General features: G+C 43.0%; 1 protein-coding gene across 1 annotated transcript; it reads right to left on the bottom strand.

Moving 5' to 3' along the window:
- Nucleotides 1-62,945: 62,945 nt before the first annotated feature.
- LOC122756659 lies at nt 62,946-64,216 on the bottom strand. The gene is made up of 2 exons (XM_044006876.1): nt 63,618-64,216; nt 62,946-63,477 (listed from the first exon to the last, which is right to left on the bottom strand). Exons 1-2 carry the CDS (start codon nt 64,214-64,216, stop codon nt 62,946-62,948), a joined length of 1,131 nt encoding a protein of 376 aa, XP_043862811.1.
- Nucleotides 64,217-72,089: the final 7,873 nt, after the last annotated feature.

The raw sequence follows: 72,089 nt of genomic DNA, 5'->3' as shown, positions 1-72,089 counted from the left end.
ATCCTACTCGGGAATTTTGTGGTATTTTATAGGGCAATATTCAATTTTGCCAGGATTTGAATTTGGCTATAATGGTTCGTTACCAAATGAGTGCGATAGCACATATAAGGCTGCCATTTTGGCTCGACTCACACACTTTTCATACTTCGTTGACAGCGCCTGGGACAAGTGGCGCGTCTGGATATGTTGCTTGGTCTCTTGCAATTTCCTCCTCACCAATTCGCAACATTCCTTTAATGATTTGGTTGGGCGTCCTATTTTTAGCCCTGGGGTTCGGGTTCCAAATTTGTCCTCTCTGCAAACGTTTGAGCCCATTTTCGTTAAGGTTCTTTTAAGGTTTTTTAAAGACTGATGTTGGATGTAGAAAACTCAAACATTTATATGGGAAAATTTCATTTACTAATTTATTTACTGTTAAAAAAAGTTCAATTCGTACAGAACTGTATCTATTTACATCCTTTCACCTTATATACTGTAGTGGTGATCTCCGAAGTCAATTTGGTGGGAACGGGTGACTGCTTGTTACAAGTTATAGGTGTTTGTTTTAAATCATACTCTAAGGTGCTGGTGTTCTGGCACTGAGTCTCAACACTGGTGGGGGAGACTGCAGAGTTTGCTCGAAGGACCAAAATGATAGAACGATCTAAATAAAAGACATCTACATTTACTGAGTTATACTTTCAAACTTTATATAGGCAGACAAATGTTTGACGATACAATGGCTGCAGCGGTTCAATCGTGTTACGTACAATATATATATATAATCTAATAACTTCGTGTTCATGTGTAACCAATGTACATATTTGATTGATATAAATCCCAGCACTTCAATATTAAAACCAATGTTTTACTACTTCCTAACAAGTTTGAGTTCTCGAATTTATTAATTAGTTTGATAAAAATATTCTTCTAAAGATTATATAAATCTGTATCCATATTTATTATTTTCGTAGAAGAACTTTTATTTAAAAGGAAGTTCTAATAAAATTATATATTAACCATTTTGAGGGTTCTAAAAGTGTTAATCCTATTATATAGGTTTATCAAACATAATTTTGGACGGTGTTGACTCAATTGCTGCTGATTGTAGGGGGGCGTCGTCCTCCAGAGATAAGTTGAGCAAGCTTGTCAAATTTGGAAAATTCCCACGGCGGAAAACGAAAGTCGAAAACGAACACCACCGAAGAAGAAGCACAAAGATGCGGGCCGTCGTGGGCATAAGTTCTTATTTATTTAGTTGCATATATGAGACTGACTTTTAGGTTAAACTAGAGCGGCGCTCTTACCCGGTTCGGGTGATCGACGGCGGCCGATAGCGAAGCTTGGAGAGTGCGAGCTCGGATGAGAGCGTAAGTGCGGACAATAGGGGCGAGTGCGGACGAGGGCGAAAGGTTTGTGCGCAGAGGCGCATTAACAGCTGCTAAGTCTGAACCAAATATTTCTACGCTATGTAAATCATTTCTAGCTATGCGCTGTCTAAAACCTGGAAAATGGATAATGTTTTACCAAAGCTACTTGACGACGCTCTGCTATGTTCTCCATTGCTTTCCCGTAAACAGCATTATTAATTAGCTTAAAAATTTTTTTTTCAAATCACTTTCAGCCAATTTGCTCTGATTTGTGTAATGTGTCAATGTAAGGCTTCAGACAGCATGATTGGATAAAAGACAAAACTCTGTGTACTTATCTTACAATTAGACCATGTTCTCAACAAAGTTGATGCTGTTTTGAATGAATTATGCTTTCACTTTTATTGGTTAAAGCAGCAATAAGCTTTCTTTGCTTGTCCCCGGATAGAATTTTATTTTCAGGATGGTAAATAAATATGTAAATCATGTCTATCGGCAGGGTACTCTAGATCAACTTCTAGCATATATACTACCATGAAATGCTATATTTTTTTAATCGACTCCAATGAATCAACTTCTTCTTTATCCAAAAACTGAAACCCTGATAGGGGTAAGGGCTGACTCATAGCCCACCCATATAAATTATTGGCATCAATATAACTTAAAAAATTGTTCGGTTTTTATTGATCGAAGTTTTTTAAGTATTTATTATTTGCTATAGAAATCCGCTGAGTGCATTGAGTGAATCCTCTCCGAATTGCTCTTTTTAAAAATTTTTATTATACATATCACCATCACTTATTAGTTCGAAATTTACATTAGTGAACTTGAGCATAGCATCCCATGATATTGATGGCGCAGTTACATAATTAATGGGATCTAACTTATAAATTATTTTGCAAATTTTCCTAAAATTTTCAAACACGTCTGCTTAAATTAAAACGTCGCTTTCTAAATATAGTTTTAAATAGTCTTTAGTAGTTCTACATTTAAATGTCTCCCATACTTTCTGTGCGAATTTAAAGTCATCTATACTAAAATTTTCTTAACTAAGAGAATTATAAAAACTATCAATGCTTGGAAGCTGGGTATCATTAAACTTTTCAAAACTATCTAAGTAGTCTTAGGAAAACACCCCCTTCCTCCTCATTTGCTTAAATTTTTCTCCCTGAAATTTCGTACTTAGAATTTTAAAATCTTTATCCTCCATATAGCTTGATAGTTTTTCTAAACTTGAATTTAAAAATCGGACTGAATCTATGTATCTTATTTTGTATCTGCTTTTAGCATTGATTTTTATAGTTTGCGTAAGTGCTATATAGAGCTCTTTATTGCAAGGTATGGGACTTAAGTCCCCCTCTAATTCAGTAATAAATAAATGAATATCATATTTAGATAAATTATGAAACACTACAGGAAAGAAAGGGTCACTTAATCTAAACTAAGCTTACAATTTCTATGGATAGGACCTACGTATTGTCCAGAAAATTGATCGAAGAATTTGTCCAGGTCGCTCGCATTTATATCTTTCTCACAGGCGCAACAATTACCATTTTGAAGCTGTTCATCAAATTAGTCATTCCTTGGAGTTGACCCAATATTTGTAATACAGACTCAACGTTTTTTCTTTAAGAGTTTTAAAAAATATTTGTAAAATTTTAATATGTATGTTGAATATAACTTTATAAAATGTTGTTTTATTTACCTTCGTAGGGGCACAGCTCATTAAGATTAGTATAATCTTTAAGGCAACATAAAAGATACATGCCGTATTCTTTTGTACTTGGGTGGTTGACAAAGTAGCAGAAGAATTCAAGCACGTTCTGTCATTTTCAAGAACAGCCTCAATGTCTGCAAATCACAAAATCACCACTGAAGGAGATAATATTTTGTGATAACCCTTAAACGATGTTGTCGGATTTGTTATATACGCATTCTGTATAATGTTTTGGGTAATATTATCGATTCCCAATATGTTAATGTGGTGTGACCAACAATTTTTTCACCAGCTTCATCAATTTCATAAATATTTATGCTTAAGTTGACATTGTTTTTCTCAAAATGTCCAAATGAGCTGACTTTACTTGTGAGTTGATAATTTCAAACTGAATCTTTATTTTCTAAGTCCTAGCTTAGGTAGGTAACATGAAATTTACATAGGAATTTACAGGAATTTTCTCTAACTAGACCAACGCAGCGGCCATCTGTTCCCCAGATGTGGGAAACTGTCTTAAGTGTAGGAATTTTCCACTGCATGATATTCCTTATCTTCAAGGAAATGCTACGTGACCGCTCGCATCTTTATTTAAGGGATGAAACCCACGCAGGAGTTCGTTGTTTATCCCAGATATCTATATCCTAACACTAAGGCGTTGTTTATTTTTAGATAACACATTCTCTTAAATATATTTTCAGTGATTTTTTTAAACCAAAAATCCAATATTTTTTTCGCATTAGGTTTATCCTAATATGCAATGTTTCACTATGAGCATTTTGTATTAATAATTTTGTTAAGTAACCTTTTTCTAAAATAGTCGGATGCTTACATTCAAACTCTGCATTTGAGTTTTGCAGTCTTCTTCCTACTCTCAGAATCCCATCCTTGTCCAAAAATGGATTCAATGACAATATTTTATTATTTGTCTTAATTTCCTTATTGCTTTTCAGTTTGATCGAAATAATTGCCTTGTGCCTGGAAATGCCCGTTCCTGTGGAAGATACTCCACTTATTTCTGTCTGTGAACGAAATTTTTTCAATTTTAGAATCTGTGCAGATTCTTCTGAAATGATTGTGCTTTGAGAACCACTACCAATCAAAGCTCTTAGTTTTTCAAAACCTCCAATCCTCGACATCACTTGAACCAAAGCCGTGGCTAACAAGGCTTGACCTGCTGTTCTACATGTATTCACTTTTTCTGGATTATGCAAAGTGTGGTGAGGTCTTTGACAAGTCGAACAAAGCTGAACGCTTGTACATTTTTTATTAAAAGGATGCCTTAGACATCTTAGGCAAAACCGATTTTTTCTTACCCAGTCAGACCGTTCTGCTGGATTCATTATTTTAAATTTATGGCATTGAATTAAATAATGCCCTGGTAGTCTGCAATATACACAATTATCATTTTTATTCATGCTAGTGTTACTAATTTTCTTTACAGGCTTAACTTCCTGTGAAAATAACGAAATAGAATTGAGCCTTTGCTCTAAAAAGTCCATGACCATGACATGAGCTCTGTGAAGAGCTCATTAAAAAGATCCCATTCTTTGGAATCACCAAAGAAAGTGGGTATCTGGATTTTAGGCAGGGTTGGTAACTCCTCTGCCTTTACAACCGTCGACATTTCAGCTTTGTTGTTTGATTCACAGAGTCCACTATTTATGGCTGCTAAAACATTCTGCCAGTCAAATTCAAGTTCGCTAATTTCTTCATCAAATAGCGAACTTTCAAAATAAGTATTAACCTGTTCTATCAGGTTATATATTTTGTTCAAAAGAAACTCTATTTTGTTTTTCCTTATTTGAAGGAAATCTGGACTACTGTCTATCATTTTTGACGTATCCTCTAGGTATACCCTAAATTGACCAACATTAGTACGGAACGCCTGCTTTATTTTTAAATTGTTTTCACTTGGCTCTTTTGTCATACCCTCTGTTTTTTGAATACCCTTCTTCTCCGGGTTTAAAATGGTGACTGGGAGCTCAACGGAACTACTACGTTTTTTTACTATTTTCAGTTTTAATTTTAATTTGTGCTAAGACCATCATTATTAGGTCATACTGCTTTGAATTAAAATATTCATGATCGACAACGCCGATCTCTATCAAATTGCTATGATTAGCAATAAAGCATTTTTAAAGCTCCTCTAAACTTACTAAATCGGAATCTGACAATGTTGGTTTTGCTTACAACTTCCTAATTTCCAAAATAATTTCGGACTGCTTCTTTAAAGATTGCATGCATCATTATGAATTTTTATAAAGATTTTTTTTTTAATAAGAAAACAATTTTTAGGAGTAATACAATAAAAAAAAAGTAATGAGCCTATCTTTTTGCGTCCTTTTTGATGTTGGTGCGTTGCTCTGTTGTTGGTGCTGCCATCTTAACTGCTGCTGTTGTTGGCGATGATCTTCTCACAGCCTCCGGGTCTTCCTTCTCGTCGATGTTTATCGATGATTTTGGTTTTGGCACTTTTTATTTTAGTAGTCCAGTTAGAAGAGCCATTTATTTAGCACTCTTTTTCTCCACTAATGCTCTAATGGCATTTGCACTGCACTCAATTAATGAGCTGTTCATTTATAATGCTCTATGGCATTTATTTGGCACTTTTTCTTTTTATTTTTATGCACTTTTTATTTTCACAGTTGCTGATGTATGACCTCAAGCACGCCTTACCACAAATTATTATGGTAAACACAACAACCTTTAGTTATTAAAACACTATTAGGTGTTTGTTTTATTTTAAAACATAAAAGATTCTTTTGTATCTTTTTGCTTTTTTTTTTATATACTCTGTCCCTTACCATATAGGGGGAAACAAGAGTTAATTATTTTCGCTACCTTTAGCTCCAAGATAAACTTAGCAATGCTTAAAGGAGCTGGCCTTTCTCTGAGTCCCTTACCATATAGGGGGAAACTGCAGAGTTAAATATCTTCGAAGACTCGATTGACCAAATGTAAAGGATCCAAATAAGAAGACTGTTCACACTATAAACACTTAATGAGTTCAATTCGAATGTTTGAATCTAACTGACTCGCTACTGCGAGGGCTTCGCCTTTTATTCATTCTTACATAGGTTCTTATCATCCAATTATATAATGGGCTGCGTTTGTAAATGCAGCTGAGTTGTATCTTAAATCTATGTTTGTGGTCCCGAGGGAATAAAGTGCCATTTGATGCCTTCTTTTTCTAGTGTAGGTGCTAACTCATTATTGTTTTTAATGGCAGCTACAAATTCTTTGTCCAATACTCTTGAAGCTCCCACGAAGTTTGTTCCATTATCTGAGTATAGGTTCTCACTCTTGCCTCGTCCTGCAAATAACCGTCGAAGAGCCTCCAGGAATTTGTCTGACGAAAGGTCGCTAACAGCTTCCAGATGTATCGCTTTTGTCGCCATACAAACAAATACACAAATGTATCTTTTATACGTTTTTTGACCTCTTCCCTTTGAGCAGAGAATCTGGAACGGTCCGGCGTAGTCGATTCCAGTATTTTGAAACGAGTAATCAGCCGTTACTCGATAAACTGTAAATTTCCCATTAGTTGACTGAACATCTCTTGCTTGTATCGTATGCATACAATACATTCCCTTAAATATTTCTTTAAGGAATTTTGTATGCCAAATATCCAGAACTCCCTCTGAATATAAGTTCTCATAATGTTAATTCCGAGTTTCTTTATGAGCATCCTTTGCAATTAACCAAGTCAAATATGACTTATCCAGTATAATTGGATATTTTACATTATAGGGTATCATTGCGTTTTGTAGTCGTCCACCAACTCGAAGTACGCCCATCACTATCCAAAAACGGATTTAGCGCCTGTAATTTTTGAGTAGTCTGACATCGTGTCCAAAATCCAGCTGTTGTTGTATCTTTACCACGGCAATCTTCGCTAGCTTTAATTCCTCCACCGTAAGATGTGACGGTTGTTGCGATTTTCCTCTCAGATTTGTTATGAAGCGTAATACATACGCCATTACTCTAAGAAGTTTGTCGATCGATGAATACTTCGATAAAAGATGATTTTTGCAGATATTCGGATTTTATTAATGTGGATAGCACAACAATTTCCGATTCCTTTTGAAAGGGCCTAATGATTGCTTGATAGTATTTACCTTGACCCGTTGTCTTTACAGATTCCATATGTCCCATCTTAAGGTATTCTTTCAGGAATTCGTTGTATGCAGCCCAGTTCCTTGCGTTTCTTTGAAACTTTTTTTCCATTTGTATAAGCCTTGCCATTGTCTGTTTGCGAGAGTCTCCCAGCTTTGCCTCTTGGTGGAATGGAATTGAAACCACAAATCTGCCTTCCTCGTTGATGACAGTTGTTTCTTGGAATTTTCTTTCGCATTTTGCATTGTCTGTAATCGTCTCATCGGCTTCATCTTCCAATTCCCAAAAGCGTTCCAGGTCCTTTAGATTTATTGTTGTAGTGGCACTTATCATTTTTAAGCAGACTCTTAAATATCCCAGCTTCCTTGTGTTGCTGAGATCCTTCCTGCAGTCTATTAGCTCAGAGAACAGTTCGTAAAATGTTGGCCATTCCTTCGCACTTCCATTGAAGGTCCACTTTTGGGAGTTCTGGCACGTCGTAGTTCGAACTTTTGAACTGTTCCAACATCATTTGAAGTACCATCTCTAGTGCGGCAACTTCAGATTGCAGAATGTCTGCCTCATCTTGATCAAAGGCAATTCTGTCATACTTGTTTTCAAGCAGTTTCAGTGTGTCCGTCACGTTGGACCAATGACTTTTCATCATTGCCAACTGCTTGACTAGTTCAATCTCACTTGAACTATCTAGGGTTTCGTAGACTAGGCTCATCTGTTGCCTCACCCTGTCCGCTCTTCTATCCACCAGTTGAACCAGATTATCAACTGGACTGGAGCTCCGAGCTGATGCGGTATCAGATAATTTTGATCCACTTGGTATATTTATCTTCTCAAGTGTTTCTACCTTCAATTGCGACTCCTTGTAGGCCTTGATAGCATCCATAGTTTTAATAAATATTTTATTACTAAAATATTGATGATCGCCATCCAGCGCATTGTTGTTAGTAGTAAATCGGACTACCAATGCTTCGATTGCTGGTATAAATGCCTTTTCCTTGATGGCTTGCAGTATTTTGTTCTGCAGCTCTCCTTGGTCTTGCATCAATTTCACAGATCTTTCCGACAACATCTTGGGAAAACAATCACTGTGACTTTTTTGTGCTTTCTGCTTGTATTGTTTGGCGTGATCCGTTGGAGGATTTTTTGATTGGTTGCCCAGTTGACCTAGCTGTGCCTCGACTTACAGCTGATTGATCAGCCAAGGAAAAGCAAGAACACAATGTTTCACCTTATAGTCCTAGTACTTTAAGGCGTGGTCTTTTAATCTGTGTTTCTTACCACTGGTGGGGGAAACAACAGAATCACTCGAATAACCTTGATCTTTTTACTTTGAAGCGCTACTTTTTTCTTCTGTCTTTCTTACCACTGGTGGGGGAAAACAACAGAATTTCTCGAAGGACCAAAATGTTCACACTATAAACTAGTGCGTACACTTAATGAGTTCAATTCGGGTGTTTGAATCTAACTGACTCGCTACTGCGAGTGCTTCGCCTTTTATTCATTCTTACATAGGTTCTTATCATATCATTATATAATGGGCTGCGTTTGTAAATGCATCTGAGTTTTATCTTAAATCTATGTTTGTGCTCTATGACCGCGCTTATCACCTCCCGCGCGGTCATATCCGCTGCAATCGTACTTATCTGTAGTTGCCACTTATGCTGTCCAGTGACATGTTTATTGCAGCCCATAAATAGAACATATTTATAGTTTGCCTACTTATCATGTCTAAACACATGTTTAGACAAAGACTTTACTTGTGAGTTAATAATTAGCTTAGCTAACATGAAATTTACATAGGAATTTACAGGAATTTTCTCTAACTAGACCAACGCAGTGGCCATCTCTTCCCCAGATGTAGGAAACTGTCTTAAGTGCAGGAATTTTAGGAATCCTTATCTTCAAGGAAATGCTAAGTGACCGCTTGCATCTTTATTTATGGGATGAAACCCACGCAGGAGTTCTTTGCTTATCCCAAATATCTATATCCTAACGCTCAGACGTTGTTTATTTTTAGATAATGCATTGCTGCAGCGTTTCACTAGCTGTACATACATTTCTAATGTAAATCCTTTTATATATTCAGGTTCGTCTGAACACAAGGCATACACATTTATTCCAGCAATTTTACTACAATTACGATTGTGGCCTACAAAAACAATTACCCCTTAAATTCCCAAATTTACCTATCTTTTTTTCCTTGTCTTTAGATTGAATCTCAACGCTTATATTTCGCTGGCTATGTTAATTCTATTCTGAAGATCGAAAAAAATGAAATAGCTTCTGGGATATGTCGATGTGGTAAGGTATAGGAAATTATAGGAAATATGGCCAATGAATGTTTGCCTGCCTCTGGGTGTTTGCAGGCCGGGTAAGCGTTTAGTATTTTTTTTTATTAATTTTTTTTTCAACTTTTATTCTTGTTTCAATGTTTTAATTTGGTTCCTATTGTTTCGCCTTTTTTTTTTTAATTTTATTATATTGGTATTTTATTCATATATTCTTATTTTTAAGTATTTTTATTGTTTAATTGGAGGGAGCTCCATTTGGCAGGGTGAACTGCCTGATCCCGGATACATGCTCCACATAAATGTCCCGGGACCACCTGATGGTGTCGGCCACCATCAGTCTGCGCATCCAGTCCGCCAGTCCTCGGCGACCTCTTCCACGCGGCAGTTCACTCTGGGAGTCCACAGCCGTGAACCAGCCTTGGCGAGGCGGTCCATCACCGCGTTGTGCCTCTGCTGCATTGCGTTTGAGTGGTGCATGAAGTGGCACAACACGTGTGGAATGGTCTCCAGCTGATATCCACAGACCCGGCAACGCTTGTCGCCGCTACCCCATCGGATCGCTACGTTAACTGGGAGGACTCCCAGTCGGGCTCTGTGGATAAACCGCCAGTCAGCAAACCTGGTAAAGCTACCCTTGCGTATGAATGCGTTACTGACTGGGGTTAGCGTGGAGAGCTTCGCCACCTTCCCCTGGTCGGGTTTATTCAAGAGGATGGTCAGGAACTCATCCTGAGCTGCGCATCTAAGTCGTTGGATGAGTTGGGACCTGGAGCTCGAGTCAATGGCCACTGGTCGGTTTCTATGGATTCTTCAGGCAAAAACGCTCAGGAAGATCACGGGCGCGCCTTGGTACATGAGGACCAGAGATATTGAACGCGATCTGAAGTTCCCAAAAATTAGAGACAGGATCCAGGAGCTAGCGAAAAAATATAATGAAATATAATAAATATAGGCTAGAATCTCATTCCAATTAAGCGAGGCGACTAAGTAACGCAGCCCAAAGTCATCGGACAAGAACGAGAAGACTGAAACGTCACCACCCTCAAGACCTGGTTAACCGGGACTTGACATAAATTATTATTATTCTATATTATTATTCCATTTCCTTTAAAAACTACCCAATGTAATCTTTGTAAACAACTTAGATATTAAGGAAAATTCGTTCAAAGTAATTCAGATTACATTCAGTTGTCCAATAAGGGTAATAGTATGCTAGTCCAAATTAGTGGTGGGCGCGGGCCTACATTTTTGAGGCCCGACCCGGCACGAGCACGAAACCTAGTCCCAAAGCCAAACACGAAAATTTAAAAATACATTTATCGATATTAGAATCCAAACTGTACTCTACCAAAATTTCCTTAACGTTATGCGGATGTTCTCGCCTGTCTTTTTATCATCTGTGAACTCTTTTATCCCTAGCAAAGCCACTTGCAGCTTTAATGACTCATCCACGTAGTGAGCCGTCAGCGAAATGAAGTTTCTTGTGTAGTCGTCCGTCCACATATCTGTTGTAAATGCCAAGTGTTGATCTTTCATTTTGGACCGCACTTCACTTCTTAAGCTTTCGTACTCTCGGCTCATAATTGTAGATGACAACGTTTTGCGCGATGTGACTAAATCAGCGAAGTCCTGTTTGCCATACACTGATCCAATATCCAAAAGCTCTTGGCAATAGTCGCGAAAGTCATTGAATGCCAATTGAAAAAATGAATCATTCAAAACATCTGACTATTTTTGTTCTACCAACCTTCAGTTACGGAAAACGAATGTAGATCTTTTGTCTTTTGGGGGACTAGCTAACGGCTAGTCTACTATCGGGCTTGCTCGTTCCTTCTCCCAACTGTCCTCACTCTCGTATTCAACCTTTATGTCTCTGTATGTACCCGCCCAACTCATTGGATGGTTGACACAACACAAATGTATGGCAAGAAACATTATATTGTAATAAGTTTTTATTGGGTATGCAACGAAAATTTATTTTGTCAAAGTATGCAATATTTTTTTAATAAGCTAACCTTTTTATACCCGTTACTCGTAGAGTAAAAGGGTATACCAGATTCGTTGAAAAGTATGTAACAGGCAGAAGGAAGCGTTTCCGACCATATAAAGTATATATATTCTTGATCAGAATCAATAGCCGAGTCGATTTGGCCATGTCCGTCTGTCTGTCCGTATGAACGTCGAGATCTCAGGAAATTCAAAAGAAAGTTGAGACTCCAGGGACATAGACGCAGCGCAAGTTTGTCGAATCATGCTGCCACGCCCACTCTAACGCCCACAAACCGCACAAAACTGCCACGCCCACACTTTTGAAAAATGTTTAAATATTATTTCATTTCTGTATTGGTCTTGTAAATTTCTATCAATTTGTTAAAAAACTTTTTGCCACGGCCACTCTAACGCCCACAAACCGCCCAAAGCTGCCACGCCCACACTTTTGAAAAATGTTTTGATATTTTTTCATTTTTGTATCAGTCTTGTAAATTTCTATCGACTTGCAAGAAAACTTTTTGCCACGCCCACTCTAACGCCCACAAACCGCCAAAAACTGTCAGTGTTGAAGACTCTCCTTCGCACTTTCACTAGCTGAGTAACGGGTATCAGATAGTCGGGGAACTCTACTATAGCGTTCTCTCTTGTTTTTGTTAAATTCCTTCTTATTCCTCTCGGGAACGTAGGGCTTCTACGAGAGCCTTCCTTCTAACTCTGTTTTGTGCTGTCTGTTTATCATTTTCCCATGTGATGTTTATTTGGTCAAGTTCTTGTTGATCGGTTCTTCTCCATGTTGCTCTCGGGTTTCTCCTGAGAGCGTGCCCTATCCACATCCATTTCTTCTTCTTTATTTGGGTGTGTATCGGGGTGTGCTCGCTCGTAACGCGCCACAGCTCTGTGTTGGCTATTCTGTTTGGCCAGAATATCCCACATATGATTCTCAGGCATTTGTTGCTGAAAACATGCAGTTTCTGCGTTACTTTCTTACGAGCCAGGTCTCACTTCCGTATAGCAGTATGCATTTCACACACGCATTGTAGATCCGGAGCTTTGTTCGCCGGCTTATTTCTCTGTTTTTCCAAATGCGGAATAGTCTCCCAAAAGCTGAGCGGGCTTTGCCAAGACGACTCGAGACATCATCATCCACTCCTCCATTGTTGGATATTATGGTGCCAAGGTATGGGAAACTGTTGACGAACTCGATTGGGTATGATGATGTTTCCTTGGTTGGAGTGGTTGAGTCGCATAGCTTGTGTTTTTGCTACGTTTATCTCGAGTCCGACGCTGCTGGCTATCCTGACGAGGTCATCACTTTCCTCTGTATATGAGAGATAAGACAGATGTCGTCTGCATAGTCCAAGTCCTAAAGGTGTCTGGTGAGGCTCCACGTAATTCCGCGCTTGGACGAGCATACTTCGCTCATTAACTCGTCGACCACGATGTTGAAGAGTAGAGGTGATAGAGGGCATCCTTGCCGAATTCCGGTGTTCGTCTGGAAAGGTTCACTTGCTTTTCCGTTGTGCAGTACCGCCAAGTTGGCATCGTCATACATCGATTTGATGATAGCGATGAGGTTCGCAGGTACTCCTTTCCTTGCAAGTGATCGCCATATTGCTGCCCTTTCAACTGAGTCGACCGCCTTCTTGAAGTCTATGAACAGGAGATAAAGCGGGGCTCTCCATTCCACATCTTGCTCGGTAATTATGCGGCAATAAAAATTATGGTCACGTTATTCAAACACTAGCTCAGACTCGGCAACGGTAGGATTGAATACCTCAGGTACGACTGCTCTCCAAGGCACGAGCACTGCATGCGTTTTGTTGACGAGGGGCCATGCCGAAAGGAGATCGAAAACGAAATTAAATAGAATGGATGATTAGTGCTAGTGAACTACAATTAAGGACGAGAGGCCCGCCTATTTATTGTGGAGATTCTGAAGACTCCGTCGGCAAAAGCACCAACGGACGTTTAACAACTCCAAGTGCAGTACGGATATTTACTACACGGACGTTGCCGTCGGCTCCTGCAACCGCTTTTTGTGGATCACACATAACATGGAGAGTTATGCGATGTGTGAAATTCGCAAGAAGGCGAGAAAGCAGGCAGTTTTACGGTTATAGAATTACTGGATGCCGTTCATTGTATAGAAGGCTTTCGGAAGCCGTCACACGGCCGCACGCCCTGATCAGTCCTTGCTGTTTTAGAAAAGGGTTCATGCTTAGTGTACACACTATAAACTAATGCGTACACTTAATGAGTTCAATTCGGGTGTTTGAATCTAACTGACTCGCTACTGCGAGGGCATCGCCTTTTATTCATTCTTACATAGGTTCTTATCATCTAATTATATAATGCAGCGCTTGTAAGACGCTGCAGTCTGCGTTGGTCAATGCAGCTGAGGTTTATCTTAAATCTATATTTGTGACCTATGACCGCGCTAATCACCTCCCGCGTGATCATACCTCTTAACACTTCGGCAATAGACCCCTGCAATCGTACTTATCTGTAGTTGCCACTTATGTTGTCCCATGCCATGTTTATTGCAGCCCATAAATAGAACATATTTATAGTTTGTCTACTTATCATGTCTAAACACATCTTTAGACATTCTCCGGGGGGGAAAAATGTACGGCCAGTAGTTGTCTCTCATTTATGCGTTGCCTCCGGATATAAATGACCATTATAATTATGATAATCGCTGTCAACGCTAGAGCCGAGTGTCCGCTTGCCGTGTGAAAAATCAAGTCATCAATGTGTACTTTGTTATTTTTCAGAGTATTGATGCGCATTTGAAGATTTTGTAGTTCATTAGTGTTGTTGACAATCAAGTGCTTCAGCGGGACCACGTTCCATGTCTCCTTGTCATCTATAATTCGTAAACTGGGAAAGATAGACATTTCAGACGCTGTCGAAATTACTTTTTGAGGAGTAATTATTGTTGTATCCCCTAATATTGCTGTGCATCCTGCAGGTAGTTGTATAATGCCTTGATTGGGCAGTCTTATAACTTGATGCTGTTCGTTGCATCTTATATTAGCTGTTGTATTCCGAAACAGTCTAAATAGCCAACGGTTGGATCCACTTATCTCTTTGATGAACGAATTGCCTTGGAATTCCATCATTTCGCATGAGTGTGCCTTGCTTGGTTTCAATGGAGATATTTCGCAAGAGTGATCATCCGCGTTTTTCCATGCCCAATTATTTTCGCAAAGCCATGTTGTCGAATCCTCTTGTCTGCATTGGTTAATTTCCATTTCAGACATTAGGTGATATGCGTTTATGTCGGTATTGAACGCAAAATATTTAGAATTCAATTTCGGAATAAGCTTTGTTCCGTTTGTCCACAGTGGTATTGGGATTACTTCAAAGAGATCCGTTTCCTGATTGTTGTATATCGGCAATTTTGCTTCAATGAATAGGACATTATCCTTCAACATAGCTTGTGCCTTCATCAGTTTATAGATCAGTGGTAATTGTATAACTGAATTTCCACCCGGTAGCATTTGTTTTCGTCCTAATTTTTGCTTAACTTTTTCGAGCTCCTCCAGCATTTTGTTAGGCGCAATTAGTGTAGGATGAATTCTTCCTTCACTAATGTCCGTTACCATTGAGATCGCTGTTGCTTGTAGGCAACTCTTCAATCCAGTTTCGCACTTGATTTGATAACATAAGGAATTTAATTGACTCCTTATATACCATAAAGTGCTCCTTCATGGTTTCTGCAATAATATTGACTTGTTGGGTCAGTTTTCCCAAATTCCGGTTTGCTTCTATCGTAGTTGTTCTTACTAATTCTTCCGTAGCATTGATGACCGAGGTCTGATTGTCAACATATTCCATTAGATGTTTTTCGTTTTTTATGATCGTTTGCATATTTTCCTGTATTCTATTTGCATTTCCGATATCAAAGAACAGTATAAACCTTTTCTTTCGGTTGGTACGGTGCCGTAGTATTTTGTCTTTTTCTTTTATGTTGTCAATTTTTGTCCTTATTGTCGTGCCGAAGAAATCGCAGTAGTCCTTGAAGTCTCCCATTTTTTCGCAAACCAGGCGGGATTTTTCCAGGAAGTCCTCTGATTGTTTTATGACATCAAAATAGGCTTGCATGTCATAATAAAACAGTAATTGCCAACTGGATGTAGCGACTTCAATTTTACCAATTTTGTTTACCATAACTGCAGCTTTTGCGTCGATGTCGTAAATTTTTCCAAGTTCTTTGGGAATTTCTTCCGAATTTTTTGTCGCAGTTGTAGCTTGCAACATCAATAAACAGCATAGCACAGTAGCTATGCTTCCAGTGCCATTCCTTTTGCCTTTTGGAACTCGCTGCTTCTTGTCCTTGCGTAGCTGCATTGACTCCGTTCTAGATGGCGTTGCAGCTCCAGCTGGTTTTGCTTCGCTAACAGGAAGTTGACAGATCTTGTTTAGCGATCTTTTTACTTCCCCATCGCTTGTTTTAACCGTGACTACCCGGACTTTATCATCTTGTCCTTTAGTCGTACTAATGATTCTTCCCATTGGCCATCTTGCAGGGTGAGTGTTCTCATGTTTTATAAGAACCAACTGTCCCTCCTTCAGATTTGGCTTTACCTGGCGCCATTTGGTTCGCTGCTGCAATGACACCAGATACTCCTCTTTCCATTTCTTCCAAAAATCACCTCTGATGCGTTGAATAAGCTTCCATCTATCCAAAGAGCTGATTGTCTTACTTTCGTCAAAATGTTCAGGAGCTCCAATTAGAGGTCTTCCCACCAGAAAATGACCCGGCGTTAATATTTCCTCACCATCGTTTTCGCTCCTTACAGTGACTAATGGGCGCGAGTTTAGTACTGCTTCGATTTGACATAGCAGTGATGCAAATTCTTCATATGTAAAGCTGTTTTCACCAATAACTCGTTTAAGGTGATACTTCACTGATTTTACACCGGCTTCCCATAAACCTCCCATGTGGGGGCTTCCCGGGGGGATAAAGTGCCACTTGATGCCTTCTTTTTCTAGTGTAGGTGCTAACTCATTATTGTTTTTAATGGCAGCTACAAATTCTTTGTCCAATATTCTTGAAGCTCCTACGAAGTTTGTTCCATTATCTGAGTATATGTTCTCACTCTTGCCTCGTCTTGCAAAGAACCGTCGAAGAGCCTCCAGGAATTTGTCTGACGAAAGGTCGCTAACAGCTTCCAAATGTATTGCTTTTGTTGCCATACAAACAAATACACAAATGTATCCTTTATACGTTTTTTGACCTCTTCCCTTTGAGCAGCGAATCTGGAACGGTCCGGCGTAGTCTATTCCAGTATTTTGAAACGAGTAATCAGCCGTTACTCGATAAACTGGTAGATTTCCCATCAGTTGACTGGACATCTCTTGCTTGTATCGTATGCATACAATACATTCCCTTAAATATTTCTTTAAGGAATTTTGTATGCCAAATATCCAGAACTCCCTCTGAATATAAGTTCTCATAATGTTAATTCCGCCATGCAGAGTTTCTTTGTGAGAATCCTTTACAATTAACCACGTCAAATGTGACTTATCTAGTATAATTGGATGTTTTACATTATACGGTATCATTGCGTTTTGTAGTCGTCCACCAACTCGAAGTACGCCATCACTATCCAAAAACGGATTTAGCGCCTGCAACTTACTCTTTGGTTCTAAAGGTCTTTTGTTTTTGAGTAGTCTGACTTCGTGTCCAAATCTAGCTGTTGTTGTATCTTTACCACAGCAATCTTCGCTAGCTTTAATTCCTCCACCGTAAGATGTGACGGCTGTTGCGATTTTCCTCTCAGCTTTGTTATGAAGCGTAATACATACGCCATTACTCTAAGAAGTTTGTCGATCGATGAATACTTTGATAAAATATGGTTTTGCAGATATTCGGATTTTATCAATGTGGATACCACAACCATTTCTGATTCCTTTTGAGTGGGCCAGTGTTGTGCATCTATAGATAGCCAATTAGGCCCTCTCCACCAAATTTCACAGATTTTAAGAGCTTGCGGTGATATCCCTCTTGAAGCCACGTCTGCTGGATTTTCTTCCGATTTAACGTAATTCCATTTGACATTGGGAATTAGTTTATTGATATCTTCCACTCTAGTTCTGACGAACTTATCTTTGCTGCGCTTGTTCTGTATCCAAGCAATAGTAATTTGCGAATCACTCCATGCATGCGTTGTAATCTTGTTGCTCCATATAGCCTGCACTTTCGCTAATAACTTTGCTAGTAAATGCGCAGCACATAATTCCAACTTTGGAATTGTTTTCCTGTTTTTTATAGGATTTACTTTGCTTTTTGCTGCTAGCAAGGTAACTCTGCCGCCTACTTTTGTATACACAGCCGCTGCATATGCTTTCTCTGATGCATCGCAGAATCCATGTAGCTCCATAATACCTTTGGAGCATCCAGTCCAGCGTGAAATGCTAATTTCTTCTAAATTTGATAGACCTTTAGCATATTCCATCCACCAGTTTGCTAAGTTGGATTCCAATTCAACGTCCCAAGTCATCGGTAACTTCCACAGTTCCTGAATAAAACATTTGCCTTGAATTGTTACCGGTGCCAGCCATCCTAGTGGGTCGAAAATTCTGGACAACTGTGATAACACTAACCGCTTTGTTATGCGTGTTAGCATTGGGTTTTCTGCCGAAAACGTAAATGTATCCTTCTTCGGATCCCATTGAAGTCCTAAGGTTTTGATCGATTCATTCTCCTCAATGCAGATTTTCTCCGTAGCTCCGTCGTCCTGAATGTCGGCTAAAATACGTTCGTCATTTGCAACCCATTTTCGCAGATGCATGCCGGCCTTCTCCATCACTTGTCTCAATTTCCTTTGACGTTCATAGCACTCGTTGACTGTGTCTCCACCAGTTATGAGGTCATCCATATAAAAGTCGTCTCTTATTGTTTCTGCTAAGACGCTATCCTCTTGGCAAAACCGATCTGCCAGCTCTCGTAGACATCGGACTGCTAAGAAAGGTGCTGCCGAGGTGCCATACGTTACGGTTGTTAACTTAAACTCACTGATCGGCAGTTTTGGATCATCTCTCCATAGGATATATTGGTATTCTTGGTCTTTCTCAGCAACCTTTATTTGGCGATACATTTTTTCAATGTCAGCTACCATAACATATTGCCACTTGCGCCATTTAATTAGAATATCGAATATATCCTTTTGAATCTTAGGACCAGCTATAATAACGTCATTTAGGCTTAGTCCATTTGTCGTTTTTGCGGATGCGTCAAAAACTACTCGTAGCTTCGTAGTTAAGCTTCCAGGCCTGATGATTGCTTGATGGGGTAAATAGTATTTACCTTGACCCGTTGTCTTTACAGATTCCATATGTCCCATCTTAAGGTATTCTTTCATGAATTCGTTGTATGCAGCCCAGTTCTTTGGGTTTCTTTGAAACTTCTTTTCCATTTGCATGAGCCTTGCCATTGCCTGTTTGCGAGAGTCCCCCAGCTTTGCCTCTTGGCGGAATGGAATTGACACCACAAATCTGCCTTCCTCGTTGATGACAGTTGTTTCTCGGAATTTTCTTTCGCATTCTGCATTGTATGTAATCGTCTCATCGGCTTCATCTTCCAATTCCCAAAAGCGATCCAGGTCCTTTAGATTTATTGTGGTAGTGGCACTTATAATTTTGTGCTTTGCTGCTCGAGTTATATTTCCAGACACAATCCATCCAAATTTGGTTTTTTGTCCCAAGATTCCATTCACGGTTTTTATTTTTTCCATCATAATCAGGGGAAATAGATCCACACCTATCACCATGTCAATTCTGCTTGGCTCGTTGAATCGTGGATCTGCTAGCCTGTAGCCCTTCCACTCTTTGTTGATATCAATATCAAACTTTTTGCTGGGAAGGGCTCTATGGAGTGTTGGTAAAACCAATGCTTCCGTTGATGCTTTGAAGCTGCTTGGAATTTTTGGTTTGATCGTCAGGTGGACACTATTTTTTGATAATTGAGTAGTCTGGGAGATACCTTCGACCTCTATAGTACTTCTTACTCTGGGAATCCTTAATATTTGTGCTGCTTCCTCTGAAATCAGCGTCTTCTGGGATCCACCGTCAATAAGCGCCCTCAACTCGTTGTAACCTCCAGCTTTGTTTTTCACTAAAACAACAGCTGTAGCCAATAGTGTGTCTTGGCCTTGCTTAAGGCTATTGCTGTTGATACTGCGTTTTGTCTCTTCATGAAGAAGGCTGTTGTGTCTTTTGGAGCATCGATTGCATGTAATTTCCTTTCTGCAATCGATAGCATTATGCTTTCCAAAGCATCTAAAGCACATGCTGTTCTTTTGAACGAATTCTTTTCTTTTTTCGATTGATTGTGCTCTGAATTTGAGACACTTTATCATATCGTGGCCATCCTTAGAGCAAAAGGCACACGATCTAACTTGCACTTTTCTTGTAGCAAGCTGAGCGGTATTTTTGGTAATGGCATTTACTGAGTTGTATTGTTGCTCAATAAACTCTAGTACATCTTGTAAGGACTGTATAGCTCTTGCCTTTTTTACATGCTGTTCATACAGCTGCAAGGCTTCTGGCGAAAATTTCCGCAGCAGAATTTCAGCTAAAATTACGTCAGCAGAGCTTCCTATTTTTTCCTTTTTGCTTTATGATGAATATGCTCTCGGTCGCAGTATCCAAAAACTTCCCTAAATTTTTCTCATCGTGGGGCAGCAAGCACTCCAGTTCCATTAATTTGTTGAAGTGTTGGGAGAATATTTTTCTGCTATTCTCATAGCGTTTGCAGATAAGCTCCCACGCTGCTGCATAGCTAGCCGCTGATCCCGTTATCAAATGGCTAACCACCATTTGAGCTTCTCCTTTTAAGCAGGCTCTTAAATATCCCAGCTTCCTTGTGTTGCTGAGATCCTTCCTGCTGTCTATTAGTTCAGAGAACAACTCGTAAAATGTTGGCCATTCCTTCGCATTTCCATTGAACGTTGGAAGGTCCACTTTTGGGAGTTCTGGCACATCGTAGTTGGAACTTTTGAACTGTTCCAACTTCCTCTGAAGTACCATCTCTAGTGCGGCAACATCAGATTGCAGAATGTCTACCTCATCTTGATCAAAGGCAGTTCTGTCATACTTGTTTTCAAGCAGTTTCAGTGTGTCCGTGACGTTGGACCAATGACTTTTCATCATTGCCAGCTGCTTGACTAGTTCAATCTCACTTGAACTACGAGGGTCGTTTGATAAGTCCGTGACTTTTTGAATAAAATATATTTTTTTCGTCAAAGAAGCGTTTTATTTCTCAACATAATCTCCTTTTAGCTCTATACATTTAGTCCAGCGTTTTTCCAATTTTTTTATTCCTTCCAAATAATAGGTTTTCTCAAGGCCCTCAAAATAGTCGTTTGTTTCTGTGATGACCTCTTCATTTGACCCGAATCTCTTACCGCCGAGCCATTTCTTCATGTTTGGAAACAAAAAATAGTCACAGGGGGCTAAATCTGGAGAATATGCTGGATGGGGTAGCAGTTCGTAGCCCAATTTATGAAATTTTGCCATGCTGACTACACACGTGTGCACCCGTGCATTGTCCTGATGGAACAGCACTTTTTTTTTCGCCAAATGCGGTCGTTTCTGCTTCAAATCAATATCGAATCTGTCCAAAAGCTCTGAATAATATTCGCCGGTGATCGTTTTACCCTTTTCAAGGTAATCGATGTGAATGATACCTTGTGCATCCCAAAAAACTGTGGCCATGACCTTGTTGGCCGACAGACCCACCTTGGCCTTCTTTGGTGCACGTTCACCCGGAGAAACCCACTGTCTTGATTGTTCTTTGGTCTCTGGTGTGGTGTGGTGGATCCATGTTTCGTCTACGGTAACGAAACGGCGCAAAAATTCGTTTGGATTGCGGTTGAACATCGCCAAACACTCCTTTGAAATGGTCACACGGTTGCGCTTATGGTCGTGTGTGAGCAATCGCGGCACCCATCGCGCGGAAAGCTTTTTCATGTCCAAATATTCATGTAAAATGTGATGTACCCGTTCAGTTGAGATGCCTACAGCCTCAGCTACCTCACGCACTTTCATTCTCCGATCATCCAATATCATTCCATGGATTTTGTCGACGATTTCTGGCATGACGACCTCTTTTGGGCGACCTGAACGTTCGGCATCACTTGTACTGGTACGACCACAACGGAACTCAGTAAACCATTTCTTAACCATTGAAATTGATGGTGCAGAGTCCCCATAATATTTATCAAGTCTTTCCTTGGTTTCGGTGATGGATTTTTTACGCAAAAAATAATGCTTAATTAGCACACGAAATTCACTTTTTTCCATTTTCGTTAAAATTCACGAGATCGTCTGCTTTCAATGCCTATAAAACGCAAACCAAAAAACGCAGCTTTCTCAAAATTTTACAGTCAGCTGTTAATCGATAACTGCTGACAGGAGCAGTGTTGTATTTAGAGCAGGTGCGCGGCAAATACAAAAAGTCACGGACTTATCAAACGACCCTCGTATCCAGGGTTTCGTATATTAGGCTTATCTGTTGCCTCACCCTGTCCGCTCTTCTGTCCACCAGTTGAACCAGATTATCAACTGGACTGGAGCTCCGAGCTGATGCGGAATCAGATAATTTTGATACACTTGGTATATTTACCTCTTCAAGTGTTTCTACCTTTAATTGCGACTCCTTGTAGGCCTTGACAGCATCCATAGTTTTAATAAATATTTTGTCATTAAAATATTGATGATCGCCAACTCCCAATTTTACCAGCGCATTGTTGTTAGTAGTAAATTGGTCTACCAATGCTCCTATTGCTGGTATAGATGCCTTGTCCTTGATGGCTTGCAGTATTTTGTTCTGCAGCACTCCTTGGTCTTGCATCAATTTCACAGATCTTTCCGACAACATGTTGGGAAAACAATCACTGTGACTTGTACTTTCTGCTTGTATTCTTTGGCGTGATCCGTTGGAGGATTTTTTGATTGGTCGCCCAGTTGACCTAGCTGTGCCTCGACTCACAGCTGATTGATCAGCCAAGGAAAAGCAAGAACACAATGTTTCACCTTATAGTCCTAGTAATTTAAGGCGTGGTCTTTTATTCTGTGTTTCTTACCACTGGTGGGGGAAACAACAGAATCACTCGAATAACCTTGCTCTTTTTACTTTAAGGCGCTGGTTTTTTCTTCTGTGTTTCTTACCACTGGTGGGGGAAAACAACAGAATTTCTCGAAGGACCAAAATGTACACACTATAAACTAATGCGTACACTTAATGAGTTCAATTCGGGTGTTTGAATCTAACTGACTCGCTACTGCGAGGGCATCGCCTTTTATTCATTCTTACATAGGTTCTTATCATCTAATTATATAATGCAGCGCTTGTAAGACGCTGCAGTCTGCGTTGGTCAATGCAGCTGAGGTTTATCTTAAATCTATATTTGTGACCTATGACCGCGCTAATCACCTCCCGCGTGATCATACCTCTTAACACTTCGGCAATAGACCCCTGCAATCGTACTTATCTGTAGTTGCCACTTATGTTGTCCCATGCCATGTTTATTGCAGCCCATAAATAGAACATATTTATAGTTTGTCTACTTATCATGTCTAAACACATCTTTAGACACTTAGGATGGAACTGGAACTTGGCGCTGGACCCTTTTCACTTAGGCAGTGATATTCCACAGGGAATTCTCTGCGCTGAGTGTTCGAAGGCCAGGATGCCCGGATGCCAGGATGCCCAGCTAGCGGAACTTTAGTAATAACTCAAGTAAACAAAAACAGATATGACTGAAAATTTATATTTTTTACTATTAATATTTAATATTTCTAATCAGAAATTAATCGGAATCGAATGAATCTGACGAATCTGATTTATTTTAATTGTTTTCGAAATTAAGCAAAAGCCCAGCCACGGTTTTATCAAAATTTAATTTTTTACAATTAGTGTTAGAGCTGTTTCGTTTGCATATGAGTTGAATAAATTTGTATTGACTGGTGTCCGCTAGCCATCACCCTTAAGATCACACTGAATCGGTATATATATTATATATAAGCTCGCTGCCACCATTGATTCGTCAGTAAGTCGGCTCATAAAACTAGTTATCTTTCTAGTAATACTTTCAGTTTCCATTTCAGAAAGCTGGCGGTTCTTTAAAATTGTACCAAATACCAATTCTTTTAAAACCAGAGGTCTCCTTGCGGGATCATTTTCGCTAAGCCAAGTGGAATAAAGCACGCGCTATTGGGCTGACATTTCACCTAAAAAGTGCCACATACTTAACAGTTGGTCGAAGTTGGACATATTCTGAACATACATAATTGCTAAAATCAGCTTGAACAAGAGTGAACAAGGTTAGTTATAGTTCAAATAAGCTAGTATCAAGCATAATGCAATACCTGGTAGAATAACAAACTGCGAACACTTTTTTTTTACTAAACATAAAAATACGGGTCACAAACACATTGTTTTTATTTAGAATATACCTTTTCCTAAAGTTAACAGAAGTTGATGAATCAATTTGTTTTACTTTGTTTCAATTAAAAGTTAATCAACAAACACGAAACTGTACGCCAAATATTTGCAGACCACCTGCTGAAACATATGTTCACTTTGAAAACTCACAGCTGATGATGTAAACAAACAAAAACTCTTATACAAACTATTATATGTATTAAAGTTATGATTATAGTTCACGTTTATGTTTATTATAATCCAGCCCTTCAGCCAATCAGTGAAAACACAATTATTTTATTCTTGTTTGATACTTCCTTTATTAAGCCACCGAACCGCACTCATTAGTAGTCTGCAAGCGAATAGAACGATAACTTTATAATGAGCATGTAAGAGGCAACAACGAGAGAGAACAAAGAGAGCAATAATAGAGCGCGTTCTCTCCAAGATCTCCCATCACTATCGCATTCACACAGATTTGCATAAGTGTGACTTTTGTATTTTCAACACGCCACCTCAAAAATCACACTGATACAAACTGATTTAAAATTAAATGAAATAAAAAATTACTTTCAGACTAGTGCGTTTCTAATGGCTGTATTCTTATTCTTTTCTTTTTTTTTTCTCTGGGGCTACTTTTATTGAACCAGCATTTGCTGCAAAGAATTGGGGAAACCCAGTAAAACCCAATCAGTTCAATCAAATAATTTACACTTTTCAAATCTTACAAGTTTCAATTAAATAAACATAGTAATAGTTAGTCTTACAATAGTTTTGGTTTGGTTATGAATATATACATATATATAAAAGATTTAAACTTCATAAAAAAAAAATAATTTTGCTCCTTCAGATTATTTTCATCATTCAAGAAGTAATGATTAGACTAGTAATTGTTTTGATTTGATTATGGTTATAAAATATATATATATATACATATATAAAATAAATAATATATTCAAACTTCATATAAAAATTCATTTTTCTCATTCTGATTAATTTCATCATTCAGTTAACCCCAGTTGGTCTCGCAGTGCAGTGAATCTGGCAGTTGGTAGTGGCTTTGTCAGAATATCAGCCAATTGGGAATCTGTGGAAAGGTACTCAACGAAAATTAGTTTGTTTTCAATTTGTTCTCGAATAAAATGGTATTTGATATCTATGTGCTTAGTTCTCTTGTGGCAAGTAGGATTATTGGCTATGCTTATACAACCTTGGTTATCCTCGAAAATAACTATTGGACTATTTAATTCTAATTTCATTTCATTTGTTAATGATTTTAACCATAATGCTTCCCTTACTCCTTCGAATAAGGCCATATATTCAGCTTCGGTAGATGACGCAGCAACAGATTTTTGTTTCATAGTACTCCAGCAAATTGAACAATTTTCAAACATTTTAAATATATACCCTGTAGTACTTCTTCTATCAGTCTCATCCCCGGCCCAATCAGAATCAACATACCCAATAAGAATTTTATTTACATTTAAATTCCTTTTAAATGATAACTTTAAATTTACAGTTCCCTTTAGGTATCTTAAAATTCTTTTAAGGCATTGCCATAATTCTCTAATATTGTAGTTCGTATATCGACTTAAGATGCTTATCGATGTACTTAAATCCGGTCGTGTACATAACATTATGTACATTAAACAACCAATCAGATTCCTACATGGTGCATCATAAGACTCCTCCACTTGCAAAGCCTCATAATTTATTTTGCTTGGAAGAGGAGTTCCAACTGGATTACAATCTTCCATATTGAATTTCTTTAAAACATTTTTAATATATGCAGATTGACTAAGACAAATTTGATCACTCTCTCTTTCAATTTTTATGCCAATAAAATATCGTATTTCATTTAGATCAGTCATTTGAAACTTATTTAAAAGATATGTTTTAAATTTAGACATTCTTTCAGAATCACTAGTAGAAATTATTATATCGTCAACATATAAGAGTACATATATATTTTTATGTATATCTCCTTCATCTAAAATATATATACATCTGTCTACTTCTAGGCTCCGAAATCCAAAACTTTTTAATGCACTTTCAAATATCTCAAACCAGCATCTGGCAGCTTGTTTTAGACCATAAATGGCTTTATTAAGTTTACATACTTTATTTCCATCATACTGGTTTAAACCTTTTGGAATCTTCATATAAATTTCATCTTTCAGTGTTCCATTTAAAAAAGCTGTTTTGACATCCATCTGATGGATCAGTAAATTATATTGATTTGAAAAAGCTAAAAGATATCTAAAACTAGAAATTCGTGCAACTGGTGCAAAAGTTTCATCATAATCCATCATATATTCTTGAGTGAATCCCCTGGCTACCAATCTTGCCTTATATTTAAGTAAATTACCATTTTCATCTTGTTTTATACTAAATACCCATTTGCAATCTACTATATTTTTCTCCTTAGGCATTTGCACTAAGCTCCATGTATTATTTGCAAAATGAGAATTCAATTCATCTTTAATGGCATCCTCCCACAAGATTCTGTCATCACGAGTTTTAATCTCTTCATATGTATTTGGAATATCATTTGAACACATTTGAGTATTCATCAGACACTTTTCTAAAAATCTATATGATAACTTTGGTTTGCCTTTAATTCTCTCACTGCGTCTAATTTCTTCTTGATTTATATTTTCTTTTATTTCATCACCAGTTTCAGCCACTGGATCGGTATTCTCGAGACAAGTGGAATTTTCGTTTAGATTTTCAACAGACTTCGAATCCGTAGATTCACAATTTTCCTGCAATGGAAAATTCAACTCTTCATTCTCCTCAATTGGAGAATCACAATCATGTTCTTTCACAGAGTCATTTTCATTTGACTTCGAATCCCTAGATTCACAATTTTCCTGCAATGGAAAATTCAACTCTTCATTCTCCTCAATTGGAGAATCACAATCATGTTCTTTCACAGAGTCATTTTCATTTGACTTCGAATCCCTAGATTCACAATTTTCCTGCAATGGAAAATTCAACTCTTCATTCTCCTCAATTGGAGAATCACAATCATGTTCTTTCACAGAGTCATTTTCATTTGAAGTCACATATTTCATGTTCATTTCATCCACCACTACATCTCTAGCTGTCATAAATTTTCTCGAGTTCTCATTCCACAACTTATAGCCATTTGGCTCATATCCGACAAGTATAGTTTTGATCGATTTCTCGTCAAATTTTCGCTTTCGCACTTTATTTAGTGCATACACTGTCGAGCCAAATATCTTTAAATATTTCAAAACCGGCTTCTTTTTATGCCACATCTCAAATGGTGTTTTTCTCATATTTTCTAAAGCTCTACTTGGGGACCTGTTAATTAAATATGTTGCTGTCAAAACAGCTTCACCCCAAAAACTTTTATTTAGTTTAGTACAGTTAATCATAGAACGAGCTTTTTCAGTGATTGTTCTAATCATCCGCTCTGCAACACCATTTAGTTGTGGGGTATGAGGAACCGTCAAATGATAGCTGATACCTTTTTCTACACAAAATTCACGCATTTCATTAGAGAGATATTCCCTTCCATTATCAATATATAGGTTAACCATTTTTAGATTGAAATGAGCCTCACTCTTCGCTACGAAATCTTTAAATACAAAAAACACGTCCGATTTATAAGTTATTAAATACGTCACAGTATAATGTGTATATTGATCAATAAATACTACATAGTAATTTTTATTGTCAATAGTTGAGGGCGTAATCGGGCCACATACATCCGAATGAATTACAAATAGTGGGCGTTGAATATTTTCTTTATTTTTGCATTTTTCAAATTTTAGTCTTGATTGCTTTCCGTTAATACACGCCTCACATAATTTACTACTATTTACTTTTACGTTTTTTATAAGTTCACTATCTTCAAACAAGCCATCTCGCTTAATTTCTAAGAATTTTCCTACACTTATATGTCCCAATCTTTCATGCCACAAGCGATACTCTACATCATTTGATATTACAGATGTGTATAATTTACTATTTAAATTAAATTTAACAGTCGGTACATTATACTCACATATTCCTTTGAATACCAAGTTACCGTTTTTGATTACTTTAATACCATCCGTATTAAACTCAACGGACATTCCAGCATCTATCATCTTTTTTACGGATAGCAAATTGTGCGGGATTTCCTTACAATACAGCAATACCTTCATCTAAAATATATATACATCTGTCTACTTCTAGGCTCCGAAATCCAAAACTTTTTAATGCACTTTCAAATATCTCAAACCAGCATCTGGCAGCTTGTTTTAGACCATAAATGGCTTTATTAAGTTTACATACTTTATTTCCATCATACTGGTTTAAACCTTTTGGAATCTTCATATAAATTTCATCTTTCAGTGTTCCATTTAAAAAAGCTGTTTTGACATCCATCTGATGGATCAGTAAATTATATTGATTTGAAAAAGCTAAAAGATATCTAAAACTAGAAATTCGTGCAACTGGTGCAAAAGTTTCATCATAATCCATCATATATTCTTGAGTGAATCCCCTGGCTACCAATCTTGCCTTATATTTAAGTAAATTACCATTTTCATCTTGTTTTATACTAAATACCCATTTGCAATCTACTATATTTTTCTCCTTAGGCATTTGCACTAAGCTCCATGTATTATTTGCAAAATGAGAATTCAATTCATCTTTAATGGCATCCTCCCACAAGATTCTGTCATCACGAGTTTTAATCTCTTCATATGTATTTGGAATATCATTTGAACACATTTGAGTATTCATCAGACACTTTTCTAAAAATCTATATGATAACTTTGGTTTGCCTTTAATTCTCTCACTGCGTCTAATTTCTTCTTGATTTATATTTTCTTTTATTTCATCACCAGTTTCAGCCACTGGATCGGTATTCTCGAGACAAGTGGAATTTTCGTTTAGATTTTCAACAGACTTCGAATCCGTAGATTCACAATTTTCCTGCAATGGAAAATTCAACTCTTCATTCTCCTCAATTGGAGAATCACAATCATGTTCTTTCACAGAGTCATTTTCATTTGACTTCGAATCCCTAGATTCACAATTTTCCTGCAATGGAAAATTCAACTCTTCATTCTCCTCAATTGGAGAATCACAATCATGTTCTTTCACAGAGTCATTTTCATTTGACTTCGAATCCCTAGATTCACAATTTTCCTGCAATGGAAAATTCAACTCTTCATTCTCCTCAATTGGAGAATCACAATCATGTTCTTTCACAGAGTCATTTTCATTTGAAGTCACATATTTCATGTTCATTTCATCCACCACTACATCTCTAGCTGTCATAAATTTTCTCGAGTTCTCATTCCACAACTTATAGCCATTTGGCTCATATCCGACAAGTATAGTTTTGATCGATTTCTCGTCAAATTTTCGCTTTCGCACTTTATTTAGTGCATACACTGTCGAGCCAAATATCTTTAAATATTTCAAAACCGGCTTCTTTTTATGCCACATCTCAAATGGTGTTTTTCTCATATTTTCTAAAGCTCTACTTGGGGACCTGTTAATTAAATATGTTGCTGTCAAAACAGCTTCACCCCAAAAACTTTTATTTAGTTTAGTACAGTTAATCATAGAACGAGCTTTTTCAGTGATTGTTCTAATCATCCGCTCTGCAACACCATTTAGTTGTGGGGTATGAGGAACCGTCAAATGATAGCTGATACCTTTTTCTACACAAAATTCACGCATTTCATTAGAGAGATATTCCCTTCCATTATCAATATATAGGTTAACCATTTTTAGATTGAAATGAGCCTCACTCTTCGCTACGAAATCTTTAAATACAAAAAACACGTCCGATTTATAAGTTATTAAATACGTCACAGTATAATGTGTATATTGATCAATAAATACTACATAGTAATTTTTATTGTCAATAGTTGAGGGCGTAATCGGGCCACATACATCCGAATGAATTACAAATAGTGGGCGTTGAATATTTTCTTTATTTTTGCATTTTTCAAATTTTAGTCTTGATTGCTTTCCGTTAATACACGCCTCACATAATTTACTACTATTTACTTTTACGTTTTTTATAAGTTCACTATCTTCAAACAAGCCATCTCGCTTAATTTCTAAGAATTTTCCTACACTTATATGTCCCAATCTTTCATGCCACAAGCGATACTCTACATCATTTGATATTACAGATGTGTATAATTTACTATTTAAATTAAATTTAACAGTCGGTACATTATACTCACATATTCCTTTGAATACCAAGTTACCGTTTTTGATTACTTTAATACCATCCGTATTAAACTCAACGGACATTCCAGCATCTATCATCTTTTTTACGGATAGCAAATTGTGCGGGATTTCCTTACAATACAGCACGTTGTGTAATGTAATGTTGCTTCCAGAATTGTTAAGTTTAACTTGTCCTTTCGCAGTAGCATATACAAATTCTCCACGCTTTGCAATCTCAATAGCCACGTTTACATTTAAATTCTCATACTCCGAAAATAAATTAATATCATTCACTAGGTGGTCTGATGCCCCCGAATCTAATATAAAATTGACTTCATATGGCTTTTCCATGTAATTTGCTAATTTCACCATAAATGCAACTGCGCATTTTCGCTGTGTTGCTACCTTCTGCTTCTGTTTCTCTCTAACTCCTGAATTCATCAGAAAAGCAAACGCACGTTCTGGCTGTGTGCGTGTTTCTGCCGCCATCTGAGCCTGTCTCTCTCTAACACTATTTCCATCGGGAATATTCTGGTTTCCTGCCTGCCTTTTCAATAGAAAACAATCTTTTTTTATGTGTCCCAATTTCTTGCAATGAAAACATTTTAGTTTGGGCTTATTCTTAAAAGGTTTCTTTATAAATTTCATAGCTTTATTTTTGAATGTATTTTCCCTATGCTCTCGATTGCCTATAGCTTGCAGCACTTTAGCACTTGTGTCTTTGTTAATTCCTCTTAATTTTATTTCATGATCGAGCAGGCGTGTCTTTACGAAGTCTAATGTTAAATTGCTCTCAGTAAGAGTTTCTATAGCTGTTATTACCCCTTCATAGTTGGTCGAAAGGGTATTAAGCAGATGAGCAACTTTGTCCATTTCGTCCAACTTTGCTCCGGCCGCAACTAACTCCGTTATTAAATCATCAAATAAATGAAAATGGTTCACTAACTGAGTATCACCCTTTAATTTTAAAGAGAATAATTGCTTGCGTAGTGACAGTTGAGATGCCAAGCTTTTACGCTCATAAATAGAATCCAATTTTTCAAAAATCTGCTTTGCCGTATTGTCATTGTTGGCAAATTTTAAAAAAGAGTCACTCAGATATTCTATTATGATCCCCTTTGTGTTTCTTTCTGCCCATTTTACTTCCTCGCTTATTTCTGTTTGTTCTTTATCTATTACATCTAGCAAATCGTTTTCCTCTAACAGTGCCCTTATTCGGAACTTCCATATAGAATATTTTTCACCATTGAACGGTTTTATGTTCCTTTTTCCTTTATCCATGTCTTTCCTTTCCTTTTCTTGACTAAAACTAACTGTTCCTCCTCTTTTTTTTTTCTTTTCTATTTTCTGATTGCTTTGCGCTTCTTAGAATCACTTTTTCGATGCTGCACCGCTTTTAATACTTAACCAGAATTGTTCACCGTTTCTTCATATCGTCATACATACACATGTATGTATTTCGTAGAATTCGTATGCATTGGTTTTCGATTTTATTCGTTGTTCGTTTTTATTTTCACAATTAATTAATTTCACTGTTAGGCCGAAAGTGTGACTGGGCCCATAACCTATTAAAGTTATGATTATAGTTCACGTTTATGTTTATTATAATTATAATTATTATATTTTCAACAATATGATTAGACGGATATTGCCAGTTAAAAAAAACAAAAATAAATACAATATTTAAACATTTAAAAAATGACTTTTGTCCCGCTAGAATAATCATCTGGCCCACTGTGCGCCCGTGCGGACTGCAGCCATTTCCCGAAGGTATTCTTCGATAGCTCCCCTGTATTCGGGCATGCTTGCAGCAGCTTTCCTCTCCACTTCGAGCAACAACTCTCCTTGTTGGGTCCTCCTGATTTTTTTGACGTGGCTGCCCAGTTCTGACAGGCTCGGGTCTGCTTTGAGTTTACGGAGCAGTCCGTGTACGAGGCTTCTCCAGTCTTTTTAATTATGATGGCCTCCGGTTTTTTCCGTAGTCGCTTAGATGCCACCTTAGTCCACTCCGAATTTTTGTTACCCACTTTGGCAACGGACGCAAAGCTGGGCGGAACAGGCTCGTTCACCTTATGCGTCTGCAAAGTCGCGTCCTTGCTAACCGGAAGCTTCTTCTGGGGAGGCTTCGCCGGGGCGCTCCTTTTGCTGGCTGCCGGGGCGCTCGCTGGTTTGGGTTGCGCTTCCGTCTGGGTTGCCGTACTCTTTGCGGGGGCCTCCTAGACTTTGGCCTCCTCCAGCTGAATAGCTCTGGCATTTAGAGCTGCCAACTCCGAGATCACACCCTTGGTTTCCCGGGTAACGTGGCGCTGATAGCAGTACCGCTATTTTCGAGTTCATAATGCCCAGGATGCTGCTCAAATCCTCGTTTTTGTAGGCCGACTGGTCTAGTGGCCTAGTCGGCGAAACACACGGGGTTTTTGCTGGTGCATATTGGGACGGCACGCTGATGAGTTCGGAGATCTTCTTCCTATTCATCAGGGATGTTGAGGGGGCCAAGTTCTCTGCTGCAGTAGCTCCACTGATGCTGGGTGTTGACGTAAGCGTCTGAGGGACGGCTTGCGCTACGCTCACAGCCGCTGGAACTGGTATTACAGCTCGCTTCGTTATCTCCGTGATTCCCACTCCTTTGGAGGGGGACCTGGACATTCTGGCGCTTCGTTTGAATGGGTACCACCCCGTCGGAGGCAGTGCCCCCCGCTGGACCGTCCATTAATTGACGGGTTCAACCATAGTTTACCCTATGCGAACGTGGAGCACCAAATTTAGCAGGGGTCCCACGTAGGCCGTGTACGCTGGCTGAGGTTATTCCGCCTCTTCTCGGACACCAGAGCCTCTACTTGGGCACCGAGATGGTAAGAGTTTGATGATTGGTCTGACCGCGACCTTTATGCCGATTCCCTTTCCTAAATATTGGTCAACTCCACACAAATTTATATATATATATTTTGTTGGTTTTTCGCAATTTTTGGCAATTGTCCACTTCAAAAATAAATTCAAATTAATTATTGTTTGAATATTATTATTTAGGTACAGGTACACGATTCAGCTGTTGGAGCAGCCCTGGCAGTGCCGATGGTCTGGCAACGCCACTAAGCTCCGAGCACTTGCCGACGTAAGTTGGCAGCGCTGTCGGCTGTTGTTCTCAGCTGCAACGAATTGCAAAGTCATAAAAATTAGGAAATTTACCAATGGCTCGCGTTTTTTCACTTTTAATCGCGCCGAAATGATGCACATTAGCACCGAGTGGCTTCCGCCAAACTCGCCAAGCCGTCTTCGTGATAAAGGATTTTTCCACGCAGCGTATCAAAAACACGTCCGATTTTAGCAAGTGCAAAACTCTGTATGCACGCTATGAGTTGAAACTTCCTATCCGATTCATTAACCATTACTTGGCGATACATCTTTTTTACATCGGCAGCCAGGGCATACCTGTGCAGCCGGAAGCGGAGTAGAGTGGAGTACAACTCTTCTTGAATTGTCGGCCCCACCATCAGGATGTCGTTTAAGGCCACCTGAGACGATGTTTTGCAGGACGCATCGAACACGACGCGCAACTTTGTTGACGTACTCTGGGAACTTAACACGAATTGATGGGGAATGACATAGTGTGGAGTGGAAGGGATTTTGTTGTTGTAGGCGACATATGACCTAGAGCGAGATATTCTTCCATGAATTCCAAGTACATGGTCTTCATGTTAGGATCTCGAGACAACCTTCGCTCAAGCGACAAAAACCGCCGTTTTGCAACCTCGAAGGAGTTGCCTAATCCATTTGGATCAGATTTAAACGACAGCCTAACTTCAAACCGACCTGATGGCAATACCTGGGTAGTCTTCCTATAATGGTCTTCACATAACTTGTGCTCAGGCGACAGAATTTTCTTTAGATTTGGCGTTTCCTCCAGCGACCAAAATTTCTGTAGTATGCTGTCAATCGATACTAAAGGTTCTTCACTACAACTGAAACTATTCACAACTTGGGCTAAAACGTATTCTCCGTTTTTCGTACGGACGCTAACGATTGACGTAGCCAAAATCACCCTGTCCAAGGACGTGGCATGCATAACATGTGACGTGGAAGGCTGATCTTGGTTAAAAGGAGGAGACATGGTCTCTGGCGGTGGTGGCAACGCTAAACTGTTCTCAGGCACTGTATTTCAATGAAGCAGAATATTGTGTGAGCGGTCATAAGCTCGACACTTTTTGCCTTTGCATTTCGAAACAGTATGGCCTTTTCGCAGACAACTAATACATAAGGAGGCAGACTTTACAAACTCAAACCATTGCATTACAGAGAGACGCCCAAACGAGCTACAATTCTGTAGCAAATGCTGCATTGCAATAACTACAAGTTTGCTGAGGCTTGCTGTTTGAAAAGGAACACGAGAATGAGCTACGATTATGTGGCTTGCTCGACACAATTTTATCTTGCTTCGGCTTTGTCGATTCTTCAGCTGATAAATGCTGATATCGGCAATTTAACATTTTTTCAAAATCGGCCCAAAGCGGCAGTCTCATAATCGAGCTGTTCCTCCCATTTTTGTTTGGTCACTGGGTCGACTCTATTCAATACCAAATATATCAACATTGCATTCGAAATTTTTGTATCATCTCCTATCGATAACAGAGAACCATAAATCGACGAAACAGTATCGATAAGGTTTCTCAAGGAGGAAGCGGACTGATGAGATATTTTAGGCAGACTAAACAATGTTGATATATTATTCATAAAGATGAGGCATTCGTTATCGTAAACCTTTTTTAAACTGGCTAGTGCCTTTTCGTAATTGCTCTCGGTGACTTGGTAAGCTTTAACTGTTCCTAAAGCTTCACCAGAGAGACATGAAATTAAATGGTTAAATTTTTCGATAACTGGAATGCTGGCGTCTTTATGAACCAAAGTTTCGAAAAGGCTGATGAAATTTTTGAACTCCGAATAATCTCCACTGAATTTTGGCAATGCCAAATTCGGAAGTCACGAGTATGAGCTACAGCAGCTGATCCCGGAGCTTCGCTGACGCTTGCTACCTTCAAGGCAGACACCAGGGACATTATTTTTGCCTTGGTCACTATACAAAGTTCTTCCAACTCGTCGCCAAATTCATCGCCATAATCTATGTCTTCTATCTGTTCTTGTAATTGATTTGCCTTACTAATTGAAGCATTTAAGTTTTCTAGTCGACATTTCAATTCTTCCTCTTATATCGGAATCGATCCCGTTTCTAATCGCTCATTTTATCGGCGAATTGTTTTGACCCGACTTTGGAGCTTGCTTTTCAGCTCTTCCGGAATCGATTTATTTTTGGTTTCTAGGATTATTTATAATTAAATATTTAAATTAATTAAATTAAATTAATTAAATATTATTTCCAAATTAAGTAAATGGCCGAAACAAATTATTTCAAATCAGACCGACAATATAATTTAATAACCTTCGATAGGTTATTTTTAATTTAATAAATTATTAATTTATTGTTCGAAATGTATATTAAATATTTTTTCTGATGAGAACAACGAAAACAAATTATTTAAATTGAAATTCAAATCACGCAGTATCAATTAATAGTGGGTGCGAAATGACGCCGAATAGGGTATACCCGCAGAATACAGGGTAGCGCGTCACTTGGCGGTCCGCTAATCTAAGCGCGCCAACGAAAAGGGCCAAACAACAACAACGCATGTAACGGTGCAATAGCGAAGCGAAAACGAAAAGTTCACCGCTGCAGCTGCTAGTATATAAGGCTGTCTGTGTATTAGTTCGCAAGTTTGGATTAACTTCAAAACTATTAATGCGAGTTTTAACGAACGAGAGGGGGAAGGGGGCGAAAGTGATTGCAATAATACAGTACAAAATAATAAATAAATGATGCGTCCAAAAGCTGTTCAATATATTTATGTGTATGTATTTTATCAACAAATAAATTGGATACCTTGCATGCAATCTAGCTCCACTATATGGATACGTACATATGTGCCAAGAACTGAAAGCGAGGTGCAATATTCCAGCACAAGACAATAAACATTAAATTTGTCTATAACTCTAGCTTTCAATTTTTTGCACAAATACCTCTGATTTCCGAATGCTAATTTTAGCGGCCACTTTCCTTAGAAAATCTCCGGTGGTATATTTATTATTTAAACACAATAGCGCGTTGCGGGCAACAATATATTTATTTATTTGCACTCAAAAAAACAAAGAACAATTTTTTATATTGCACTTTTATGGTTCTGTATAAATATATGCGTCACTGTCACTTTAATTGAATGTTGCCTTTTGTTAAAACTAATTATCTTGTCCACCCGGGGGCGCCATGAAGATTTTAATTAGTTTATTAAAAAATATTAACCGAACTTTGGTGGAAAGAATAATTAATTTTTACTATCGCAACGACGAGAACGAAAAAGAAATGCGTGTGCTCGGGATGAGTTCAATTTTCGACATGATCTTCTATTTTACATATATGTTCTTAGGCCTAGCTTAACAGAGGTTGGCGTAGGCGGGGCGAATTCGCAAAGAGCGCGAGAGAGGATTATTATGCTCCCGCCTTCGCCCTAAACTAACTTACACTACACTTCAAGTTTTTTCCTTCTTCATATGCCAACAATAAACAACAAACAATAAACAATGACCGACAATATGGGTTCAGCCAAGAGCATATATTAAAAATGTTTTAAAAAAATTCAATATGGAAGATTGTAATCCAGTTGGGACTCCTCTTCCAAGCAAAATAAATTATGAGGCTTTGCAAGTAGAAGAGTCATATGAAGCACCATGTAGGAATTTGATTGGTTGTTTAATGTACGTTATGTTATGTACACGACCGGATTTAAGTACATCGACATACTAACTACAATAAAAGAGAATTATGGCAATGTCTTAAAAGAATTTTAAGATATCTAAGGGGAACTGTCAATTTAAAGTTATCATTTAAAAGGAATTTGAAAGTAAATAAAATTCTTATTATCCCACTTGCTACAAGAGAACTAAGCACATAGATATCAAATATCATTTTACCAGAGAACAAATAGAAAACAAACCAATTTGTGTTAAGTATTCATTTTACAGATTTACATTTGGCTGATATTTTGGCAAAGCCACTACCAACTGCCAGATTCAATTTTTATATGAAGTCTGAATCTTTTATATAAATGTATATATAATATAACCATAATCAAAACAATTACTAGTTTAATCATTACGATGTTGTAACGAACTGATTTTGTTTGTCTGCTCGCTACGGAATACGTGCGGCTAGCTCAGTAGAGTTTGTGCGTTCGTCCCACCAAATTTATAGAATAACGTGATCACCCGGTTACCAGTAATAAAACTCGCAGTTTCTTTCTCGGGTCTTTATTTGAGCTCAGTTTACAATGTACTTCAATTGTTCGGACGCCTCTGCTCTCTCGTCGTAGCGTCGGACCTTCGCCTGGTATTGCCGCTGACGCGCGAGAAGGAAGGTCGAGGGCTTAGGGAAGCGTCACCGTTCCCAGACTAGGGTGAACAATTGGTGGGCTCTCAAAGGCATACGCCTCGCTAGCCACAACCTCTTGTCCCTTGCTCTGTCCCGGCCGGTCCCGCCAGACGTTTGTTCAGTTCCTTCCGACGCACCGCGCTATCGCCCGGATACGCCGCAGTCCTTGTAGCAAGACGCCCAGTGAAAGACGAACGTTCCACCCTACCTTTTCTCTTCTGCCGGTGCGGTCGGACCTGGATGTCCTGATCGGCGGCCTGGTTCCACTGTCTTACCGCTTTCGTCGTCCTGGGTGGCGCGGACCTTCGTTGTTGGGCGCTCGTCGCGTGGGCTGAGAATTGTTGTCGTACGCAGACTCACGGAAGCTCACGGCTCCCCCCAGGTTAGGACTGTTTTAAATAATGTGCTACGTGTTTTTGTGTTTGCGTTTCTTATTATTTTTTTTATTATTTTTAACTCCGGGCGGGATCAGCTACCTGGACATCGTTTACCAACCCAAACAATCGGATCCCAGTCGCCGGAACCTTTCGTTTCCGCGGTGCAGGGCCACGCACCGGCGGCTACCTCGGCGCTTGGCGTCCCGGATCACCGGCTCATCCACGATTCCCGCGGGCCATTCCGCCTCCGGAATCGGAGCCCATCGCTGGACCTCTGATGTAGACGCCGTCTGCACCCAGGACGGCCGGGATGCGAGGACACCCACCGCTGGAGCGGATGACTGACGCTGGAGTCCGGGCCTTGGGTTGTCCTTGGGTGATGGCCACACCCATGGCCCCTTCTCCAGCTCGGCCGCAGTATCCGGAGTTGGCGGAGCCCAACCGCCATGGACCGGCGCCTCTTCTTCTTTGGGCACTTCGGGGCCAACCGGCCATGTCCACGTGACGACCTGTTGCCGCCAACGTCTGCCTCCTTCGGTGTACTCCCGCACTTGGTGCGATATCCTGGCTTGCGGGGTCGGAGGGTCCTTGTTTTCCACGGGGTCCTGGGGTTCCGGGTGTGTTGGTGGAGCCGTGGGTGGACGGGCGGTCGGCACCGGGTTGGGTGGGGGGCTGGGTGGCCAGTGCCGTGGCCGGGGCGTAGGTGGGATCCTCACCGACGCTATGGGTGACGGGGGTGGGGACGGCTCCGGGGTCTCTTCCTTCATCACTTCCTCCGAGTGTATGTACCGCGGAGTGGCGGGTACCTCTCTCCCTTTGCCACCGGCTTCTCCCTCCTCGTGCCAGGCGACCAGCTCCCATGCCGCGCACTCCTCCTCCTCTGCCCTTTCGAGCTCCTGGAGCCATCTTCTCTCCTCCTCCTTTTTGGTCCTCGACCTCTGCAGGACTTCGTGCATGGCTGTCCGCTGCTGCATGCGGACGCGCGTTGCCTTGGCGGCCTCGTACTCCTCCCTCGCTGCGTTTGCCATAGCTGCTGACGTCCCCCCGCTTCCTCTAGGGTTCCGCCTCGCCTCCTCGAACACAGGCGCGGTCCCCGGAAGGATCCGGTTATCGGCTCCGCTACTGGCCCTCTTCAGCCGCCAGGTCCTCATCTCTTTCTTCGGGTCCTCCTCCCACTCCAGCTCGCTTTCGTCCGATGTGACTACTGGCTCCGGGTCCTCTCCTCGATCGTCCTCGGCACCACGCCTCGGAGCTTGGGTGGGCCGAGGGTTAGGCATACGCCTACCCCCCGACCGTCCTTGCCCCTCGACGGGTCCTTCGACCCTCTGACCCATAGTGGCCAGCCTCCTTGTGTGGTGCATTTCGGCAGTTGCGCTCATCTTAATTGTCGAACTTCTTGTGACTTGAGCCCTTCGCTCGGCTCTCCATTACACCTCGGTTTCGCCGCTCCCTTTTAGACCTTTACCGTTATGTCTCAAGGCGGCCTACGTCGGCGTCGATCTCTTCCCACCTTCTATCTGCTCTCTGGTGTTGGTGCTTCGGGCCCGGGCTTTAGTCTGACTTTGTCGGTCTCCGACTCCAGACGCTCGTTCTTACGGTACTGTTTCCTTGACTCTCGTACCGTCTTTCCTCTTTCTTCGGGGCATTCAACGAGCTTATTGCCCGGTTGCATAGCCTCTTTGTCTTTCAGTCCTGGACCCGTAGTCTGTTTCTTCCTTCGTGGGTTTTTTTTTCTTCAGAGTCGGATCGGGTCCCCCTTTCCGGTGGTGGGCTGTTGACCCAGCTGGGCCCATCCTTCTATTCCATTCTTCCCCTCTGTCCCGCTTCCGTCGGGAATGTTCATTGGTGCTCTGGTTCGCTCGTGGCCTGCCTTCGTTGACTCTCGCCTTGGCCTGACGCTAGTTGCCTTCCCGTACCTAGCGTTTCTCTGTCATAGAGTGTGTTCGGTAGTCTTGGCTCGCGGCCCTGTGTCAAAAATGCCGATGAGTAGCCTGTGGAATCTGAAACACTGGAATTCACAGCCAGCATGATTTCGGGCCACCTTTCATCCCAATTCCTCTGGTTCTGTCCGGCAAACTGCGCTATCATTGTCTTCACAGTGCGGTTTGCTCTCTCTGTCGGACTCTCCTTTGGGGTATACGGTGCCGTAAACTGCTGCTTTATCCCCATGTCGTTGAGGAACTTCTTAAAAGCCCGGCTCGTGAACTGCACGCGGTTGTCCGTGATCACCACCTTCGGTACTCCAAATCGTGAGACTATGCGTTCCCTGAACGATTTCTGCAACGTTTCCGCCGTGGCTGTTCGCAAAGGCACCAACTCCGTCCACTTCGAAAACCTGTCGATCAGTACTAACAACATACTGTTTCCGTGTTTCGACCTCGGTAGTGGTCCGACGAAATCGGCGCACACTGTCGCCCAGGGTTCCTCCGGGATCTGTGTCAACATCTTTCCCGCCGCCTGTCGCTGATTCGGTTTGAACCTTGCGCAGTCCTCGCACTTCCGAACGTAGGCCCTTGCGTCTCTCTGCATTCCTGGCCAGCAGTACCGGGCTGCAAGCCGTGCAATCGTCTTTCGACTGCCTACATGACCGGCTGCTGGGGAGTCGTGGCTTTCACGCAAGACCGTTTCTCTCAGCTGCCGCGGAACACATAGCTTCCAGGTCACTACATCTTCGTTCCCTCCTCTATGCGGAATCTGCCTGTAAAGGGTGCTACCCTCCCACACGTAGTCTGGGAACTTTTGAGGCTGTGCTTTTAGTTTTTCTCGCATTTCCTTGATCCAGCTGCACTCTGATTCGGCCCCCTTGTCCTGCGTTCTTCTCAGCATATCGGGTTCTGCTGAGACCGACTCTGGCAGTGGCTGCCTCGACAATGCGTCTGCTACCACGTTCAACTGGCCTTTCCTGTATGCTACTTCGAAGTCGTACTGCTGCAGCTCCAACGCCCATCTGGCAATTCTTCCCGAAGGGCTTTCTATGCTGTTCAGCCATTTCAGCGCCATATGATCCGTCACTACCTTAAAGTGGTAGCCCTCAAGGTACGGTTTTAGCTTCCGAATAGCCCACAAAATTGCCAAGTACTCCTTCTCCGTTGTCGAGTAGTTCTTCTCGGCTCCGTTTAGGGTCCGGCTGGAGTATGAAATGACCCTTTCGCCATCTTCTGTGTCCTGCGTGAGGATTGCCCCGATCCCGTAGTCACTGGCGTCCGTTTGCAGGATGAACGTTCTCCCGAAGTCGGGGCACTCCAAGACTGGGTCGGTAACCAATCTGGCTCAGTTCTCGGACCGATGACGGTGGTTCTAGCTGGGCTATCGCTGCTACCTTCTCTGGGTCCGTGCCTATCCCTTGACTTGTGACGCGGTGCCCTAGGTACAGAAGTTCTTGTTTGAAGAACTGGCATTTTTCCGGGTTTATTTTCAGGTTCGCTTTCTTCAATCGACTGAAAACCTCCCTGAGGTTTCTCTTGTGTTCCTCTAGGGTGCGGCCAATCACGATGATGTCGTCTTGATACGCAAATGCATGCGGCGACATTTCCGGTCCAATCACCTGATCCAGGGCCCGTTGAAATGTGGCCGACGCGGAGTGTAACCCAAATGGCATCACCTTCCATTGGAACAGCCCTTTCCCTGGGACCGTGAAGGCCGTTAAGCCCCGGCTTGATTCTTCCAGTGGTATTTGCCAATACCCATCCTTTAGGTCCAGGCTGCTTATAAATGGCGCCTCCCTTAGTTGATCGAGGATGTAGTTTATCCGTGGCATCGGGTAGGCATCCTTAATGGATTTCGCGTTTACCTGCCTGAAGTCCACGCATAGTCTCCATTTTCCCGTTTTCTTCTTCACCATGACTATGGGTGAGCTGTACGGGCTCCTTGAATGCTCTATCATCCCCATCTCCAGCAGTTCGTCCACCTTCGCGTTGATCTCCCCTTGAATCTTTGGATTCTTGGGGTAGTATCTCTGCTTAATTGGTTTATCGTCCTTCATGGTTATCGTGTGCTCGGCTATACTCGATGTTCCGGTCATGGCTTGAAACTTCGCGAGCTCTGTTTCCAGGAATTTGTACACGTCGTCCTCTTCGCCGTCCTTTTGGACTAATGCGACCGACAACTTCTCCTCGAGCCACCCGTTGTGTCTGCCTCTGGCCGGTATTCGGATTTCATGACCGGCGCACTTGATCTCGGCCCCGACTTGCGTGAGGAAATTCCACCCCAGCACCAACGCATGCACTATCCTTGGTAATATTAGCAGCTACCTGCGTCTCAGTTCCGAGACCTTCTCGTCCCGAACGTCTTGACGTAGCGATCTTGCTCCTTGGTGACTATCACGGTCGTAGCTCCTCTGCTGACATTGTTCTAACGTTGTTGACTCGTACACTTGCTTTCCCTGACTGTCCGTCCTGCTTCCAGTGCTCGGCCTGTTTATATAGGCCTCCTTTAACGGTTTATCCCTTTGGTCTCCAGTCTCCGGATCCAAAGCCAACGGTAAGGCCCGGTCCAAAGTTCGATTTGTCCCGTTATTTGCCTTTGAGCCTGCTGACTCTCCAAACATTCTTTTCAGCAAGGCCGGAGTCTCCATCCTCTCTCTCTCTACACTTCTCGAGTCTCCAAACTCTCTTCCTCTAGAGTCTCCAAACTCTCTTTCTCCAGCCCAGAGTCTCCAAACTCTCTTTCTCCTGGCTTCGCACTGCCGTTACTACGCTTTGCCTTGTTGGGTAACTGGCAACGGCAGGCCCTCCTTATGCGATCACTATTCGCATTTGTGCGGAGTTTTAACTCCTCACAATGTATATCTAACTGAATCTTAAATGATGAAAATAATCTAAATGAGCAAAATGAATTTTTATATGAAGTCTGTATCTTTTATATATGTATATATATCCATAATCAAATCAAAACAATTACTAGTCATAATCATTACTATGTTTATCTAACTGAATCTTGAATGATGAAAATAATCTGAATAAGCAAATTAATTTATATTTGAAGTTTGAATTTTGTATTTGTGGGATTGGTTTTGGTTTTTAATGATAAGTCCCACTGTTTTGTTATATTATTTATTATACCCGTTACTCGTAGAGTAAAAGGGTATACTAGATTAGCCGAGTCGATCTGGCCATGTCCGTCTGTCCGTCCGTCTGTCCGTCCGTCTGTCCGTATGAACGTCGAGATCTCAGGAACTACAAAAGCTAGAAAGTTGAGATTAAGCATACAGACTCCCAAGACATAGAAGCAGCGCAAGTTTGTCGATTTATGTTGCCACGCCCACTCTAACGCCCACAAACCGCCCAAAGCTGCCACGCCCACACTTTTGAAAAATGTTTCGATATTTTTTAATTTTTGTATTAGTCTTGTAAATTTATATCGATTTGCAAAAAAACTTTTTGCCACGCCCACCCTAACGCCCACAAATTGCCAAAAACTGTCATTGTTTAAGACTCTCCTTCGCACTTCCACCAGCTGAGTAACGGGTATCAGATAGTCGGGGAACTCGACTATAGCGTTCTCTCTTGTTTTTTAAAAGTTTTATTACTGAAAATAGTGCTAAGTATAGCTTGAATAAGATACTTTAGATATAAAGATACTGACTCTTTTACAACATCGTAGGTATCTCTCGGCTTGACTTTGGTAACTTTATACGGACCCAAATACTTCGGCTTTAGCTTAAGTCCACCACCAAGTTGAGTGCGTTTGATAGCTACATGATCGCCTACTTTGTATGTCAATGCTGGTTTACGTCTCAGATTATAGGTATGCCTATTTTCGTTCTGCAGACCAAGGATCTGTTTCTTGGCAATCTGGCGTATCTCGTCACGATGATCCTGGAACATTTGTATAAACTCTTGCTGGATCATTTACCTAAGCTGGACGTCTATTTTAGTGCGCATCTTGACGCCTACAAGAAACTCAAATGGAGTCGTATGTGTACTCCTGCAGTACGTAAAATTAAGTGTCTGCTGAACCTGGCTGACGAACTTGTACCATTTGCTGTGGTCCTCTATGGATAGCTTTGACAATACAGGCACAACCGTGGCATTTAGGCGTTCTACTTGCCCGTTTGCTCTGGGAAGTCCAGTCGTTACTACATGAAGTTCAATATTCTCGTTCTCGCAATACTGCTTAAATTCGTCAGACGTGAATCCTGTGCCTCGATCGGATATTATTTGAACAGGGTTCCCAAAAATTTTTTCTCTGTGCCTCCAGTCTTGCGATAACGTCCTTGGATGATGAAGATTTTGTAGGATACAGCCAACAGAATTTCGTGAATCCGTCAATGACAGCTAGAATGTGCTGTTACGCCTTATGAGTCGATTCAAGAGGTCCCAAAAAATCGATGTGAAACGTTTGAAGTGGCTGATCTTCCTTCGTGTGCAACTCTCCTTTTTTGCCAAGCTTTCTGTTGGATACAATACACGGAATGCAACATCTAATCTGCCGTATGATCTTGTCCTCGAGTTTTGGAATGTAGTACTCCTTTGCGACGATTTCTTTGGTTTTCTTTACGGAAAAATGTCCATGAAATGCACATGAAAAATCATGTGCTTGTCGAATAATTTCGCGTTGGAGGGTTAATGGCACAACTATTAATTGATCGTTGACCAATTTGTAAAGAAGACCTGCTTTTAAAAATAAATTTTTGAGAGGCTTTTAATTCCTCGTCCTGCGATTGAACATATTTCAATTTAATATGCAAGCTTTCGTCAGAGATCATCATTACAGGATATCGGCTTAAAGCATCGGCATCGACGTCAAAGTCAAACTCTTGAAGTTCGAGAATCCAACGTGCGACTCTGGAGCAGACTTCCCTTTTTTCCATCGTTTTTGCAAAGGCGTTGCAGTCGCTTATCAGCTTAAAGTGCATACCCAAAATATAGACTCTAAACTTACGAAAAGCTTCAACTACTGCCAGAATCTCCAACTCATAGTTAGAAAACTTTCTTTCCGCATTCGTCGTCTTTTTACTCATGTAGTAAACATGGTGAATCTGGTTATCCTCAGATGACTTCTGGAGTAGAACTGCTCCGAAACCATTAATCAATGCATCTGTGTGTAGTTCCGTTTCGTGCTGCGGATGAAAAATCTTGAGGACTGGCTTCTGGGTAATCAAAGTCTTAAGCATGTTAAAAGCGGCAATCTCTCTGTCAGTAAAGCAAAACTTGTCGTCGTGTTTCATCAGATCTGTCAACGGCTTGGCGATGATCGAAAAGTTCAATATAAACTTTCGAAAATATCCAACCAGACCCAGGAAGCTTTGCAGTTGCTTGTGGTTTGTCGGAGTAGGAAACTTCGTTACAGATTTCGTCTTTTCGTCTGAGATACTGATCTTCTGATTTTCTATCACATGGACTAGAAAATCGATTTTCTTCTTCAAGAAACAACATTTTTTTAGATTGATCACCAAGCCATACTCTTCGCAGCGCTTAATGACTATCTTGAGATTGGATACTGCTTCAAGTTCGTCTTTAGCTGGAACTATGATGTCGTCGACATATGGAATCGCAATACCAGAACGCGTCACATCATGAAAGATTGCGTTTACGTGCCTTTGAAATACGCCTGGAGAATTTGTGAGACCAAAAGGGACTTTCCGGAACTGGTACTGGCCACTGTGAGTTACAAACGACGTGAACGTGCGGCTTTCTGCATTGACGTTGACGTAAAAGAATCCGGTTTTGAGATCAAGAGTGCTGAATATTTGAGCGTTTTGCAGACGGTCCAGTTGATCTTCAATCTGGGGAAGAGGAAAAAGATCTCTTACTTTTACCTTATTAATCCTTCTATAATCGATGCAAAGTCGTGTTGTATTATCTCGTTTCTTTACTAATACGACCGGACTGCTGTACTCAGACTCGGACTGCTCGATTACTCCGTCTTTCAGCTATTATTCGATTTGATCGTCGATTATGCATTTCTCGGAAAATGCCATTCTACGCGGACACGAATGCACAGGAGTGTCGTCTTTAAAAATGATACGCATCTCGACATTGGTTGTTTTCGTCTTCGTCTTATATTTTTGGCACTTGCAACGGTTATCTTCATTAGCGAACTTCTTTCGGTTTGAGCGTCATGATTTTTTGGATTTAGAATTTGTATACTGTCGCGATTAATTTGAATTTTTGCGTTGTTACAAAATTCTGCGACCAACACAACGTCTACGTCCAAAAAGTCTGATGAAACCACCAAAAAGTTTTTTTGAAATCGTTTCTTTCTTGCTTGCAGGACAGTCTTTCGATATATGTCCAAAATTATTACAATTGAAAGATTTCCGACCATTACTCCGATTAGCACACTGATTAGAGGTATGTCCCACCTCACCACAATTGTAGCAATGTAACGTTTTTTTGCATGACTGAGTCTTTCTGAGCACCAGCGTCTTTAGGAATCGGATGCTTAAACTTCTCATCATAATTTTTAGATTTTCCGCATTTCGAACGTATTTTCTCGTACCACTTCAATTTTTCTTTGAGCTCTTTCATTTCCTTAGCATTGTACAACATAGATTTGTTCACACTCAAATCATTAATGCCATCGATCACGTATTGCATAAGTGCACTATTGTCTACACTGCCACGAGAAACAACTTCTTTCATTTTTAGCAGATATTCTTGAACGTTCTCATTATTTTTCATTTTTCTTTCGGCCAACAATTTGTGTATCTGAGCACCATTCACTTCGGCTTTGAACTCTTCGATCAAGGCTTTCTTCAACATTTGCCAACACTTAATACCACGTTCACTCATTATGTACATTTTAGCGAGACCCTTGAGAGACCTCTTCGCGAAAATGAATTTTTGCAGGTCATCCCAATACATAATAGAAGCCATTTCTTCAAAATCGTCAACCAAAACTTCAACTGGAAGGTTTTCGTCTCCACTAAATGGTCTGATTGAGTCTTCAATATCTCGAAAGTTAACTGAAAATCTTTCCGCACTCATGCCGAAACCTTTGGTAGGAGCGCAATCGTTATTTTCGGACGCCACTGTAGAATTCTCCATGGTGTTCTCACATTCGTTTGTTTGCGTGTTTTGCCTTGCACTGATCGAAACTCTTCTTCTTCATCGCTCGAACTTTTCGACGGCTCGACATTCTCGTTCTTTTCATCTTCATCTTTGTCAATTTCGTCGTCTTCGTCGTCCTCTTTATCAGCGTCCTTAAGCAAATTTCCATTGCGCAAATTTCGGAAAATATGTAGCATCAAATCGTTCGTGTCATGTTGCAATCCCAATATGTTGCAAATTACAGCCAAATCGTTATTAGTCAAATTTTCCGCGACATACGAAACTTTCTCATAAAAGGGTCGACTTCTCTCCGAAAATTTATGTCTCAGCCTATTCGACCCTGTCTTTCAGCATCTCGACGTGGCATCTTGATCCTCGAACTGTGTCGTTCCTTACTCCTCACGTCGACCTGCGCCTCCTTGATCTCAGCCCGACATCCTCAGCATCTTGATCCTCGCGCCCTTCTCCAGCTTCCTGTATTTGTTGCCGTCTGCTTCTGGTCACCAGCTCCGCATTTAAATTTCCCGCCTTCTCATCGCTTCTCATCCCTGGCAACTCTACCGATACTCACCATGATCGATTTATCGATGTTGGCGACCGGAGTTGCCACTTCATATTCCTATCGATGTTGTCCCATCGCTGATTGCGCTATCGAGCTATCGATATTGGCGACCGGCGTTGCCGCTCCGATGTTCCGATGTCGTGCCAATTGCTGTCAATAGTGTGACAGCGTGTTGAAAATCAATGTAAATCCAGTATATATTTTTGTTTCCTATCGATCTCACTATCGATCGACCGCTATTATCGTAGCGCCCCCATCCCGATTTTCTCTATGCACGTGGATTTCGGAGTTGCAACTCAATGGAGGTAAGTTGCGGATTTTTGCGTAAAAATCGCCATGTTTACTCATCCTCTCTTTTGGTTTTAGCTCCTTCCACTCGATGCGATGCCCCTTGATGCTCCGGGGCTACTGGCCCTGGATCCAGGCGCCTTGTGGGGGGGGGGGGGGGGATTGTAAGGTGTTGTGTGGTGCGAGAAATCCTGGAGTCCCTGCGGTACTACCGCGAGGCTATGCTTCGCAGGGCCAGGATGCGCTCATTTTTCCCTAGGATCCTGTTGTCTCCGAGCGTCTCTCTCTCTTTCCGCTACCCGCAGCCTCTTCATCGCCACTGCCGCGAAGTTGCTGATCTGACCCCAGAACGTCTGGTCCGAGATCATGCGCTAGGGTAGAAGGGTCCGCTACGTCCTCCATGAAGCCTTCCCTGTCGCGGCCAAATCGCTGACAATTAAAAATGATGTGCTCGGCCGTCTCGTCGACGCCGCATTCTGGGCAGTGGCTGTCGTCGTCGTGGCCAATCCTAGCCAGGTAGCTCCTGAAGCATCCATGCCCGCTTAGCATTTGGGTGAGCCAAAAATTTATCTCGCCATGCCGTCTTCGCGTCCATGCGACCACATCCAGGATGATCCTAAAGGTCCATCGTCCCTTCGTCGACTGCTGCCACCGTCTTTGCCACCTTTCCAAGCTGTTGGTTCTGGCGTTGGCTTTTATGGCTCGCCTCTGGGCCGAGCTGCACTGTCCCACAATCTTCTTCACCTCGTGGTGTATCCCCTTCGCCTCCAAGGCCAGCAAGTCTACGGGCAGAGTTCCCGCTATGACTTGAGCTGCGTCGTCGGAGATTGTCCGAAAGCCGGAGCCCTTATGTAGGACCTCTTATCCGAAGCTTCCGCCCATATTGGGGCTGCGTACAGCGCTGTTGCCCTGCAGACGGACTGTAGGAGTAGTCTGCGTCCCTGTCTTGGGCCCCTGCAGTTGAACATTATTCGCGCTAGAGCCCTAGCGACGCTCGACGCCTTCCTGTTCGCTTCCGCCAGATGCTCCTTAAACGTTAGCCTAGTGTCTAACAAGACCCCTAGGTATCGAATCGATCGCGCCGACGTGACCGTGGTGTCTCCCACTCGGATGGTGGCTGTCTCTACCTGCTTGCGGCTAGATATAATCACTGCCTCCGTTTTGTGGTGAGCTACGTCCAGGCCGACCGCTAAGAGCCACTCCACTATGATGCCGATTGCTGCATTCGCGAGGCTCTCGGCTTTTTTAACGGTTTTTGCTACGATTACCACGGCAATATCGTCAGCGAACCCAATCACTTTGGTTCTCCCTGGTAGTGACAGCCGTAGCACACCATGCTTCCGGGTGCTCGTACATTCCTAGCTTGACGGCGATATCTGGGATACCGTCCGGCCCTGGCACCTTCCCCGAAGGCATATCCTTTGCGACCTCGCATATTTCCTCCGGTCGGAGCGCTATCTGCGACAAGTCGCCTGGAGCCGCGTGAGGAGGTTGCGGATCCAAGGGCACTATTGGAAACAGGTGTTCCACGATCGCTGTCATCGTGGCCGCGTCGCCTGTTTTTAGTGGTTTCGCCTGGCTTTACTTTTTCACCATTATTTTATAAGCTGAACCCCAAGGGTCCTGCTCGGCTGAGTCGCATAGCTCCAAGAAGCATCTCCTCTTCGACTGCTTGATGAGTCTCTTTAAGGCCCTTCGATTGTCAGCGTATTCTTGCCTCAGAATCTCGTTGTTGGGGTGGCCGTGCTCCCTTTGCTGCCGCCGTCTTGCCCGAAGGCAGGTTCTGCGAGCCTCCGCGATCTCGTCGGTCCACCAATAGACTGGTTCCCGGTGGCGGTGGTTGCTCCTTGACACCCTCATGCTTGCTATGCATGCCCTCTCGACTGCTCTAGTCAGCCTGATTGCGCTTGCCGCTGCGTTCTAACCGATGACGGGGCTCCCAAATTCCCTCAGGAACGCGTCCCGCTGGAGAGTCTTTGGGTTGAAGTGCCTCTTCGCTGATGGGGCTGTGAAAGATCCTCTGCTGGTTATGTCGCAGATAATCGCCTTGTGGTCAATTGCCGAATAAGCATCGCTGATGGACCATTGTGCGCGATGGAAAAGCGAGCCACTGCAGTAGGTCAGGTCTACTACCGACCCTGCTCCAACTCGGCTGAAGGTGTGCTCCGTCCCCGTGTTCAGGAGAGCTACGTCCATAGACGCGAAGGCTTCCTGAAGGGTTCGCCCTCTTGCGTTCGTGTGGACTGAGCCCCACTCCTCTGCCCAGGCGTTGAAGTCCCCAGCGATGACCACGTTTCGCTCGCCTCTTGCGTCGTTAGGCGTCGGAAGGGAAAGGCGTGGTGGTAGATAAAAGCTGTACAGGCACAGGTCTGTGTGTGTGTGTGTTTGTGTGTGTGTGTGTGTATGTGTTTATTTGAGTGACACTCGACTTGCGACTTTTCGATACCCTGTATCGTCTGTTTTTTGCTCTCGGAGTCCTCTGGCCCGCCGGCGCCCGCGCTTCACGGCTTGAAGTCGCTTATATGAGCCGTTTTTGTTTTCCTTGTTGTTGCGTGTTCCAATATACAAATTACTGGTGACGTGAATTTCTTTATTTTAAAAGCCCCGTCGAACCTTGGTGCCAGTTTCGCCGCGAAGAACTCGGCTACTTTTGACAGGTGGTGATCTTTGGCCCATACAGTTTCTCCCACTTTGGGTTTCCACGGCCTCCTTCGGAGATTATAGTGGCTCGCCTGATCCTGCGCTGCCTTTTCCATGTTTCTCCGCACCAGTTCGAAGATCTCCTTAAGTTTTTCCGCGTTTTCTGCCGTGAGCTGGTGCTTCACACCCAGCTCCTCTAAAAACCTCTGACAGTTCTAAGGCAGTCACGCAACCTTGAACAGTACTTTGCAGTACCGCCAAGGCCGCCCCAGATTCCTGTGGTATCGACTGCACATTAAACAGTATTTTCAATTGACTGTTTACCAACAATCGTTTATTTTCGAAACGCTCTATTAGGTTTTCCCACGCAGAGCGGAAACCCTCGTTGGTGAGAGGCGAAATCGAAACGATGGCATGCGCGTCGCCACTTGTTTTGGCATTTAAATGGAATAACTTTTCAACCGGAGTCAGCCGTGGATTATTGATATAAATGGCTGTGAAAAGATCCCGGAAAGTCGGCCAGCGAAGATAGTCGCCTGCGAAAACTTCTGTATCGCATGGAGGCAACCGACAGCCAGAGGAAATGTAGGCCTGGGGCGCAGCGTTCGCGGCTGGGATGGACTGAGACGTGCCCTGCTCGATTTTACCAACGACCTTTCATAGACTGAATAGCAATAATTGTATTTAGCCCTGAGAATAGGCATGTTGCCTGCTGCCGCTTCGCCTGCTGACACAAGGCACTCCGAGCAGAGGTCGAATTCCTTTTCAACCTTGTACCATAGGGTTCGGACTTGGTCGCGACGGACGCTGAGCATCACTGTTGTAGCTGCGGATTCCGGAGTGTTAATCTGAGCCTTAAATTCGCTTAAGCGGTCAGAAACCGAAATGAATTTGGCTAGCGCTAGATCGGAAGCAGCCATATTTTTAGCTGTGCACTGTACTGTGGCTTTGGATGGAGTAGCACAGTCGTCGGAAATCTGCGCAGGCGTTTTCCCCGAAATGCTTGGGATTCTTGGACTCTTGGGCCCTTGTGGTGTAAAAATAGACCTGGGTTTGTCAGCGGACAATTTCTTCTTATCGTCCCCGATGGGCATAATCGAAGAAATGCGAAATGGAAGGGAAGCGGTTTTGGAGCCCGGTCACACTTTTGAAAATGTAGACCGATTCCTTAGACTGCACTTAATAAATTTAAGCTTGCCGCCCTGAACGGTATAAAGCAGCGGAAAAAGACCGTATAGGATGTAATGGGTGAGAAAGTGGTGTAAAATTTACGAAGTGGAAACGCCGTAGTTTCGACTAATTGGACAGGTGGCTCGGAGTGAACAGCGAATTGTATAAATGACCTGTAATTTATGGTAATTAGGTCCACCTGATTTACGGTTGGACCACTTGCAATGTGGAACACGGTGAAAAAAAATGTTTATTAGAACGTAGAAAATGTTATTTTTTTGTTTACAACTGGAAACGGAGAAAATGGAATGGTAGAATTGGAGTCTTTTCTCCGCGTTGTAAGTACTTCTAAAACAAACACAAATTAATATCCAAGCAATACAGGAAAAAATATTTGTCGGGTGAACGACTTATATTTGGCGGTCGTATTATTTATTTATGGATGAAAAAAAAAATTATTGTCTTGTAGTTTTTTAAAACTTTTTTTTTGAAAATTTAAAAAATAATTTAATAAATATTATTTGTTAAAAAAAAGAGAAAAAACCGCTTTTTATTTATTGCTCGGAAATTAATTTGGAAATTTACGGAAAAAATTGATGGAAAACAAAACGCCTTTTCCGCGTCGGCACTTGTAATAAATTTTATTTGTGGTTTGGATTTGCCGACGGGAAACAATTTACACTTTGGTATATGTTTAAAAGGAATGCAGATAATGTGCGCAATGTATGTCGGTAATATATGTGGGTGTAATATATGTAATGTATATGTGATATATGTATGTGGGTGTAATATATGTAATGTATATGTGATATATGTATGTGGGTGTAATATATGTAATGTATATGTGATATATGTGGATCAAATATATGCAATGTATATGAATGTAGTATATGTTGATGTAACATATGTTGATGTAATATATGGAACTGGCGGGTAAATGTTTAATGAATATCTTATTTGGAATGGCCAGAGGGTATGTGTTGTTTGTTTCGTTATTGTATTCTTCGATAGCAAAGCAAATTGTATTAAGTGGACTGCGGAGTTAAAGCAAAAATGTGTTGCGAAAAGAATTTGGCTTGCGTTGGACACGGTGAAACGAGAACAGAATTTTTGCCACTTTTAACAGAGCTTTGGACTTAGAAATTTTCACTGAACTTGGCACAAATTATTTTCACTTTTTCACATTTGGAATTTTGCACTTTTCGGACTGGATGAATATTTAAATATATTCGGAAATTTGGACTTAGAAATTTTCACGAATGAGGGTGAAAGGAGAACGGTGGGTAATATGGCGGCGCCCGTGGGAAAGAATAAGTACTTTTCTTTAATTGCCTTTTGTCGGAGAAATCCGTTAGATTTGACAATAAATCTTACAGCAATCGGCAATTAAAAGGAAGAGAAATTTCGTATTTATCTTAGGATTTGTTCGCTGGTGGAAAAAATCGAAAAAAAATCCAGGTTATCCGGCTGAAGGATCAAATGTTTGCTTGGGGGTGGCTGGCCTGGAATTTTCCGTGGTAAGCTGAAATGAAAAACACTCGAGAAGCGAGGAACAGGCGAACACTTTACTTTCAATTATTGCGCGGGCGCTACCGGTCGTAATGTTTATTCGGCGAATACCAATTAGACACTAATGCTTATTCTAATTAGCTAAGCTCTCCCGAGCGCAGCGGAGACTCCAATTTGAGCTGCCACGGGGAGAGTAGAATTGGAGATTCTGTGGTGAAGAGCAAGAGCGAGAGAGAGGGAGCGGAGGGTAGAGGGTAGTTTTTAAATGGGAAGTGTCGGCTCTCCAACGCCGAACGTTCTCAGCGCAGAGCGCTGAACTCAATTATAGCGCGTCAGCATTGTTTATGCGAAGATTCTTAGCTGCTTAGGGAACTTGATTGTTTGTTAACTAATGCCATGTGTAAAATTACTTACGTTTTAAAAATTTCTCCATTGGCTTGCGTCGCTTCCACCACCAATCACCATATGAATACATCTGCAAACTAATAACCGAAATTGGAATAGTGACGAACCAAAAACATCGATAGTCGGTTGAAAACATCGATGTTTCGTAATTTTTCAAAAACATCGATACATCGATGTTTCGGAACCTCTGCAACTTGTCCATTCAATATAAGTATTGCCCAGCGTCAAACTGATTCGAATTAGAGCGAACTGTGCACGAAGTAGGAAATCAGACTCGGCTATCCGGTATGGGCTACTTTGGTTACAATCGGGGCGGATCGGCTAAAGTTGTAAGACGTTCTATTGCATTGAACCTAACTTTGTTTTTTGTTTTTGATTTGGCTCGATCCAAATCATTTAAGGTATACTCGAGTAAAAATGTATGAACTGCCGGTATGAAGCACAAACTGAACGATTATCGTGCGTATACACACGAGAGCGAGAGCGAAGAGCACTTTGACAGTATTATTTACATTTATATATATATTTATGTATATAACGAGTATTTGTTTATATTTATTTTATACAATTAAAGTATGAAAGTAACTTCAGGAATATATTTATATATATTTTATATTTATTGAACGAGTATTTATTTACATTTATTTATTTTTAACCAGGAAATTTAAAAGGAATAAACATAAAGTATATAAAGTATAAATGTATAAAGCAGGGGTGTCCAAGCCCTATGCTCCGATGGCTCCTTTGCTATTGTAATGTGCTGGGATAGAGGTTTTCTGAAATTCTCATTATTTGCGAGGAGCTTGGTCTTAAAACAACGTAAAATTACCAAATAATCATTTAAAAGCCCTTTTCAAGTTATAATTAACAAAAATAAATATTGATATTGCTGAAGTCTTGCGTTTTATGCAAAAGTGAAGTTAGTTTTTAATTCTTATATATTATTTTTACTATTTTTATTTTTTATTTTCCTTAATTTTTTACTGTTTAAATTATTTTTCTTAATATTTGTATTATTTTTTAAGTTTTATCATATAAATTCACTTTAGTTATGAAAAACAAGGTCCCTCATTTTATCAGTGTACGCAAGTCTGTTGCATTTTTCGGTTATTATGTTTCCAGCTAAGGAGAAGGATCTCTCAGCCGCGGCACTACTTGCTGGCATTAAGTGAACGTCCATGGCCACCTCAAATAAATGAGGAAATTTTAGTTTATTTAAAGTCCACCAATCCAGCAAATGTAAACTATTCGACATTTCCACTATTTCTTTCGCGTATCTGTTTACCTCTTCGTCTGGAGTTTCTATTTTTAGTTAACCCAAATTTTGAATTAATTGCAATTGAAAAAAGCATCGTTTAAGGAAGATGAAACTAAATCTGATTCGCTTAGGGTATCGGACTGGCTATTTAAATCAAAGTTAAATATTGAGCTAGATGTTTGAGAAAAGGGTGTTATTGGTTCATTTTTCGCCTTGATCAGCGACTTGGACCCACTAGTCGCTACAGAGGACCTGTCAAAGGCGTTGGTGGACCAGTTCCAAGTTGAGGCGAGCACAATAAAGCTGAAAAGCCTTCGACCTTCAGGGATACCCAAACGGCAATAGTAGGCCTGCCGTGCAGCGAGGCGCAAGTGGTCCTTGCCAAGGGTTTTTGGCTCTTCGTTTTTTATGTATTATTAAACGTTTTTATTAATTCCAATAAAGGAAGAACTAGCGGCTTTGGATTTTCACTAGGTTGGATAATGGACTTCGAAGTTGAAGTGGGTTTGTAACGAAGCGCTACACTGACAAAAATATAACAGGTCAGATGTTGACTGGAGATCAGAGCGCACGCAAAATAATTGTCCGGCTTCGGCTCTTCGACTACGGGGGTGATCTTGCTCAGATCACGGAATGCCAAGGGCATTTTTTTATGCCAAACATAAAAGCTTTTAGCTCGAACAAAATGAGCTGTTTTATCATTGTTACTTCTTCCCTTCATTTATGATAAAATTTATGTTTTCTGTTTTCCCCGAATATCATTTTTTCTTTTTTAGTTATATTAAATCTCGTGATGTTTTAAATTTAACACTCACCTCACTATCCACATTCACCGATGAATGCGCTTTCTTCGTTGAAGTGCTAGCTAGAATAGGGTGAAAAGAAAATCACGGGCAACAACAACTAGGGACATAACCAAAGTCGGGAAGATTAACGTTGACAATTTGGCGACACGCACTTTTTAGGATAACTAAATGAATATAAAATCCCCGTAGGATTTGCCGCCCAACATTTCTTTTTGTATTTTTTTCACCTTAATCTAACCTTAATTTTACGGATATCTTTTTTTTGGGTTCTCTACGTTTTTTCTTGCGGAACGTTGGGGTTCACATCTAGACGAATTTTCTAGGCCTATCTTTGGGGCCTTTTAAAGGTTTGTTCCCAGTGGGGAGATAGCGCGGGCAGTTCGCGGCGGCGACAACTCAAAACTAAAACGCTCGGCTCAGCCGCAAACTATGTGCTGTCGGTGCCCAGCATGAAAGCTCTATTTCTCTATTTCCCTCTCTCGGACGAAATTGGATTTTTTTAGGGGGTTTTAATTATACTTCCTGCTGCTGACGGCGGGTGGTGGCGACGATCGCGCCGGAAGCTAGCTCGCTTCCCAGCTAGTGGCTGCTCCTTGAAGATCGGCTGCGCTGTACCCCTCAAACTTGCCCCTCTCATATAGGGCCTCCGATCGATTAAAGCTGCTGCCTATAAGATTAAACAAATATACCCATCTCACCTTCAGATTCACACCTCAGCAATTTTTATATTTTACGAATATTAACAGTTGGTTAGAGAAAGTTACAAGATTAACAAAAATGGAAAAAAATATCAAAACCTCTTTTAAGAGTGTTGCGGTTTGTAGGCGTTAGGGTGGGAGTGGAAAATAGTTTTTTGACAAAGCGATAGAAATTTACAAGACTATAAAAAAATGTCAAAACATTTTTCAATAATTCTAACGCGTCGATATTAAAACAAGAGAGAACGCTATAGTCGAGTTCCCCGACTATCTGATACCCGTTACTCAGCTAGTAGAAGTGCAGGCTTGTGGGCGTTAGAGTGGGCGTGGCAAAAAGTTTTTTGGCAAATCGATAGAAATTTAGACGACTAATACAAAAATGAAAAAATATCTAAACATTTTTCAAAAGTGTGGGCGTGGCAGCTTTGGGCGGTTTGTGGGCGTTAGAGTGGGCGTGGCAAAAAGTTCTTTGGCAAATCGATAGAAATTTGGAAGACTAATACAAAAATGAAAAAATATCAAAACATTTTTCAAAAGTGTGGGCGTGGCAGCTTTGGGCGGTTTGTGGGCGTTAGAGTGGGCGTGGCAAAATTTTTTTTCACAAATCGATAGAAATTTACAACACCAATACAAAAATGAAAAAATATCAAAACATTTTTCAAAAGTGTGGGCGTGGCAGTTTTGGGCGGTTTGTGGGCGTTAGAGTGGGCGTGGCAGCATGATTCGACAAACTTGCGCTGCGTCTATGTCCCTGGAGTCTGTATGCTTAATCTCAACTTTCTAGCTTTTGTAGTTCCTGAGATCTCGACGTTCATACGGACAGACAGACGGACAGACGGACAGACGGACAGACGGACAGACGGACAGACGGACAGACGGACAGACGGACAGACGGACGGACAGACGGACATGGCCAAATCGACTCGGCTATTGATCCTGATCAAGAATATATATACTTTATATGGTCGGAAACGCTTCCTTCTGCCTGTTACATACTTTTCAACGAATCTAGTATACCCTTTTACTCTACGAGTAACGGGTATAAACAGCTGAAAAACAATGGAGAGGCCAAACCCGTTCTTTACGCCATTACGAACGTTCCAGTACTCACAATCTGTTTCTTTCTAACGCATTGATATCAAAAAGAGCTGAAAAGCAATGGCGTAGACATCCCTGCTCCTTACGCCATTACGATCTTCCCAGTACTCACAATCTGTCCCTTTCTTACGCATTGTTACATACAGAGAAACTGCAATGGCGCAGTGTGCATACTGGGCGGCCATCTCTTTTATTGTGTGATGCTGGTCTCTCTATTAGCGTCTCGTTTGTACACAAAACTGAGAGACTATTTTTGATCACCATTTTATTTTAAGATATATGCATGGAAGTTCATTTATCAATAATTAAAAAAAAAAACATTAATATCAAGAGCTTCGCCAAGTCATAGCTTAAAAAAAAAGTTTCTATTATGTATTAAAAAAAACAATTTATTATTAATAAAAACTACGGAATATTTTTATATATTCCATAATTATTTCTACTGTTACTATGGCACATACAGGTTAAATTCATCCGATCTCAATTACATTATATATATATGTTGTCAAAAAATTCTAAATATCTTCAGGCCGATGGCTAAAAATGACAAGATTTCAAGACTTTTTGAAAGATATTTGTTAAAAATGGGACTGGCGACTAGCAGCCAATCTGGGGAATTTCCACTGCGAATGGCGAAGAAGAAGAAGCGGTTCGTGTCCAAGTGTTTATTTCGCGGGTACAGCCAGCAGCTTCGACATCAGTTTTACGACTCTTTGTAGCGAGCAGCATCCGAACATTCTAATGTGACGAAGGGGGAAAGCTTATCAGGTTGATCTTAACCACTCGACTATGCGCTAGCTTGAGCGCACTGATAAGCTTTTTATACCCGTTACTCGTAGAGTAAAAGGGTATACTAGATTCGTTGAAAAGTATGTAACAGGCAGAAGGAAGCGTTTCCTACCATATAAAGTATATATATTCTTGATCAGGATCAGTAGCCGAGTCGATCTGGCCATGTCCGTCTGTCCGTCCGTCTGTCTGTCCATCTGTCCGTATGAACGTCGAGATCTCAGGAACTACAAAAGCTAGAAAGTTGAGATTAAGTATACAGACTCCAGGGACATAGACGCAGCGCAAGTTTGTCGATTCAGGTTGCCACGCCCACTCTAACGCCCACAAACCGCCCAAAACTGCCACGCCCACACTTTTGAAAAATGTTTTGATATTTTTTCATTTTTGTATTAGTCTTGTAAATTTCTATCTATTTGCCAAAAAACTTTTGGCCACGCCCACTCTAACGCCCACAAACCGGCAAAAACTGTCCTTCGCACTTACACTAGCTGAGTAACGGGTATCAGATAGTCGGGGAACTCGACTATAGCGTTCTCTCTTGTTTTTTCTTTTACTTCTTTGTTAAACTTACCTCGATCTTTGTTAATTAATCCGGAGTCAAGCGCGAATCCGAGTTTTCGTCGTCGTGCCGTTCCATTGCCGCTAAATTTTTGTCGCGAGAATTTAGTTAGTCTGACAGGGAAATACAACAAATACTCACGTTTTGTTTACCCGTCCCGTCTTATTTTTTGGAGATCCTCAGGATAAGGTGACCCTATACGTATGTAAATACGTCCTTTGTAGTGACGTCTTCAAAAGCACCGCCAATTGCGGGGCAAGTTTCCGCGATGTTTTGTAGATCTGTTTATGTTTGTTAAAACCAGTGAACTTACCAGAATGTTTGAGTGAGTGTTGACTGAATGGAAGATGGAGCCGTCGTAGTCGTCTGGAGCGATGGTGATGTCCGTTAAATCCTCCGGGCCTCCTAGGTTGGGTTGGCGCGCATGGTCACACAACCTTCGGCCACAAAAACTTAAAGTTCTTGTAAATTATTCTTGCAATTAGATTTGTGAGACACATAACTTCGTTTGCCCACCCTTTAGAATTTTGAAAAAACTTTTAGTTTAAGCCCTTAAGGAATTAAGATTTTCCATACCTCAAAACTAAATATTTTCAAACTAAATCGTTTGTCCACCCTTTAAAAATTGGTTTTTTCGTTTGCCCAACCTTAAAAAAGTATTTTCAATTCAAACTTACTTTCAGTGAGTTGTGGCGCCAATTCACACGCTTCAGGGTCTGCCTTCAGAACACATGCATACGCACACGTGTTACTTGCCTTATTGACAATGCATATATACGTAAATATTACAAAAACAATGTTGTGTATTCTGCTTATTCTTCACAAGTTCCTTATGCTGAGCAACAATTTCATATGCTTAACCGTTAATTTGCTGTCCGACTAAAAAGCTACATAGCTAAAAATCAGTTGTACGTTTCGTTGCTAGCAAATTGGTGTACATACATACAACCCAGAAACAAATGTATTAATTAAAAAAAAAAAAAAACAAATATCTGTTTGCTTTACCATATTCTTATCCAACATAATTTTGACTTTTTATAAGCATTAAAAATATGTTTTTTTATTCAATTTGATTTTTTCAATGCAGATAGCAGAACCTAAAATGTGTTTGTGTGTTTTATTTATATGTATATGTTGGTTATATGCAAAGACACCTCCGGTCTTTAATCGTTTCTTGGGAGTAAGAAAGAGAAAGAGAGATTTTCGCGTAAATTGTAAATCGACATTGCTTATGTCGATGGAGGCGGCAACGCCGACAATATTTATTTATTTATTCAAAAATATAAAATACTAGAAAATCAACAATAACTGAATACGCTTGCTGATTCTAAGAGCAACCATTACTTTTGATTTCTTAAACATATTACGTGTACTCTATACATATACCAAAATTGGTTCCAATTTTTATTTTTTTTGCATTTCATTGCATAATTTCACAAAACAAACTGGCTCAGGTATAAAACATATATAAGCCCAAAACTCAATACTGAATCTGATATAGAGAGCTGCACGTGTGCATTGCAATCCATCCTTACTGCAGCAGCTCTTACTGCAACACCCAAAATCACAAATACTACAATTAATTAAAAAAAGACCAACGCACAAATCCTCGTAAAACGACGCTTACGCAGAGAATGGCAATCTTCTAGATCCCCAACTGCAAAACAAAAGCTAAAAGTAGCCACACGAAAACTGGCCAACGCTCTGAAACAAGAAGAGGAAGACGATCAGCGCCGATACATAGAGCAACTCACACCAACAGACACGAAACATAAGTCACTGTGGAGAGCCCACTCAACTCTTCGCCCACCGACTGAAACCGTTTTGCCGATAAGGAATTCCTCAGGCGGCTGGGCCCGTAGTGATGCAGACTGTAACGAACTGAATTTGTTTGTCTGCTCGCTACGGAATACGTGCGGCTAGCTCAGTAGAGTTTGTGCGTTCGTCCCACCAAATTTATATAATAACGTGATCACCCGGTTACCAGTAATAACACTCGCAGTTTCGTTCTCGGGTCTTTATTTGAGCTCAGTTTACAATGTATTTCAATTGTCCGGATGCCTCTGCTCTCTCGTCGTAGCGTCGGACCTTCGCCTGCTATTGCCGCTGACGCGCGAGAAGGAAGGTCGAGGGCTTAGGGAAGCGTCACCGTTCCCAGACTAGGGTGAACAATTGGTGGGCTCTCAAAGGCATACGCCTTGCTAGCCACAACCTCTTGTCCCTTGCTCTGTCCCGGCCGGTCCCGCCAGACGCTTGTTCAGTTCCTTCCGACGCACCGCGCTATCGCCCGGATACGCCGCAGTCCCTGTAGCAAGACGCCCAGTGAAAGACGAACGTTCCACCCTACCTTTCTCTTCTGTCGGTGCGGTCGGACCTGGATGTCCTGCTCGGCGGCCTGGTTCCACTGTCTTGCCGCTTTCGTCGTCCTGGGTGGCGCGGACCTTCGTTGCGGGCGCTTGTCGCGTGGGCTGAGAATTGTTGTCGTACGCAGACTCACGGAAGCTCACGGCTGTGATCCCCAAGGCAAACGCCTGTGGAACAGCAACGCGTCAACCCCACGTCTGGTTCGGACTGGCGGCGCCGGTACCTGCTTGGATTGCACGGACACACCAGGCTATCGCCTGGTTCAAGCACGCGATCTCCTACACAGTCCACCGGGTCTACACCACAATCCCTGCCGCTTCCTCGGGTGCCCGCTTAGGTCTGGCCTCTCCTGTTGTTTGCCTCCTGGCTACTCGTGCTTCGTCGTTTGGACCTCAGCTACCTGCGTCTCAGTTCGGAGACCTTCTCGTCCCGAACGTCTTGACGTAGCGATCTTGCTCCTTGGTGACTATCACGGTCGTAGCTCCTCTGCTGACTTCGTTCTAACGTTGTTGACTCGTAGACTTGCTTTCCTTGACTGTCGGTCCCGCTTCCAGCGCTCGGCCTGTTTATATAGGCCTCCTATATATAGGAGGATCCTAAAGAATCCTAACCGGATCCAAAATCCATGATTTTACCGTTGGCCCGGTCCAAAGTTCGATTTGACCCGTTATTTGCCTCTGAGCCTGCTGACTCTCCAAACTCTCTTTTCAGCAAGTCCGGAGTCTCCATCCTCTCTCTCTCCACTTCCCGAGTCTCCAAACTCTCTTCCTATAGAGTCTCCAAACTCTCTTCCTCCAGCCCAGAGTCTCCAAACTCTCTTTCTCCGGGCTTCGCACTGCCGTTACTACGCTTTGCCTTGTTGCGTAACTGGCAACGGCAGGCCCTCCTTACGCGATGACTATTCGCATTTGTGCGGAGTTTTAACTCCTCACATCTCCCCCTTTCTTCGGGAAAATTTAAAATCCGGCACTGCGGTTACCGCGGAACACTCTTGGGATTCCGTCAACGCTCACAGCTCCGTCTCGAGTTCCACAGCGCCGATCTCCTTTGAGTATATTCCTCGTTCTTAATTTCAAACTTTGCCGCTCATTCATACTTCCGTGATGCTTCTTCGTTCTAAGCTCTTCTACCCGCCTTCCACATTTTCGTCTTCGCGTCCTCTGGTCACACCATTCGCCGTTGATCGATTGTTACCGATAGATCCCGATAACTCCCGTTGGGGCGGCGTTGCCACTTGGTGACCCTGGTATTTCCGTAGTGTGATCCGTCATGTGCTGCTTTTTCCGATGTTTTTACCCATCGATTGACACTATCGAGTGCCGATCGACCGCCTTGTGATCGAGGCGCCCCCTTCCCTAAGCACATGGTGACTCCGCAAATGCTGACAACAGAAGGAATTTTAGGTAAGTTTTTCTCTTCGAAATTTCCCTTTTCCCTTCCTTCATTCCACTTTCTCTTGGCAGCTTAGGACTCTCTTTCCGGCCGCCCTTCGACCCACACGTGAGTTCCTGCCTGTGCTTTCCATCTCTTTCATGTGCCCACTAACTTTTACTCCTCTTCTCTTCCAGCTTTCGCCCACATGAAATTCTTTTGATATGATGTGAATCTGAATCTACATATACCCAAAATATATCCTATGTGTTGTGCGCGTTCGTGTGATCCGTCCTTTAAATAATGTGCTACGTGTTTTTTTTTGTGTTTGCGTTTTGGATTTTTTTTTTTTATTATTCAACTCCGGGCGGGATCAGCTACCCGGACAATCGTTCACCAACCCGAACAATCGGATCCCCGTCGCCGCTACCCTTACTCGGAACCTCTCATTTCCGCGGTGCAGGACCACGCACCGGCGGCTACCTCGGCGCTTGGCGTCCCGGATCACCGGCTCCTCCATGACTCCCGCGGGCCATTCCGCCTCCGGAATCGGAGCCCATCGCTGGACCTCTGACGCAGACGCCATCCGCACCGAGGACGGCCGGGATGCGGGGACACCCACCGCTGGAGCGGATGACTGCCGCTGGTGTCCGGGCCTTGGGGTGTCCTTGGGGGATGGCCATGGCCCCTTCTCCAGCTCGGCCGCAGTATCCGGAGTTGGCGGAGCCCCACCACCATGGACCGGCGCCTCTTCTTCTTTGGGACCTTCGGGTCCAACCGGCCAGGTCCACGTGACGACTTGTTGCCGCCATCGTCTGCCTCCTTCCGTATACTCCCTCCCTTGGTGCGACATCCTGGCGTGCGGGGTCGGAGGGTCCTTGTTTCCCACGGGGTCCTGGGGATCCGGGTGGGTTGGTGGAACCGTGGGTGGACGGGCGGTCGGCACCGGGTTGGGTGGGGGGCTGGGTGGCCAGTGCCGTGGCCGGGGCGTAGGTGGGATCCTCGTTGACGCTATGGGTGACGGGGGTGGGGACGGCTCCGGGGTTCCTTCCTTCACCATTTCCTCCGAGTGTATGTACCGCGGAGTGGCGGGTACCTCTCCCCCTCTGCCACCGGCTTCTCCCCCCTCGTGCCAGGGAACCAGCTCCTACGCCGCGCACTCCTCCTTCTCTGCCCTTGCGAGCTCCTGGAGCCACCTTTTCTCCTCCTCCCCCTTGGTCCTCGCCCTCTGCTGGATTTCGTGCATGGCCGCCATGGCTGCCCGTTGCTGCATGCGGACGCGCGCTGCCTTGGCGGCCTCATACTCCTCCCTCGCTGCCATCCGTTCCGAATGCGGGGCTCCCCTGGCCGCCACTCGGTCGGCCTCCAGCTTCCGCATCTTCACGATGGCGTTTGCCATCGCTGCTGACGTCCCCCCGCTCCCTCTAGGGTTCTGCCTGGCCTCCTCGAACGCAGGCGCGGTCCCCGGAAGGATCCGGTTATCGGCTCCGCTCCTGGCCCTCTTCAGCCGCCAGGTCCTCATTTCCTCCTTCGGGTCCTCCTCCCACTCCAGCTCGCTTTCGTCCGACGTGACCACGGGCTCCGGGTCCTCTCCCCGCTCGTCCTCGGCACCGCGCCTTGGAGCTCGGGTGGGCCGAGGGTTAGGCATACGCCTACCCCCCGACCGTCCTTGCCCCTCGACGGGTCCTTCGACCTTCTGACCTCTAGTGGCCAGCCTCGTCGTGTGGTGCATTACGGCAGTTGCGCTCATCTTGGTTGTCGAACTTCTTGTGACTTGTGCCCTTCGCTCGGCCCTCCATTACACCTCGGTTTCGCCTCTCCCTTTTAGACCTTTACCGTTATGTCCCACGGTGGCCTACGTCGGCGTCGATCTCTTCCCACCTTTTATCTGCTCTCTGGTATTGGCGCTTCGGGCCCGGCCTTTAGTCTGACTTTGTCGGTCTCCGACTCCAGACGCTCGTTCTTACGGTACTGTTTCCTTGACTCTCGTACCGTCTCTCCCCTTTCTTCGGGACATTCAACGAGCTTATTGCCCGGTTGCATAGCCTCCTTGTCTTTCAGTCCTGGACCCGTAGTCTGTTTCTTCCTTCGGGATCGGGTCCCTCTTTCCGGTGGTGGGCTGTTGACCCAGCTGGGCCCATCCTTCTATTCCATTCTTCCCCTCTGTCCCGCTTCCGTCGGGAACGTTCATTGGTGCTCTGGTTCGCTCGTGGCCTGCCTTCGTTGACTCTCGCCTTGGCCTGACGCTAGAACGGTTGTTGGCCTTGCAGTCTTCACCCGTTGACTCTCGCCCTGGCCTGACGCTAGAACGGTTGGCGACCCTCGTTCGTTCTCAGGTTCCGTTGTTCTTCCGCTTCCCGCCGTTAGTGGACTTATTATTCCCTGGTTTGGTTGTTGAGGCAATATTCTGGTCCGCTCGTGGTCCGCATCCGTTGACTCTCGCCTTGGCCTGACGCTAAAACGGTTGTCGGACTCGCCGTCTGTCCCGTTGACTCTCGCCTTTGCCTGACGCTAGAACGGTTGTCGAGCCTCGTCCGCTCTCAGGTACTGTCATCTTCAGGCTGCCGCCCCAGTTTTCCTTTTTTTTTTTTTCCTGATCCTACTCTTCCCTGGTGCTGGTTGTGTGGGCAATACTCTGGTCTGCTCGCGGTCCGCAGCCGTTGACTCTCGCCTTGGCCTGACGACGTAATGGTTGTCGGACTCGCCGTCTGCATCCGTTGACTCTCGCCTCGGCCTGACGCTAGAACGGTTGTCGAGCCTCGTCCGTTCTCAGGTGTTGTCATCTTCTCCTGCATGCCTTCCCTGCTTACTTCTGACGGATCCGATTCCACGTTCTTGTCCCCATCCTCCTCCCGATCCTGCTGTCTTAGGTCGCTGACATGTACCGTACGTTCCTTTTTGTTCGTCCGGTGGCGAATCTTACATATCACTGGCGATATGAAATCCACAATTTGGTACGGTCCATCGAACCTCGGAGCTAGTTTGGCCGCAAACCCTTCAGCCGCTTTAGACAAATGGTGCTCCTTGGCCCACACCACTTCACCAACGCTTGGCTTCCACTGCCTTCTCCGCAGGTTGTAATGCCTTGCTTGGTCCTGGGACACCCTCTCTAGGTTCCTGCGCACAATCTCGACTTCCGGCGACTCTGGTTGACTTCCCGTACCTAGCGTTTCTCTGTCATAGAGTGCGTTCGGTAGTCTTGGCTCGCGGCCCTGTGTCAAAAATGCCGGTGAGTAGCCTGTGGAATCTGAAACACTGGAATTCACAGCCAGCATGATTTCGGGCCACCTTTCATCCCAATTCCTCTGGTTCTGTCCGGCAAACTGCGCTATCATTGTCTTCACAGTGCGGTTTGCTCTCTCTGTCGGATTCTCCTGTGGGGTATACGGTGCCGTAAACTGCTGCTTTATCCCCATGTCGTTGAGGAACTTCTTAAAAGCCCGGCTCGTGAACTGCACGCCGTTGTCCGTGATCACCACCTTCGGTACTCCAAATCGTGAGACTATGCGTTCCCTGAACGCTTTCTGCAACGTTTCCGCCGTGGCTGTTCGCAAGGGCACCAACTCTTTCCACTTCGAAAACCTGTCGATCAGTACCAACAACATACTGTTTCCGTGCTTCGATCTTGGTAGTGGCCCGACGAAATCGGCGCACACTGTCGCCCAGGGTTCCTCTGGGATCTGTGTCAACATCTTTCCCGCCGCCTGCCGCTGATTCGGTTTGAACCTTGCGCAGTCCTCGCACTTCCGAACGTAGGCCCTTGCGTCTCTCTGCATTCCTGGCCAGCAGTACCGGGCTGCAAGCCGTGCAATCGTCTTTCGACTGCCTACATGACCGGCTGCTGGGGAATCGTGGTTTTCACGCAAGACCGTTTCTCTCAGCTGCCGCGGAACACATAGCTTCCAGGTCACTACATCTTCGTTCCCTCCTCTATGCGGAATCTGCCTGTAAAGGGTGCTACCCTCCCACACGTAGTCTGGGAACTTTTGAGGCTGTGCTTTTAGTTTTTCTCGCATTTCCTTGATCCAGCTGCACTCTGATTCGGCCCCCTTGTCCTGCGTTCTTCTCAGCATATCGGGTTCTGCTGAGACCGACTCTGGCAGTGGCTGCCTCGACAATGCGTCTGCTACCACGTTCAACTGGCCTTTCCTGTATGCTACTTCGAAGTCGTACTGCTGCAGCTCCAACGCCCATCTGGCAATTCTTCCCGAAGGGCTTTCTATGCTGTTCAGCCATTTCAGCGCCATATGATCCGTCTTTACCTTAAAGTGGTAGCCCTCAAGGTACGGTTTTAGCTTCCGAATAGCCCACAAAATTGCCAAGTACTCCTTCTCCCTTGTCGAGTAGTTCTTCTCGGCTCCGTTTAGGGTCCGGCTGGAGTATGAAATGACCCTTTCGCCATCTTCTGTGTCCTGCGTGAGGATTGCCCCGATCCCGTAGTCACTGGCGTCCGTTTGCAGGATGAACGTTCTCCCGAAGTCGGGGCACTCCAAGACTGGGTCGGTAACCAATCTGGCTCAGTTCTCGGACCGATGACGGTGGTTCTAGCTGGGCTATCGCTGCTACCTTCTCTGGGTCCGTGCCTATCCCTTGGCTTGTGACGCGGTGCCCTAGGTACAAAAGTTCTTGTTTGAAGAACTGGCATTTTTCCGGGTTTATTTTCAGGTTCGCTTTCTTCAGGCGACTGAATACCTACCTGAGGTTTCTCTTGTGTTCCTCTACGGTGCGGCCAATCACGATGATGTCGTCTTTATACGCAAATGCATGCGGCGACATTTCCGGTCCAATCACCTGATCCAGGGCCCGTTGAAATGTGGCCGACGCGGAGTGTAACCCAAATGGCATCACCTTCCATTGGAACAGCCCTTTCCCTGGGACCGTGAAGGCCGTGAAGCCCCGGCTTGATTCTTCCAGTGGTATTTGCCAATACCCATCCTTTAGGTCCAGGCTGCTTATAAATCGCGCCTCCCTTAGTTGATCGAGGATGTAGTTTATCCGTGGCATCGGGTAGGCATCCTTTATGGAGTTCGCGTTTATCTGCCTGAAGTCCACGCATAGTCTCCATTTTCCCGTTTTCTTCTTCACCATGACTATGGGTGAGCTGTACGGGCTCCTTGAATGCTCTATCATCCCCATCTCCAGCAGTTCGTCCACCTTCGCGTTGATCTCCCCTTGAATCTTTGGATTCTTGGGGTAGTATCTCTGCTTAATTGGTTTATCGTCCTTCATGGTTATCGTGTGCTCGGCTATACTCGATGTTCCGGTCATGGCTTGAAACTTCGCGAGCTCTGTTTCCAGGAATTTGTACACGTCGTCCTCTTCGCCGTCCTTTTGGACTAATGCGACCGACAACTTCTCCTCGAGCCACCCGTTGTGTCTGCCTCTGGCCGGTATTCGGATTTCATGACCGGCGCACTTGATCTCGGCCCCGACTTGCGTGAGGAAATTCCACCCCAGCACCAACGCATCCACTATCCCTGGTAATATTAGCAGGCTCATGACGAGTCGCCTGTTGCCGAACTCCACTCCTATTTCGAGCTTTGCGTTGATTTCGCCACACCTTCCATCTGCCAACCTAACCTGCCGTCGTATCCTTGTAATCGCTCCCTGGGCAGCCAGCTTGTCCGCCAGCTCTTCACTTATGAAGCTTGCTGTTGCCCCGGTGTCGATCGTGGCCTTGTACGTGTCCCCACCGATCGTTACCGCTGCGGACAACTGCTGCTCCTCCTCGATTAGTTTTCCGGTTAGTTTGGAGAGGCGGCATCTTGCGACCCCGGCCCGTCTCTCTGCGGCTGGGATCGCTGGCCATTTCCCGCTCTCTGGCAGCATTCTGTGCTTCGGACTCCTACTTTCCCGCACATCCAGCAGAACAGCAGCCTCTGTTTTCAGCAGCCTCTTGCCCAATGGTCGTGTCCGCCGCACCTGCGACACGCTTCCTGTGGATTGGCAATATGGGTTGGGTTCTGACCCGGGTTGCCCCCTGACGTTGTTCCAGTGTGTCTCTGTGTGGTGACTGGCGGCCTCCATAGGGTCGTGTTTTGTCGCCTGGCCTGGACCGGGGTATATTGTGCCCACTGTTCCCTGGTATGCGTGCCTGGATCTCCTGAGTCCTCACACCTTCTGCACGTGACGTGTGTTGCGGCCGGGGCTTTGTTGCGGCTGTATTTGTGCCTCTTCCGCAAATGCCTCCCGTTCCCTGTGCAGTTCCTCGTATTCATCTGCCAGGATCATGAGAGCCTCTAGGTCGTCCACGTGGTAAGATCTCAACGCTATTCGGAGGTCTGGCGTGCAGTTTTCCTTGGTGAGCTCCAGCGTTTCTTTCTTCCCATACCCAAGGGGTCTTATCAGGGTCTGCATCTCGACCATGTAGTCCTTGAACGCCTCCCTGAACCCTTGCTTCCTTTGTCTCGCCTAGTCCGCGAGCTTCGTGAAATATCCCCTGGGCAGGAAATACGTCTGGAAACTGTCTATGAACTCGGCCCAAGTCCTCCAGTGCTTGTTGTTGGCTATGTACCACTTCAGAGCCTTTCCCTGCATTAATTCCGACATGGCTCGGGGAATCATGTTCAGGTCCAAACCGTATGTGTTTGCGGACCATTCCACCTGCTCCAGGAATTCGAGGGGTTTTTCTTCTCCGTCGAAGCGAAAAGACCACTCTCTTACTTGTTTTGCTACTTTCGCGTAGTCTGGCGGGCTGGGCCTGGGTCTTTCTGGACTTGGCCTCCTTTCCCTGCTTGTCTCTCTCCGTTGCCCTTCTCGAAACATCTCCTCCATGTTCAAACTTGCGATTAAGTCTTCACCCTCGGGGTTCGTAAGCTTTATGCTTGGACCTGGTCTGTCTGGATATGCTGCCTCCAATTCTGTCCAGACTTCTGCGAGCTTTGGGTCGTTCTCTGTCTCTGCGTAGTACTCCGCTAGTGCTTTCCGCATGTCCTCTGTCCTTTCAAACAGCGATATGCGCAACCTCTGTGCGACATACGCGAAATCTTCCTTTTTGAGACGGTAGATCCGACTTCTACCCATACTGCTTTATTTGTATTTACTGCCGGGATAATCACGTTATTTGGGCGCCAGATGTAACGAACTGAATTTGTTTGTCTGCTCGCTACGGAATACGTGCGGCTAGCTCAGTAGAGTTTGTGCGTTCGTCCCACCAAATTTATATAATAACGTGATCACCCGGTTACCAGTAATAACACTCGCAGTTTCGTTCTCGGGTCTTTATTTGAGCTCAGTTTACAATGTATTTCAATTGTCCGGATGCCTCTGCTCTCTCGTCGTAGCGTCGGACCTTCGCCTGCTATTGCCGCTGACGCGCGAGAAGGAAGGTCGAGGGCTTAGGGAAGCGTCACCGTTCCCAGACTAGGGTGAACAATTGGTGGGCTCTCAAAGGCATACGCCTTGCTAGCCACAACCTCTTGTCCCTTGCTCTGTCCCGGCCGGTCCCGCCAGACGCTTGTTCAGTTCCTTCCGACGCACCGCGCTATCGCCCGGATACGCCGCAGTCCCTGTAGCAAGACGCCCAGTGAAAGACGAACGTTCCACCCTACCTTTCTCTTCTGTCGGTGCGGTCGGACCTGGATGTCCTGCTCGGCGGCCTGGTTCCACTGTCTTGCCGCTTTCGTCGTCCTGGGTGGCGCGGACCTTCGTTGCGGGCGCTTGTCGCGTGGGCTGAGAATTGTTGTCGTACGCAGACTCACGGAAGCTCACGGCTGTGATCCCCAAGGCAAACGCCTGTGGAACAGCAACGCGTCAACCCCACGTCTGGTTCGGACTGGCGGCGCCGGTACCTGCTTGGATTGCACGGACACACCAGGCTATCGCCTGGTTCAAGCACGCGATCTCCTACACAGTCCACCGGGTCTACACCACAATCCCTGCCGCTTCCTCGGGTGCCCGCTTAGGTCTGGCCTCTCCTGTTGTTTGCCTCCTGGCTACTCGTGCTTCGTCGTTTGGACCTCAGCTACCTGCGTCTCAGTTCGGAGACCTTCTCGTCCCGAACGTCTTGACGTAGCGATCTTGCTCCTTGGTGACTATCACGGTCGTAGCTCCTCTGCTGACTTCGTTCTAACGTTGTTGACTCGTACACTTGCTTTCCTTGACTGTCGGTCCCGCTTCCAGCGCTCGGCCTGTTTATATAGGCCTCCTATATATAGGAGGATCCTAAAGGATCCTATCCGGATCCAAAGTCCATGATTTTACCGTTGGCCCGGTCCAAAGTTCGATTTGACCCGTTATTTGCCTCTGAGCCTGCTGACTCTCCAAACTCTCTTTTCAGCAAGTCCGGAGTCTCCATCCTCTCTCTCTCCACTTCCCGAGTCTCCAAACTCTCTTCCTATAGAGTCTCCAAACTCTCTTCCTCCAGCCCAGAGTCTCCAAACTCTCTTTCTCCGGGCTTCGCACTGCCGTTACTACGCTTTGCCTTGTTGCGTAACTGGCAACGGCAGGCCCTCCTTACGCGATCACTATTCGCATTTGTGCGGAGTTTTAACTCCTCACAAGACAGAGCCACCACATTTGCCGCTCACCTACAAAATGTGTTCTCGCCAAACCAGGCTACTAGCCCGTTCGCGTTACCGTCCTCACCCGTAAACTGCACACCCCAATTGTGTTTCGTTCTAAAGAAGTAATTAAAATAATCAAAGACAATCTCAGCCCGAAAAAATCCCCGGGCTGCGACCTTATAACACCGGAAATGATCATCCAGCTGCCTCACTCTGCAGTTCGCTACATAACCCAGCTCTTTAATGCCATCACGAAACTTGGTTACTTTCCACAACGATGGATTATCATAATGATTTCAAAGCCTGGTAAGGACCACACAGTCTTACTCTACAATTCTGTATTGAAACCGATCTGGACCTATGGCTCACAGTTATGGGGCAATGCCAGCAACAGCAATGTTGACATCATACAGCGAGCACAATCAAAGATTCTGAGAACCATCACTGGGGCACCGTGGTACGTTCGGAATGAAAACATCCAAAGAGACTTAAATATCCCATCAGTTATCAATGCAATTACGGAACTTAAGGAAAAATACCATAGCAGGCTTTACTCGCACCCCAACCACCTAGCGAGAGGTTTAACCCAGCTCAGCAGCCGTTCCCGTCTCCGGCGAAAAGACCTACCAACCCAGCGAAAAAATGTTTAGGGCCGTTTAGTCATAGAACAGTTGGAAAAATAATACAACTGTTCAGAAAAAAAAGATATAGTTAAGATTTTTAAACTTATTGTCAGTTCTTAAATAAAAAGATTCAATAAATAAAAGCAAAGTAATAAAAAAAAAAATTGCATAATTTTCAAGCCTGACATTAATATACGGTCTGCATTTGTACCTGTGGCAGAGGTTTAATTTTTGTAGGTAAATTGGTTTTTACATTACAGGTACTTTTAAGAATTAAACAAGAGAGAACGCTATAGTCGAGTTCCCCGACTATCTGATACCCGTTACTCAGCTAGTGGAAGGGAGAAGGAGAGTCTTAAACACAGTTTTTGGCGGTTTGTAGGCGTTATAGTGGGCGTGGCAGAACGTTTTTTGGCAAATCGATAGAAATTTAAAAGACCAATATAAAAATGAAAAAACATCAAAACATTTTTCAAAAGTGTGGGCGTATCAGCTT

The sequence above is a fragment of the Drosophila santomea genome, unplaced genomic scaffold, assembly GCF_016746245.2.
Source record: "Drosophila santomea strain STO CAGO 1482 unplaced genomic scaffold, Prin_Dsan_1.1 Segkk9_quiver_pilon_scaf, whole genome shotgun sequence".
In the NCBI taxonomy this organism is placed as follows: Eukaryota; Metazoa; Arthropoda; class Insecta; order Diptera; family Drosophilidae; genus Drosophila; species Drosophila santomea.
Note: the sequence above shows the minus strand (reverse complement) of the source record. Positions and strands in the feature narration are given on the sequence as shown.

Coding starts and splice junctions, on each gene's coding strand:
- LOC122756659 (XM_044006876.1), bottom strand. CDS start 64,216: ATGAGCGCAACTGCCGTAATGCACCACACGACGAGGCTGGCCACTAGA. Junction 63,478..63,617: donor GAGAAGGAGGAGTGCGCGGC/GTAGGAGCTGGT, acceptor CGTCACCCATAG/CGTCAACGAGGATCCCACCT.